This window comes from Enhydra lutris, unplaced genomic scaffold (genome assembly GCF_002288905.1).
Source record: "Enhydra lutris kenyoni isolate GAN:26980312 unplaced genomic scaffold, ASM228890v2 scaffoldscaffold29, whole genome shotgun sequence".
NCBI lineage: Eukaryota > Metazoa > Chordata > Mammalia > Carnivora > Mustelidae > Enhydra > Enhydra lutris.
In genome coordinates, this window is record NW_019154113.1 from 18,527,605 (window position 1) to 18,593,839 (window position 66,235).

At 51.1% G+C, this 66,235-nt stretch overlaps 1 protein-coding gene across 3 annotated transcripts; it reads left to right on the top strand.

The window, feature by feature from the left end:
* The first annotated feature begins 3,651 nt into the window (after positions 1 to 3,651).
* Positions 3,652 to 47,218, top strand: LOC111152586 (zinc finger protein 592). Of its 3 annotated transcripts, XM_022511087.1 has the most exons (11): positions 4,862 to 4,900; positions 12,001 to 12,109; positions 16,318 to 16,401; positions 26,415 to 28,677; positions 36,096 to 36,274; positions 42,445 to 42,621; positions 42,875 to 43,049; positions 43,163 to 43,450; positions 43,670 to 43,782; positions 44,402 to 44,537; positions 45,876 to 47,218. In XM_022511087.1, exons 4-11 carry the CDS (start codon positions 26,434 to 26,436, stop codon positions 46,362 to 46,364), a joined length of 3,801 nt encoding a protein of 1,266 aa, XP_022366795.1. In that variant the 5' UTR covers positions 4,862 to 4,900; positions 12,001 to 12,109; positions 16,318 to 16,401; positions 26,415 to 26,433; the 3' UTR covers positions 46,365 to 47,218. The 3 variants fall into 3 exon arrangements, with proteins under 3 accessions (XP_022366793.1, XP_022366794.1, XP_022366795.1); XM_022511085.1 differs by lacking the exon at positions 12,001 to 12,109 and having other exon boundaries at positions 3,652 to 4,900; XM_022511086.1 differs by lacking the exon at positions 12,001 to 12,109 and having other exon boundaries at positions 3,652 to 4,900; positions 42,890 to 43,049.
* Positions 47,219 to 66,235: the final 19,017 nt, after the last annotated feature.

Genomic DNA, 66,235 nt, shown 5'->3' on the forward strand with positions numbered 1-66,235 from the left:
TGCTGGACAGATGGCCTCCTGGCCTTGGATCAGCGTGTGTGAGGGGGAGGGGTCCATACGACCTTAGGTATGCCTGTTCCTGAGAACCCCAGGCTTATGTGAGCTGCTCAGGGATTTTTAACTTTCTGTTTCTTTGAGTAGGCCCGAGGGAGCATTAAAAGTCCTGGATTGGAATAAATCCACAGGCCCACCCAGGGAAGCATGTCTGGCACCCAGGACTGGCCTAGAATAGGACTGGCAGTAGGAGAATGGGACTTGGGGGTAAGATGGTATTTGGCTTAGGGTTGGCCCACCTGCCTTCAGCTCTCTGTTCATACAGGCCCTCTAGGGTGCATCTGTTGGTGTGTACAGTGTGGCTGAGCATACAGGATGTGGACACAGATGCCTGGCCTGGTGTGTGCTTGCTGGGATTTCATGGGTCTGTTTCCTCAAACTCACAGGTACATTGCACAGTGAAAGAGAGGAGGAAGCGTGGTGCTAGCACACATATTTTGACTGTTTTCCCAACGGTCATGGTTTTGAGTCACTCGGTAAATTTTTACTGAGCACTTACTATGTGCTGGGCACTGGATAAGGTGTTGGGAGGATGGTGGTAAACCAGAAGGACATGTTTTTGGCTTGAGCTGGTAGCCTAGTGGGAAAGCCCAATAATAAATAATCTGGAAATTTTGTTCCACACCGAATATTTGTCAACATATATGTGCCGGGCGTTGTTTTAGATGCTGTGAAGAAAGCAAACAGGAATACCTGCGCTCATTGAGCTTTCAGTCTGGTGTGTGTGTGGGAAGGAGCAGGAGGCTGGGAAAATAGATTGTGAAAAATGCAGCCTCTTCAAAGGGGCTAAATGCTAGGGAGAAACAGAAGACAGGGAAGGAGGATATGAGATACTGGGTGGGGGCTGAATTTACGTTCAAGTGGCCCAGGAAGGCTTTCTTGGAAGGTGTCTTTTGAATAAAACTTTGAAGGAGGCGGTAAACTGATCATTTCAAACTGGGCTGAGCTCGAGGAAGGAAAGAGGACCAGAATGCCGAGAGTGATGGGCCTTGGTTTGATCTGGGGGCTTTGGGAAGGCTTCCCCGAGGAAGTGACGTCTGGGCTGAGACCCGAAGGAGGGTTAAGAGTTAACCATGTGTGGAGCAGCACGAGCTTGGCGAGTTGGAGGAAGTGAAAGAGGCCTGTGTGGCTGGGGGGTGGGGGGGGAGAGGGAGAGGGGAGGTAAGTCTGTAGAGAGGTGAGTTAGATCACAGGGGCCTTGGGACAGAATGGCTCCTTCCCCACCCCTCTCTCAACTTCGGTCTGTATCCCCAGTGAAATTAGGAACCTTTGAAGGGTTTCAAGTGATTGACATGATGACATTTACGTTTTAAAAGGTCTCTGGCCTCTGTGTGGGGAATGGACTTGGAGATAAGCAGGTAAGGTGAGGCTTTCTCCTTGAGTGGTCTAACTACTTGATCCGCTTTGAAAAGCCTCAGAGAGTCTGGGGGAGATCCTTTTCCTCAGAGTCTATTTTGTGCAGCTTTTAGGAAGGCAAAGGAAGACGAATTAGCATTTATGGAGTGCCTGCTAGATGGAAGAATCAATCTGAGAGACTTCTGCAAACATCATATTTAAGTTCATCCTCTCTGCAACTTAAGAGAAAGGGCTTGTCCTGCCCTTTTTACAGATACAAGCCCAGAGGGGATAGGGAACAAGCCCTGAGGGGATAGATGACTTACCCAAAACCACATTTGTAACATAATCTGGATTCAAACCCAGGTCTCCTGGATCCCAGAGCCCACTGGCTCTGGAACCAAACTACTGGAGTTTGCGTCTTGCTTCTGCCACTTGCTAACAGAATGACTTTGAGTTTAATTTCTTATGTGCCTCAGTTTCCTGTTTGGAAAGGCCTCAAGCTTTTCCCAGCTTAAATGTAGATCAAAGTACCTATCTCATAGGATTGGTAAATGCAGATAAAAGTACCTACCTCATAGGGCTGTTGTGCATATCAGATTAAACAAGCCACGTAGACGCAGCTCTTACCTCACATGTTAGTTGCTATTACTACATTTTTAAAACTCTCATGCTGTCTCTTAGCTATGATGTGGTCACATTGGATGAAATTAAATATATAGATTTAATTTAAAATTTTAATTTTAAAGATTAAATTTAAAATTTAGTTCTTGGATTCTGGGAGACTCTTTTTCCCCTCCCCTTTTCTCTAAATAATGCCAGTGTTCCATGTGATCAATCATTCAACATTGATCTCCCATTTCATTCTTGACACTGTGGTAGGACTTTTGGATACAAAGTGAGTTCCTTCCCTTCAGAACCTCAGGGTGTCCAGGGGAGGTTAGATATGTAAACAAAGGAGCTACAATGTACTTAATAAGTTCTCTAATGCTCTCTAGTTAGAGAGCTGTTGGGAGCAGTAGGAACTAAATGCTTAGGGGGAGTAGGGAAGACTTTGGGGGCAGAAGTGGCTTTTGAATTGGGCTTTGGAGGAAGAATAGGAGTTTTACAGGCAAGTGAAACTGGGCAAAGGACAGTCTAGGTAGAGAGAGCTATGCGTGAAAGCATGGAGCCCTGAGAGGCTCGGCTGTTCTGGGCAGGAGGCTGGGAAGCTGAGTTGGAGCTGTGAAAGGCAAGTCAAGTTTGGATTTTATTCTACAGGCCACAGAGAGTATTAGAGGAGTATTAGATACATCAGATACACACCATAGTTGGTGCTGGAGTTAGGGAGTGGAGACAGATGTCATTCTGGAGGTGGCTTTATTTTCGCGGGATCACTGTGTTTCAGGGTCTGGTTCTCAGTTTCATAGTCCTGAAATTCAGTTTTGTAGGGCACTCAGAGCTTATTGGATCCAGGCAGACTGACTCACTAACCAAACTTGGAAGATACTGATGCATAAACTTAGGGTATTAACTGGCCATGAGAAATGAAACTGCAGAATGACAGATGTTCTGTCCTCTGGCCATCCCCCACCCCTTCTGGCCAGGGCTGGGACATATTAACAAACGCTTGCTCCTCAATTCCTGTTTGTTTTTCTCAGGCCCGTGAAGATTCATCCTTTTCGTTAACACAGTCTTGACTTAAGCTCCATACAGTGTGGGCAGCCACGATTATTAATTGATAGAATGCATGATTCTGTATGGTGTGGGTTGGATCATATGTTTGTGACTCTTGAGGAAGAGGAGGAATAACTTTTTAGAAACAAAATACTGGAAAAGGGTGTTCCTCAGAATTGGTATCCAGATTCTAAGTGGTGTGGGTAGTCTTGTAGCTAAAGGGTGGTTGTGGACAGATGTATTGGAAATTGTTCTGGGAACAGAGGTCTGTGAACCCAGGGAGGGGGGCGGGGAGCTTTTGGTTGCACTGGAAGGAGAGATTGGTTTAGAATTTTCGTTTTCCCTACACATCAGAGACAGAAAATAAAGTAGTAACTCCTCCCCTCTACTCAGCCTGGTCATGGTGAGCTTTCCTACTGGATTGGAATCCTCAAACTGGATTGGAGTTTGAGCCTCATCTTAACCTTCTTTCTGCTTCTGCAAAGCTGGGAAGGGTGGTGGATCTTCTAGAGTTTTGAATCTTTGTTTTTCTATAGTGAAAAATAAAATCCAAATAGACCAACCTAGATTGTGGACTAATTATTTTTCTTTTAAAACTCTAAAAAGAATTACACCAGAATATTCATGTAGAAAATGCAGGGAGCACAGATAGGTATACTAAGGAAATACAACTTATTGATAAGTCCTCTAACCCAGAGCTACCATTAACGTTTTAATATTTAGTGTTTGTATTAGATCTTTATCTCCAGCTCTATCTTTATATGTAACTTTGTTTTAACTTTTTCTTTTCCATAAAAAATAGGAATACCTGAGTAGGAGAGAATTCTGAGTGCAGAGCAGTTGCGTGTACTTACAAGCTGTGTTTGCTCCAGTGGTCTCCCTCTCCGTGTTGTAGGAGTGTAGCATTGTGATATCCATTAGCTAATTAATATTGAGAAATGTTTTGGGATCAGAGCGGTACTTCAGACAACCATTTACTTTTATTTGAAGTGGGAAGCGTGTATTTGTTGAAATGACCTATCTGATCCTTTTTATAACTCAAAAGTTCGTGAACACCTTTCCAGTTCAGTGTCACCCACAGAGTCATTCCTCAAACCTCTCAGCACTTCTGGGGTGTCCTCTGTTCACTGTGTGACTTTGGGTAAGTCCTTTACCTTCTCCATTTTAGATTCTGGAGGTGTTGGATCAAGAGGTAATGGTGCCCCGTTTCTGTCACTAACACCCTCCAGGAGATGAAAAGGCTGAGGATATCCATACTTGTGATTAATTGTGGAAAGACTGCCACAGTGTTGAGTGAAAAAACAGGAGTGTGTCCACTGAGCAGATTAACTCCTGGCCTCCAGTCAGAGTGTGTGTGTTTTTTGTGGGAGGGGAGCTGAGGGGGATCTGTATCACTTTGTTTTGTCTGTTGATGAGAGCAGCACAATTATTGGGGAGCCCCCTAGAAAATTACTTTGGACAGATCAGAGGTGGCATTAAGGATCTTGCGCAAAACTAAGTCTCCAGGATTATTCAGAGAATCGAGACCTACTACCCTCTAGGGTTAACTCAGAATGGACCCCATCCTGTCTGCAGAACAGTTTGCTGGGAGACCTCCTTCCCGCTGAGCGGTGGGATTGGGTGGTTTTGGCTTTTGTTTACATGTTTGCCTGTCACTTGAATTTTCTCAAGGTTTGTGTATCATCTTTACAAAAACAAATAACCAGTTAGTCTGTTTTCATTTTGGAGATAAACTTGAATGCCCTAAGGCAAAAACTCAAACTGCCCAGAAATCCGGCCCTACGGAAGAGTCCTGATGTCGGAGCCGGCCACCCGCCCTGGTCACTCAGGGGAAGATGCCTTTGTTAGATGTGAGGTGAGTTAGACTGGGACCTCTGACTGGGCCAGTCCCTGAATTCAGAGGTCCCGGGCTGCACCATCTGGGAGGGGTGATTAGGTGTGACTTGGCTTCTAGCTACATTTGGTGGGTGTTTTCTTTTAGAGTGCTTTTAAAGAAATCACTCCTTTGGGTGTGGTCCCCGGCCCTCACTCCCCCCGGGGACCACAGATTCAGTCTCCTGCTTGTCAACGTGGGGCATGCCAGAGGCCTTGGTGTTACGACCTGGGGGTCATGGGACTGTAAAGAGAGGGGTTCCTGTGCATAAGCCTCATATGCATTCCTAGGATTTCCCTCCTTCTGGGGGTTCGGCTCATTCTGGGTGTGAGATGGGAGGGGGGTGGCTACTTCCTTCTCATTTTCATCCAGTCTTGGGGCAAAGGAACATCTTCCCCACACTGCCCTGGGCAAGCTGGTGTTGAACTCGAGCCGGTGGAGTGGGCTCTGGTTTGCTGCCGGATACAGCATCCTACTCCTGTTTGCCGATTCAGCTCCTAACATTGAAGTTGTTCCTGAGCAAGCCGAAGGGCAGAGGGAGACCCAAGAGAGGGTTTGAAGACAGGTGTCCATTGTAACTGCAAGCCTCCCAGGGCTCTTCTAGGGCCTGAAAACACATCTGAGGCAGAGTTTTGGCATTTTCAGAGGAGAAGGGGGCCCCAGGGTGGGCAGTGAGCAGCTGTTCAGATTCTTCTGGGGCTTGGCCCAGCCCAGGCTCTGCTGTGTATGGGCAAGGGCTGTGCTCTGCCTTCCCTTGCTGGACGGACTCTCCAGACCTGAGCTGGACTGGCTGAGGTTGTAAAAACTTCTTCGCTGTCTGAGATGTCATTAGGCCTATAAATCTTCAGGCCCTTAAAAATATTAGATGTGTGGTTAATTCTACTGTTATTATTATTTTTTTTAAAGATTTTATTTATTTATTTGACAGACAGAGATCACAAGTAGGCAGAGAGGCAGGCAGAGAGAGAGGAGGAAGCAGGCTCCCCGCCGAGCAGAGAGCCCGATTCAGGGCTCGATCCCAGGACCCTGGGATCATGACCCCTGAGCCGAAGGCAGAGGCCTTAACCCACTGAACCACCCAGGCGCCCCTCTACCATTATTCTTAATTAGAATGTTTACTTGTATTTAAAATCCCATGGAGCCTTTTTGCAACGGGGCCATCATTGATCAGGAATCCACAGTTGCTTGTGAAAGGCCTAGCCTGGGCCCAAGCCAGAGCTGGGTGCTCTGTGGAGCACAAAAGAATCCTGTGAGGTGAACTCTGCCCTCAAGGAGCCCCCCCACTGAAAGCAATTAGAGAACAATTTGCTTGCAGACCAGGGATATCTTAAGGGGGCTTTTCTTGCTGAGGGTAGTGGTTACTTTCACACGGGTCGCCCCTCTGAGATGGCTGGGGTTTCCTCTGGGGAACATTCTCTGGTACCCAAAATGGATTGAATGGCCCTTTGGGAGGAAGGGAGGTGGCGGCAGTGATGTAATCTCATGGTTCATTTCTTCACTTGTCTCCCGGTGTCACTGTTTCTCCAAGCCCCTGAGCCCGTTAGGAGAAGGTAGCCAGTGACCCACAAAATATGAACCCAGTGCCTGTCATGCCACCATTCTAGCTCCGATTCTCTGAATCTAAGGCTTTTGCATTCCCACTTAGACTCCCCTTTTAAAATATTTATACCCCCTGGGAGAGGTCAGACTCTTAGCAGTTCATCACCAAATAGTAGCTTTAATTACTAGGAATTAATTAAGTCAACTGAGAGAACGACTGGGGCACAGACAGGCACTTGGGGGCAAGAGTATCCGAAGGGACACACTCCTGCAGGGCAGGAGAGAAGTGAGGGCAGCAGAAGAAACTTTGATGCCCATTAGTTGCCGCAGGCAGGTCCTGCGAACTCTGGGGTCACCCTGGTGGTCCTGCTGGCTGGGGCCTAGGGTGCAGCATGGGCACAGTCCTAGCACTGGCCCAGAGGTGGAATTTGGGCTGACTCTTACAGGGTTGGCAAGACGGTTCCCACCCCCTTCACTTAAAAAATAATATATGCTTACTTTGGAAAAGTTTGGAGCATTCAAGAAGAAAAATCCCTCCTAATTTTATTTTATTTTATTTTTTTAAAAAATTTTTTAAAGATTTTATTTATTTATTTGTCAGAGAGAGAGAGAGAGATCACAAGTAGGCCGAGAGGCAGGCAGAGGCAGAGGGAGAAGCAAGTTCCCTGCTGAGCAAGGAGCCCGATGCGGTACTCGATCCCAGGACGCTGGGATCATGACCTGAGCGGAAGGCAGCCGCCCAACCAACCGAGCCACCCAGGCGTTCCCCCTCCTAATTTTATAGCTCATGATAGATGGCTGAAGTGCACAAGCAGAGGGCAGTGACTCTTGGACAGTGTAAGTTCCGGTCCTCATGAAGCCTTCTGTCAAAGACTAAATGCCAGTGCTCACGGTAGCCCTCCTGCGTCCCGCCCCATCTCCTCTGACTCCCTCTGCTCTGGTTTGGGTTCCTTGAGTGCACCAAGCACTCCTGTTTGCTCTCCCCTCTGCCTAAAACCTTTGTTCCCCATGTTCACGCAGCTTGCTGTTGCACTTGCCTCAGAATTGAAAGAGTAGTCACTCCCATTCCTGGTCGCAGTTGGGGAGCTCCCGTCGAGGAAAGCTCTATGACTTGTCCTGAATCTGCTTGTTTGTGACTGTGTGTCTCCATCCAGTGGAACGTCAGCACCCCCGGGGGCGGGGACCTGGCACATAGTAGGTGCTCAGTCACGATCCCTGAGTGAATGAATGCACGTGCCTGTGTAAGTGCAGGGTGTGTGTGCTGTGGCATTGGAGCGGGACAGGGCAGTGTCTGGAAGCTGGAGCGGAAGGAATGGGTGTGGATGGTGTGGAGAGCTGGGACGATCTTGGCAGGAATGGAGACTGGATACATGGTCCAGTGTGTTCTGGTTGCTACAATCTTACCTCTTAGCGGCATGTTGAAGGGGAAGGCAATGATTGGTCTTGGAAGCAGGTGAAGACACTCCCGTGGAAATGTAAAAGCAGTGGACTTGGCCTAGGTCTAGAGTATGGAGGTTCTTAAAAGCTTGGCTCGAGGAGCTGGGGTAGGTGATAGAAAACCACTTCAGGGTTTTGAGATAAGTGAGTGAGACCTGATGAAAGCAGTGTTTGGGGAAGACTGGCCTCCAGGAGACACGCAGGGTGACCGTGGGAGAGAGACTGAGGCGGGGAGGGGAGAGGCAACAAGGATGTGGAACGGAGGACATCAGTGAGACGGGGTCGTGGCCGGATGCTCCCCATCATCTGTGCGTCGGCCTTGACAGAGGCTTCCGGCACTCCCAACTGGGTAGAGCTCAAGTATTGTCTGTGGCTTCCAGTGAGATTTGGAGGCAGGTGGGGTGTGAGTAGGAGGAAGGGGAAAGGAAGAGTCCTCCTTAGGTGTATCAGGTTCGTGGGTCTGGGGTAAGCGCACAGTCGTATCCTGCACGGGGCCTGTGCTCGCAGACTGTAACCCAGGATTGGAGCCTTTCTCTTCTTTCTGGTCTGCGAAAATTGTTCCCTGTCTGAAGGTAGCTGTCAGTGCTCTTAGGTTTTCTTTTGAACCTATACACTTACCAGGACTGTTATCTGAAATCCATTTTGATCGATCGCTTTCTTTCAACTTCATTTTTTGTCTCCCTAGTTTTATCTGTTTCTCAAAACAAATTGTCTTTGACTCACAAACCCATTTGGATTGGGTTAATTGACTGGAAATACTTATTTCTAAATGGTTTCTGTTTCATTAGGCTTCTAGCCTGTTTTTAAAGAGGCTTTTGCCAAGATGAGATCAGTGGAGCAGTGATTTGGCTATAATCAGCTTCTTCCCTGTGATCTTTTGGTGTAAGCTATGTGTTGAGATTGGTGTTTCTGTTGCATTCAGTCCTAGAATAAGTATTTGAGTGCTTGCTGTGTGCTAGGCACTGTTTTGGGCACTGGGATTATAACAGGAAATAAATAAAAATCTTACCTTCAGGGAACTCATTCTAGTGTGTGTAGGCTTATAGATAACAAGCAAAATATAAAGTATGATGGAGAAAAATAAAGCAGGGATGGAGGTTAGGGAGGTTTGGTGGGGAGGCAGATTTTCTCTTTTAAATATGGAAATCAGGGAAGTATCACTGATAAAAAGACATTTACACAGAGATCTGCAGGAGGGAGCCCTGCAGATACCTGAGGGAGGAGCCATTGGGGTGGAGATAAAAGCCAGGAGACAAAGTCCTTGAATCCGGAGAAAGCTTGAGGAGTTTTGGGAATAGCAAGGAGGTCAGTGTGGCTGGGGCTGGAGTGAGATGGAGGAAGTACCGGAGAGGAGGCCTGAGTGTTCCTACGGGCTTGTAAGTCCTGATGGGGAACCTGAATGAGAGGGGAAGCCCCCAGTAGCTCCGCCTCCTTCCTGGAAGTGTTGCCTTGGTTGCCCGCCACGCGGAGGTGCTTATGCAGTGGCCCTTGGGTGAGGGTGGGCATGGGAGTCTGAATCATCTGGGAGCCTCTCTTGGACCAGCTGCTTGGGTCATCCTGGCCTCCAGGGCCACCTGGAGCACTGGTGCCATTTCTGGGGCTCATTCTGTGCCAATGCCATTGTTCCATAGCCACCAGGTAACTGTCACAGCTTCGGATGCCCAGGTTCACCCCACTGCTTTGCAGTCAGCTTCCAGGGAGGTCCAGAAGTCTGCCTTGCAGACTTTTGGAGTTAGCAAGCTTTTGGGGTGATTTTTGAGGCCAGTGCTCCCTGGACTACACTTTGGTCTATAGACCGTGGTTCTCAGCCCCAGAATTATCCATCACCTGTGGTGGTTTTATTTATTTATTTATTTTTTTAAATTTTATTTTTCATAAACATATAATATCTTTTTATCCCCAGGGGTACAGGTCTGTGAATCGCCAGGTTTACACACTTCACAGCACTCACCATAGCACATACCCTCCCCAATGTCCATAATCCCACCCCCCCAACCCCCCTCCCACCTGTGGTGGTTTTAAAGAATGCCTGGCCCCATCCCTAAAGATGCTGATTTAATTGGTCTGAGTTGGGGTTAGGCATTAGTCTTGCTCCCGACCTCTTCCTAATGTACATCCAGGGCTAGAATCACTCGTCTGAGGATTAAATAAGCCTCGTACCTGGTACTTGATGGGGGTGTTTGAATGGGTAACTGTGAGTGAGGGACTTCGTTCCGCCCCTCTGGGAAGGCTAAGGCAGGGCCGGTCACCTTGCCAGGGATAACAGGCATCTTTAGCAGTGATGTTTACACGTGCTTTATCTCATTTGACCGCCTCACTTCTCTGGGGCTCCGCTTCCTTGCTCATAGAGTCAGTGCCTTAAAAATGGTTTCCTGGAGTCTCTTTGGCTCTGACCGTTCTTAATCTTTCTGGGGTTGGAAGAACCTCTAAATCAGAACAGCATTCTAGGACACTGTTTACTGATGTTGTGTCTTGGAACACTCTAAGGCGCATCATAATTATGGCAAGGGCTTGTAGCAAATGTCTCAATGGTAAATTGAAGGAAGATGTGTTCCATCACCCTGGGAAGAGGAGGGTGCTGGAAAACTGAAATGTGTGCCATCGGACCCCGGTTCAGAGCTCCTAACGGAACCCCTACCTTGGTCCGTGGAGGCAGGTGGGAGCCTGGGCGTTCTTCTTGGCTCGCCCACTCACTGGGGTGAGTTCCTTGTGAAGTGGAAATCGTGTTTTATGAACTGTGAAGCTTCTATAAATCCAGCAAGAAGCAGGCAGCCTGGGTCAGCAACGCCTGATACTCAGGCAGGCCGGCCCCTCTCTGCCCCCAAGCCGTATTACTGGGGACAGGAGGCAGTTCGAATAACCTGATGGAGTCCAGTGGCCGTGGGAGCTAAGGTTAACCGGGAATAAATAACCAGGCCCATTCTGGAGTGCCTCAGAACTAACTCACCTCGGAGACGTGAAACACCCCTCTGCCTGGCATCTGGGTCTCTGATTTTTGTCCTTGCTGGGACGGCACAGTGTCTGCTTCTTAGTTTGTGTTTTGAAATGTGATGGTCCAGTAAGAAGAAAAGGTTTAGGGGAAGAAAGTTTTTCTGTTTCTCTTCGGTAGAGTTGGTATAGTGAGTTTCCTTCCCTTCCCTTTAAAATTTTTCCACTCATACTGTCTCTGTCTGTATTTCGAATCCAAACTAAATGCTGGTCTCACAAAGTTGAGACAAAAATGAAGTCAAATGACGAAATGCCAAATTAGAGTGAGCGTGAGCGTGAGCAGAATTTGAAATGCAACTTTTCATTCCGTCATTTGTGGGCACACAGACCTGATGGGCCATTAACCAGTTTCTCCACATTGGCTAGTTCAACCCGAATCTCAGGGCGCTGTGACCAAGCGTGAGAAGTTTACCAAAGTTCTGGAGGCGATGCTGGTGCTCAACTACGGTGAAGATCACCTAGTTTTAAAAAACGGCTCTGCCAGCTTTTCTGTATCTTCTCTCATTCTTATCCCCTGGTTCAGTGTTTGTCCATTTCCTGTCCCCCCTCCTGTGACGTTCCCCAGCTTGCCTGGCCCTCTGCTTCCTCCGCTTCAGCCGGCCTCCTGAGAGCTGTGTGGAGAGGGGTAACCTTGCCTTCCCCCTGTGCACGCTTCTGACCAGCCTGACATTTAGGCATCCGGCAGTCTGCTGGGGCACTCTGGAAAACTAGGAGGTAAAGCCTGCTGGCCCCTGAGGTTGGTGGCATAATGCTGAACATGTGTGTGTGCTATGTGAAAGGCAGTGTTGTAAGAACTTCACAAACATTAACTCGTTGAATCCCTACAACAGCCCCATTTTACAGACGGGGAAAATGACACGGAGGTGAAGAAACTGCCACAAGGTTGAATGGCCTGCGAGTCCCGGAGCTGGACTCGAAGCCGCGGAGCCTGTGCCCTGAACCACCACACCGTGACGGGGAGGGGGAGACGCGGCCTTGAATCTGGGGCTTTGAATTTATGTTTGGAGATTTTCTCAGGGTCCGACATACACTTTTATTTCTGGGATTATTACCTTAACTTACATAGACATTTACCTTCAGGCCTATTTAAAAATGTTTTATTTTTCTTCTTTCCTTAGGTGGTGGTTGGAAACTAGACCATGTGCCTAGGTAGATGTTATTCCTTTCTCCATAGCTCTCCATCCCCAGCAACGCTCACCACGCCCTTGTTTTGAGAACCTCTCTGAGGTATGATGTCTAGGCTGACCTGAGCTGGCCTTGAAGAGACACAAGTGATGTCTTTATGTTCCTTGGTGCCTTTTTTTTTTTTTTAAATTGTGGCAAAACATACATAACAAAATTGACCATTAACCATTTTTAAGGTACTGTTGAGTGGTGTTAAGTACATGCACTGTTGTACAACCATTACCGCCATCCAGGATCTTTTCATCACCCCAGACTAAAACTCTATACCCATCAAACACTAGCTCCCTGTCCTTTCTCCCCCTTAGCCCCTGGTAACCACTGTTATGCTTTCTGTCTCTATGCACTTGACCGCCCCAGGAACCTGGATTCCTAGGTGGGATCATAAGTATTTGTCCTTTTCCACGTGGCAGATTTCACTCAGGGATGTCCTCGAGGCTCATCCATGCTGTAGTGTGTCTTGGACCTTTGTGTCTTTTTGAGGCCAAATAATATTCTGTTGTTTATTTATATCACATTTTGTTTACTCATTCATCTGTTGATGGACACTGTGTTGCTTTCATCTTTTGGGTGTTGTGTATAACGCTGCTATGAACACGTGTGTAGGAAGTACTCTTTGAGACCCTGCTTTCAGTTCTTTTGGGTATGTCCCCAGAAGTGGAGTTGCTAGATCAGACGGTGGCTCTGGGTTTATTTTTCACTAGGAATTGCTGTACTGTTTTCCTTAGTGGCTGCACCAGGTTATGTTCCTACCAGCAGCCCAGGATTCTGATTTCTCCATGTCTTCACCAGCACTTGTTATTTTCTGGAATTTGGGTGGTTGCGTTTTATAATAGCTATCCTAATGGGTGTGACCTTGGTGGTTATCTGGTTGGACTCACAGAGTCCACTATCCAAGGATCTGGTCCTAAGAGAGCGGAAATACACACATGTAGAGAAAATGATGGGCTAGACCTCCGTGTACGCCTCCCCCACATCCAATAGTTATTAACTTGTGGCTAATCTTGTTTCGTTTAGGAACACCCTCCTTGATCTCTTCCTTCTGCTCTGTGTCATTTTGAGGCAAATACCAGACATCACATCATTTTATTATTTATTTTTAAAGACTATTAATTTGAGAAAGGGAGAGTGAGTGCAAGTGGGAGAGGGACAGAGGGAGAGAATCTCAAGCAGACGCCAGGCTGACGTGGAGCCCAGCACCGGACTCGATCCCATCACCCTGGGATCATAACCTGAGCCAAAACCAGGAGTCGGGGCGTAAAACCAACTGGGCTACCCAGTCACCTCAATATCATTTTATCTGTAGATATTTCACTTTATGTCTGAAAAAGAGAAGGAATTTTAATATTCCATTTGTCTGATGGTAGAAGGGCACATAGGCGTGTTTCTTTAGGTCCCTTATTCCCTGTCCTTCCCTTGGGCACACATGCGAACACCTGGATGTTACATCTGTTGCCCTGCCCTGTGGTTGGTGAGACGCTTGCTTTCCTAAAGAAGGCTGGTTGCCCTTAGGTCTGAGGCGCTGTGGTGAAAGAGCCCACCCAGTCTCCGTTGAGAGGGGAGAGAGAAGAGGGAGGAAGAAGGGATGAGGAAGAACGTGTGTGTGTGAGAAAGAGAGTGATGGAGGGGAACCACAGCATACCCTAAGAATATTAGCATGTTCCTTCTCCCTGTCCTCTCCCCACAACCCCTCGCCTCCAGAAAACCGTTTGATTTTGGAATCTTTGGGACTGTAGTTTGCCCATGGTAGATGAGACCGGTGACACACACAGAGCCACTAAACACATGGGTACCGGAGATGAGGAAAAAGTAATCCTGTAGAATGGCTACTTTTTTTTCCTGGGGCCCTTTTGTTCAGGGAGTGGGCGCTTGGTTCCCAGCAGGTATGAGGCTACAGGTTTTTGCTTCTGTTTGGGTGTCCCTACTACCAGGAGATGATGCTTTTACAAAACTCTGCAGGAGGGACTCCCGGAGGGTGCTCTGTGGACAAAGAGGAGTCCTCTCCTTTCCTCTTAGTCTCTGGGTTCTGTCCCTTTCTGACAAAATGCAGTGCCCACTTGAGTGCTAAGATCTGTTTCTAAGCAAGGAAAGGGAAAGGGGGTGAGGGTTACAGAGTATCAGTTTTTGTCTCGGTTCTCAGCTCTGTTTAAACTTTGTTGCCTATAACTGGTTTCCGTGTGTATCATCTCAGTCAGCTGACCTGTGCTACTTAACCCCAACTCCCTCCTCTTTTATCCCCTCTTCTTTTTATCTTTAAAAATAACAGCGTTATTGAGATAAAATTCGTATGCCATGCAATTCACCCATTTAAGCACACAATTCGGTGGTTTGTAGCATATTCAGAGTCCTGTCCCCTTTTCTTAAGACTGAAGACTGCCCTGTGCCCTGCCCTTCCCTCTTGGTCTCGGGGGGAGCCTGTCCTCTCTGCTAGCGTCAGCACGGATCCCATCTGCAAGGCGGATGAGCTTATCATAGGGACGTTGGCCAGTGGTCCCTTTCCAGAGGTTCAGTATTGAACTTAGCCCTGCAGGAGCCCAGGACACACAGACAAGTGCTACTTTGGGGAGACCCCTTCCCACTGGCAAACCCCCATCACCACTCAGGGTCTCTGTGCTTATAAAAAGTGAAACACAAATTATGCTGCAAACTTGCCACCTGCTTGACTATGAATAAACCTGTGTGGGAACCTGTGACTACCCTTGAGCAGTCTTAGTTCCGGGCAGGTGAGCCTGTCAACTCATTCCTCCTTTCTAGTAGTGGAATACCTTTCTGTAAACACAGCGGAGCTTACACAGAGACAGTGGAGACGAGCAGTTATAGAACACGTCAGGGGGCAGGAAGGGCTTCAAAGAGAAGGCCGGGAAAGGACTGGGACCGATGGCAAGCGTGGGGAATGGCACGTACACCGGTCATGGAAGGCTCCCGATGGAGGGACAATTGAGTAAAGATCTGGTGGCCATGATGAGGGAGGCCCTGGAGATCTGAGGGGAAGGACGTTCTGAGCAGAGGGAACAGTAGCCCCAAAGGCTCTGAGCAGGGCCATGCTTGAGGAACAAGGTGGAGGCCTGTGCCTGCCCGGAGCCGCTTGGGTGACAGAGAGAGGCGTGGGAGATGGAGGCCGCGGAGGCCGCCCTGCACGAAGGCTGGAGTTCACCCTGCGGGAGACGGGCCAGCATTCTAGGAGAGGAGGAGTGTGATCTGGGTGTGTTAGGAGCCGCGCTCTGGCTGCCGTGTTGAGAGTGAGCCGTAAAGGCAAGGAGGGCAGGCTTTTGCGGGAGAGAGATGATGCTGGTTGGAGGCAGTAGGAAATGGTTGCATTCGGAGGAGTTTTGGAGGAGCACTTGACAGGATTTGCTCTTGGACTGGAATCAGGGTATGAAGGCAAGAGAGCGCCTGAGGAGGCTGGATCTGGCCTAAGTGACTGGAAGGACAGAGTGGTCACCTGCCGTAGGGGGAAATTGAGAGTTAGGCTCGGATGGACTACGTTTGAGCTGCCTGTCCGTGTAGAAACCCGAATGTAGAATTGAGGGGATACCAGCTCAGAAATAGGGGGTACCTATAGTAGGGCTTATGAAGTAGCAGAAGAGAGAATATTTTACTGAAGTTACTGTAGCAAAAGTCAAAATTATGCCATGAGAGGAGTAAGGGAATCAAAAGGGAGCACAAAGGAGTCCACCGAGGGGACCACAGCCAGAGAGAGTCCCTCTCCCTTCCTTTCCTGGAAGCCAGTGCCCTGATGAGCCTTTTGTGGCACCCCCAGTGTGTGGCTGCTGAGTGTTTGCAGTGGGTCGTGTGCGGGGCCCTCGGGAGCAGGGGCTGGGCCTTCCCTTCGTGTCCTCAGTGCCAGGCGTGTCTTGGCATATGGTGAAGCTGCCAAGATAGATGAGCTCAGCACCCACCTACCTATCCTCCTCCCTCCCTCTCTCCTTCTCTTTCTTCCTTCCCTCAATATTTTTTTCCTAAAATTTTATTTTTAAGTAATCCCTACACCGAACGTGGGCTCGAACTCACAATGCTGAGATCAAGAGTCACACGCTCCACCAACTGAGCCAGGTGCCCCGACCCTCTCCTTTCCAAGCCCAAGTTCTCCCGGTGTAAAATGAAGAGGGTGGACTAGGCCAGTGTACCGGAATCGCCGGGGAGGCTCTAAAAAAAAATGCAGGGATCCATCCCAGACTGGTCAAATCTCGATTCCCGAGTAGGAGCTTGGGGTTCCGTGTTTGAAAGTCACCCCCCGTGTTGTTCTTTTGCAGTCAGTCCAGGAGCAGTCTGCAGACGTGGATTTGGAAGCCACTGGACCAGATCCTTTCTGAGGTCCCCTTCAGCTCTAACATCCTGTGAGTCTTGTTAGAATGTTTGCAATATAATTTTCTTCCTGGGAAGTGGGATTTTTGCTTGGGGTGGAAGGGCCTGGAAGGGGAGAGGAGAAGCTGTCTCTGGGGGCAGAGTGTACCTTGGGCAGGACAAACGGGCAGGTGTGCCAGCTGGGGTTTGGGGAGGCATTGAAGAATGGTCCTGGGAGGGACCCCTGGAGAGGGGTCTGTGAGTAGTGGCAGCTTACTTGCCCCTGGGAACCACATGTGTTAGGTCTCAGAAATAGAGGTAAAGGACGGGACCCCAACTTTGGAGAGGCTTTATAGGCTGATGAGAAAACTCAGGATCCCATCTCGCTGTGGGAATTGCTGCTACAGCAGAAGGCAGGGGAGGAGGAGGAGGGCAGGGGACTGGTGTCTCGGCATTCAGAGAAGGCATGTGGAGAAGGGGGCCCTGGAGCGGAAGCTTAGGGCAGAGGAGGCGTTCTCAGGCAGGTCTGTGTTGGGGGCCGGTGGGGTGGGGTGTCGGGTGTTCTGGAGTCAGGAGGAACAGCCCAGGCCCTGACACAGAGGCAGTCTGTGAGAACTGCCCGTGAATGAAAGGCACCCTGGGAAGTCACTGGGGAGGTGGGCAGAGACCAGATGGGAACGGACTCTCCACGCTGGCTGGAGACGTGGAGCTGTGTCCCGGAGGGGACGGGCATCTTGAGGAGGACGTCTCTGTGATCAGACGCATGTGTTACCGTAACCACCGTGGCAGAGTGTGCGTTGGAGGGGGCTAAGACCAGATGGAGGAGAAGACAAGCGAAAAGCTTTGCTGTTTTGCCGGGTCCATCGTCGAACGGGGCACTTGCTTTCTTGTACTCCTGAGTGTCTCTTTGGGCTGCCCTTTGCTGATGATTAGAGTACCAGATGCCTCGTGAAATGAAGCACCGGCTGCTGACCGACTCAGAGCGCCCATACCTGGGGCCCCTGAGACGCACAGGCAGGCCTTCGGTGTGTACTCAGGGGGGCAGGGCCAGGTGTATGGAAGAGGGTCTGCTTGTCCACTTCAGGAGTTAAATTTTACGTAGAAATTCATAGTTTTAGGTTAATTTGCCCAGCCATTGTAGCCTGGCCTGTTCAAGGGCTCAGAGATCCTTCAAGTTAGTTTAATTTTCTTGATAAACCGAAGCCTGCCCACGAGCTTCTCATAGGTAATTGCTGACAGCGTCAGGGCAAAGCCGTTCTGGGGCTTCACCGTTTCTTACTCTTTTTGCTCTCCCGTTACTGGCCTGGGGCTTCGTTCTGGGTCTTTTCCCTGTCATTTGATTTCACGGAGCTCCCTTCTCTACCACCCATGAGCTCGATGCCTTTCTCTCACCATTGTTCAGCCAGAGTCCAGCTAAAGCTCCTTCGAGGACGGGCGACAGCAGCTCGCTCTCACGCTGGCTCCCTTGTTCTGTCTTTCCCCTTGCCTAGCTTCCACTCCTGGGACAGAAGTTTGCCCCAGCTGGCCACCAGCTCAGGCATTTGCTTCCACTCTCAGCTTCTGCTAAGTGAGCGTGAGATTTCACTCACTGGCTTTGTGCATCAGACAGCTTGACTTACTCTTTGCTGTGTTTTCCCTGGACTGCTCCTTCTGAAAGAGAAAGCGGAGGAGAACTTCCACTTAAGCCCTTTGTAAACCCTTAACTTTTATAACAATAATTGAACATGTATCGTTGAGTGAACAGATTATATCAACACGTGAGCCGTATTCAGTCACGTGAGGGAGCAGGGTAAAGAGTTTACTCACAGGTTATAAATATACACACACCCATCGTGCTAGTCCTTACCCAGCAAGCAATGGCAAATTCGAGGAGAGTCAGTTTTGTGGTTTCCAGTCCAATGTTCCTTGAATCTTGTTGCCTTTAACTTTCATTGTATAAATATGTCACATGTTGTTTGCTTCTTTGTCTTATTAAACAAATACTGAATAGAGATCAGATTTTTCTTAATGTTTTCAGAGTGCCTCTGCCCCCATGATGTCCTGTTTCTGAACTTTTATTAATCTACCATTACCAAACTTAATATTGTTAAGGGAAACAGATGACCAAGTTTAATGTTATTTGAAACTCAAAGGCTTCAATGCTGAGGGAAAGGAAGCTCATAGGTTTAGTGACAATTCTTGTTCTTAGTTGCTCAGGGCCTTTTTTTTTTTTTTTTTAATTTCTGGATTCAAATAAGTGTGCATGTTACTACATTTATATATTTTGCCTATAACAACTTCAGTGTATTTTCTTTTCTTTTCTTTTTTTTTTTTTAAGATTTTATTTGAGAGAGAAAGAGAAAGAGCACGAGCAGGGAAGGGGGTGGAGGGTGGGGGAGAAGCAGGCTCCTCTCTGAGCAGGGATCCAGGATGTCAGCTCAATCCCAGGACCCCCAGATCATGACCTGAGCCGAAGGCAGAGGCTTCACCGAATCACCTCCCACCACAGATGCCTGTTCAGTGTATTTTCCGATGAACGAGTAAAGTTATGTCTTATTTGTGTACATCTTTTATTTCCGACTTCAGAATGCTTCCCTTTCCTCTCTACTATTTTAGGTGTGAGGTGTGATGAACACATGTACGTGTCAGTTATCCTCTCCCTCTCCCCTAAACCTTCATCTCTCCAGAATAGAAGAGTTCTAATTTTTAAGCTCTTATTAGAAAGCTCTCCCGTCTACTTTATAACTTCAGGCTTATCTCTTAGGACCTCTTCCTTCACTGCTGTGTCTTTCTTAAGGTGCATAGAACCGGCACTGAGCAGCCCACCTGTCTGTGGACCCTGGTGGTTTTGAGTAAGGGCAGGATCACAGGTTGTGTTTCGTTTCCAGTATTCTTTCTGATCATGGGCTTTTTGGGATGAAACATGCAACATTGGCTGCAACGGTGGCCAAGCCTCTTTATTGAACAGCGTCGCTGAGAACCCGTAATTCTAAAAGTGTCATTAGGATTACTTTTCCCTAAACATCCCTTCACTTTGGCTTCACTGATGCCCCTTTACCATACTTTCACCCACTCGTGCAGCCTCCTGAGAACTCACTGTGTTTTAATTTCGCATTTTGACTTCTGCAACAGTTTCAAGACCGTTTGCAGTCTTGAAGGTTTCACTTTACTGCTTGATGGTATAGTTATAGATGGAGAACGCAGTGGTCATCCCTCAGGAAGCTCACAGCCTAGTACTCTGCCACATCATTGGTTCCCAAAGCCTTTTGGACACGAGACCTCCTTTTTAAATTAATTTTTTTCACAGGCCCTTTGTTCAGTAATGGTATGTATGTATGCATGTGTGTATGTAACACATACATGTGTATGTATTTATTATGTGTTACATACGTATATCTTAACCCACTGAGCCACCCAGGCACCCCAGTAGTGCTGGTTTTTGTTTCTGTTTTGCTTTGTTTTGTTTTTTTGAGAGGGTAGCGGAGGGTCAGAGGGAGAAGGAGAAAGAGAATCCCAAGCACGCTTCTTGCCCCGCTGGCAGCCCAATGCGGGGCTTGATCCCACAACCCTGAGATCAAGACCCTAGCCAAAATTAAGAACCGGATGCTCAACTGAGTGAGCCACCCAGGTGTCCCAATAGTGGTGTTTTTAACAGCTGGTCCCTGGGACCACATGTATGGATACAGCTGGGTCCCCTTATGGGTGGGGGAGCTAGGTAACTTCTAGGTAACTTAAGGAAGTTACTGGTCTGTGGGTTTAAAACTCCACTGTTCATGGTGCTCTATAGATGACAATCACAGTCTCTCTCTCTCTCTCTCTCTCTCTCACACACACACACACACACACACACACACACACAACATATATTCACCCAAGTTGTATGGAATTCAGTTTTTTTAAAATTGTTTTTTTGTGAAATTCTGACATTTAGATTCTGTGGAGAGTCTGCCTGCTTGTTCTGCCGTAGTCCTCTTGTTCCTGCCCCTCAGAGAACTCTAGTCAGGCCTGATGAGAGCCTCTCGGAATTAAGGTGTTTCCTCTCCCTCATCTGTTGACATGTTTACTTAAGTATTGGACAACGTTTCTTGGGCAAGTAGACGATCCTGTAATAAACAATAGGGATGGATCTATCGATCTGCCAATCTATTTTCAGTGTCCCCATCTCCCCGCAGGGAAGCTCCTCGGGAGGGCACAGCACTGCCTGTCAGCCCTGGTGCTGCTCTCCGCTTCCTTGGGGCGACATACGTGGTAGCAAGGGTCACCCGAGTAACAGGGACCAGGAGGCGGGGGCCTGCCTTGCCTGGCGACAAGGCACCCCCAGCTCACTTGCTGGGCTCACCGTGCCTGGACCTTGTCTGCTCTGGTGCTTCCAGGACCCGCTTTCTAGGCTGGTCTTCATGGACACGGGGCAGAGGCCAGACCCAGGCTCTGGTCCCGGACGCTGTCCCTGGCAAAATGGGCAGCACCGTGTGAGGTTTGCTCTTTCCAGCCCGCAGCAGGTCACAGACACATGCAGGACCTTTGTACCTGGACCGCACGCCGGATGTCAGTTACCGTATGTCAGTTACGTTAGCGCCCTGGTTTTCCAGCCCGCGGTCCCCTGCTGAGGCACACCGGGTGTGCTTTCAGAATCTTATGTTAGTGATGTTTGCAGCCCTCCATAAAAAGCTTCTCAAATGTTTTTGGCCTTCCTAATTCCTTCTTCTTTTTGTCTATTAAAAATATAATTTAATAAAATTACATAAGCAGTACAACTTGAAATAGTTTGATAGTTTGAAAATGCAGATAAAAGAAAGAAAATAATCTCACCTGTTGAGATACTTCTAAGATTTTAGAGTGTTCCTCTAGCCCTTTTCATAAACGCAGTATATAATGAAAATCTTTTGTTTTTTTTAATTTGTTTGCTTTTAATTTAATTTTTTTTCAGTGTTCCAAAATTCATTGTTTATGCACCACAACTAGTGCTCCATGCAATATGTGCCCTCCTTACTACCCACCATCAGGCTCACCCATCACCTTAGCACCCCCCTAAAAATCTTTTGTTTTATTTTTTATTTTTATTTATTTATTTTTAAAGATTTTATTTATTTACTTGACAGAGATCACAAGTAGGCAGAGAGAGAGAGGGGAAGCAGGCTCCCCGCTGAGCAGAGAGCCTGATGTGGGGCTTGATCCCAGGACCCTGAGATCATGACCTGAGCCAAAGGCAGAGGCTTAACCCACTGAGCCACCCAGGTGCCCCAAATCTTTTGTTTTAAATAGACTTGTACTGTATGTGCACTATAGTATCCTTCCCCCCAACTTTGTATCAGGAGCATAGCTATAAATCTCGTGCTATAATGATGTCTAGTATTTAATTGTGTTAACATACTATAGTTTATTGAACCAATTCTCTCTTGTTGGAACTTTGGTTGTGGCTCATTTTTTGTTATGAAATTATTTCGTTATAAATGATTCTGCAGTGATTCTTTGTCATGTGAGTCTTTATTTCCTTGGGATAAATTTCTGGAAGTGGCATTGTTGGGCCTTATGTATGCATTGCTAAATTGCTCTTAAGACAGGGTTTATCGGGGCACCTGGGTGGCTCAGTGGGTTAAGCCTCTGCCTTCAGCTCAGGTCATGATCTTAGGGTCCTGGGATCGAGCCCCATATCAGGTTCTCTGCTCAGCAGGGAGCCTGCTTCCCTTCCTCTCTCTCTGCCTGCCTCTCTGCCTACTTGTGATCTCTGTCTGTCAAATAAATAAAATCTTTAAAAAAAAAATCTTTAAGTCCTTAAAAATCTTAAAAAAAAAAAAAGACAGGGTTTATCAATTTATACCATCTTTAGAATGCTTACTTAGCAGGGGTGCCTGGCTGGCTCAGTCGGTTAAGCATCTGACTCTTGATCTCAGCTCAGGTCTTTTTTTTTTTTTTTTTTTTTTTAAAGATTTTATTTATTTATTTGACAGAGAGAAATCACAAGTAAGCAGAGAGGCAGGCAGAGAGAGAGGGGGAAGCAGGCTCCCTGCTGAGCAGAAAGCCCGATGCGGGGCTCGAACCCAGGACCTGGGATCATGACCTGAGCCGAAGGCAGCGGCTTAACCCACTGAGCCACCCAGGCGCCCCATCAGCTCAGGTCTTGATCTGAGAGTTGTGAGTTTGAGCCCTGCCTTGGACTCCATGCATGGAGCCTACTTAAAAAGAAAGAAAGAGAGAGAGAGAGAAAGAGAGAGAGAGAGAAAGAAGAAAGAAAGAAAGAAAGAAAGAAAGAAAGAAAGAAAGAAAATGCTTACTTGTGCCAATCCCAGGAATTATTATTAGTTTTAAAATATTTTATTTATTTATTTCAGAGAGAGCACGAGAGACCGAGAGAAGCAAGTGTGTGAGCTCAAGCAGGGGGAGCGGCAGACTCTCTGCTGAGCAGGGAGCCTGATGTGGGGCACGATCCCTGGACCAGGTGCCCCCAGGAATTATTTTTTGAAAACCTTGGTCATTTTAGTAAGCCCCAAATGGCTTCTCATTATTATTATTTTTTTATTTTTTTAAAGACTTTATTTATTTATTTGACAGAGAGAGACACATGAGAGAGGGAACACAAGCAGGGAGAGTGGGAGAGGGAGAAGCAGGCTTCTCGCTGAGCAGGGAGCCAGATGGGGGGCTTGATCCCAGGACTCCGTGATCATGACCTTAGCCAAAGGCAGATGCTTAACAACTGAGCCACCCAGGCATCCCAGGCTTCTCAGTATTTTAATTTGTATTTCTCTAATTCCTTGTGAGGTAGCAACTTTTTAATGTATTCACTGTCCACTTGTGTTTCTTTTTCTGATTGTGTGCTCACCATTTTTGTCCATTTTCCTAGTGGGCTGCTTATCTTTTACTTACTTCCTGGCCTTCTCTATAGTAAAGACATTAATGGGAGTCACTGTCTTGTCGCAGATAATTCCTGTCGGTGTGCTGCTCTTTGCCTTTTAACTTTGTGCTGGCAGGTTTCTGATGACTACAACTTTTTATTGGGGGCTCTTTTTCTGTGCAGTTTCTTCCTTTGCTTTTATAACAGTACATTTTGATTAATTTCTGTTTTCTACTTATAAACAATGTGATACTTACTTTGGAAAAAGGTTTAAAGAAATGCAAACAGGTACACCATGAGTCCCTTATTCAGTGCTGTTGATTGCGGCTGTTTTTGGTTTTCCCTATGATGAGTAAATAGAATAGGACTTGATCTTTGGCTTTTAAAAGTGTCAGTTTCGGTATTTAAGATCCAAAGGTTAGAAAGGGTTTTCCTGCTGCCAGTGTTGAACCGCCACAGCTTTTCCCTGCTCTGGGTCTCCTAGCAGAAGATACCTTCCCTTCCTTCTGGCCATTCTCCGCCAGTCCCTGAGATCGCCTTTTTGGAGAGCATCACTTTCTTCTGTTGCGGCCCCTGTGACTTCCCGGTAGGCAGCAGTAGGCTCCCAGCTAACCCTGGCTCTCACCACCCAGCTACTGCCTCTCCTCCCTCACCGGCTTTCTGCAGCTCCTTGAAAACACCAACCTATTCTGCCTTTCTCCCTCAATCTCCCCCCACCCCAGATTATAAAAAAAAAGGGGGGGAGGGGGAAGGGGGAAAGAAAGAAACGTACACAGCAAATGTCACAGGGGCACTTCCCTGTAGTTTGGATCAGCCTGCCCATTTGGGGATGCTAGTGCTCTCCCTGTTGCCAGTGCACTCCTCTTGCTGACGGGCTCCTGTTTCAGGAGACAGTCATTTGTGTCCAGGAGCTTTCCATCTCATTTCAGAGTGAGATGCTGCCCATTGTATTTAGTTCAGATAATTGGTATTTCAGTTTATTATTACCAACCATAATTAGATATATTCCCTGTGGTGGGTATTTTTCATTTTCTGTGGGAACTCTTAAGCAGGCAGATGTGTTTTGTTGGGGGTTGGGGGGGGGGGCAAGAAACCGAACCTGCGAACCTATTGATCCCAGGGGCTGGTAACAGATACACCTGTGCTATGCCACCTGCTCCCCTGTGGGTCTTTTTTTTTTTTTTTTTTTTTAAAGATTTATTTATTTGAGAGAGCAAGAACTGTGAGTGGGGGGAGAGGGGCTGAGGAGAGGGAGAGAGACTCTCAGGCAGACTCCCCGCTGAGCAGGGGCTGGGTCCCAGGCCCCTGAAATCATGACTGGAGCTGAAATCAAGAGTCAAATGCTCAACCAACCGAGCCCCCCAGATGCCTCTCCCCTGTGGTTCTAAGTGGGTTCCCCCCCTTTACTTACCCCTCTTAAAATTATAAAAGCAATCTGTCAGCACAAAGAGTCCTGAAAAATAACTCACCAGTAGTCCCACCACCCTGCATAATTCCTTTCCTTTTTCTTTTAATCTTGGCTCAAATGCATACTTAGTTTTACATTGTTCTAGTCTGACAACGTTTTTTGGTATTAGTTTTTTTTTTAAACTAAACACTGTAAGTGAAATTTTTTTTTAAAGATTTTTAATTTTGGGGGTGCTTGGTTGGCTCCGTCGGTTAAGTGTCTGCCTTTGGCTCAGGTCATGATCTCAGGGTCCTGGGATCGAGCCCCACATTGGGCTCTCTGCTCTGCTCTCCCCTTCTTCCTCTGCCTGCTGCTCCCCCTGCTCGTGCTCTCTCTCTCTCTCTGTCAAATAAGTATACAAAATCTTTTTAAAGAAAGGAAATTATAAAAAAAGATTTTTTATTTTTAGTAAACTCTGCCTCCAGCATGGGGCTGGAACCCAACAGCCTGAGATCAGAGTTGCATGCTGTCCCGACAGAGCCAGCCAGGCGCCTTAGCACTCTTAAGTGATTTTCCATGTTGCCGTGTAAATGTCATCATTAGGATTTTTAATGGCCACATAATAGTCTATCAATTATTTAATCGTCCGTATTCTTGGACATTTAGATTCTGTGTGTGTGTTTGTCTCTTTTGTGTTGTTTTAATAACGCCGTATACTTTAGTGTGTAGCTTTCAGGGATTTTTGTTCTTAGGATAAGAACATTGGCCTTGGGGTTCCTGGACCGGAGGGTTTCTCACATGGCTGGTTCTGTGTAGCCACTGAACTGCTTTCTGAGAGTCGTGTGGTTCTGCGTTCAGACGGGTTTTCAGTGTAATCACAGGGCAGGAAATAACGTGAGCCTGTGCGGCTCTGGGGTGCCGAGGCAGGTGCAGGATTTGGGGCTGAGCAAGGGAGGTGGTGGGGTTTCCCCTTCTCTCCAGCAGTGGTTTCCTGACGTGCCTCTTCCTAGGACCTTGGCTTTCCTCTCCCTCAGTAGTGCTGTGGTTCTCCTGCTCCAGAGCATGAAGGAAACAGCTGGCTTTGCTTTTCTTTGTCTATTAAGTTAGAATAAAATTTGGGGCTTCCCTGACACTGTTCACTGGACCATTTGATAACAATGTGGGGCTTTGAGAGTCGCTCTGCCCCTTACATCTAGGATCCATTCACTAGCCAGTAAGAGTTTTGGGTGAAAATGAAGGAACCAAGCAGACACCGCCTCAAAAAAATAAAGGCCTAGGAGATGATGTAATTTGCTGGAGTGAGTTTGTGGGACAGCGTCAATCCTGGTAATAGCAAGTCATCTTGGATTTGATTGAATTCATCCAGCAAAAAAGCCAAAATTACAAAGTTAATGATAAAATATTAGGAGTTAAATTAGCAGAAGCCATAGCCGCATCTCATCTATGAATCAGAAGTTTTCCAAAGAAAAGAGGTGCTGAGCTGCGCTTGTTTTTTTTAAGGTCTCAGGGCTTGGGCTTTGCTAGTGCGCGTGGTCAGGGAGTGCGGCTCGTCCCTGAGGCACTGAGGCAGGGCGATGGAGTGTGCTCACTCTCTGGCTGTGCGGCCAGCCGGGGGCTTCCAGGTGCTGATGTTTAGGCCTGGCCAGGCAGGCTTGTCCCTACTCTATAAACCTCTCTTTCCACCCCACCCCCAGGGTCCCCAGCATTCTGAAAACCTGTTGGAGTAAAAGTCAGGTGTGTGACCTTCCAGAGTCTGGGGTCATGCGTGTGCATCCTGGCTGTGTGCGTGTGTGTTGGTGTGATGGAGACGATGCTGGACAGAGTCCAGTGGGATCCTGGGGATCGCTGATTCTGTTCTGTTTCTGTTGTAGCCCTTGCCAGCATCCAGCCATGGGGGATATGAAAACTCCAGATTTTGATGACCTTCTGGCTGCCTTTGACATCCCAGACCCCACCAGCCTTGATGCCAAGGAGGCCATCCAGACCCCCAGTGAGGAGAATGAAAGTCCCCTCAAGCCTCCAGGCATGTGCATGGATGAGAGTGTGTCTTTGTCTCACTCGGGATCATCCTCCGATGTGCCGGCCGTGAGCGTCATTGTCAAGAACACCAGCCGTCAGGAATCGTTTGAAGCGGAGAAGGACCCCATTGCTCCCAGCCTCCTCCACAATGGATTCCGGGGCTCGGACCTGCCTCCAGACCCCCACAACCTGGGCCACAACTGTGGGAAGTTTGATTCCACTTTCATGAACGGAGATAGTGCCAGGAGTTTCCCCAGCAAGCTAGAACCTTCCAAGTCAGAGCCGTTACCAACCTTTAACCAGTTCAGTCCAATCTCCAGCCCAGAACCCGAGGATGCCATCAAAGATAATGGGTTTGGAATGAAGCCCAAGCACTCTGACGGTTATTTTCCACCCCCTCCTGGGTGTGGGCCTGTGGGGGGCCCAGTCCTGGAGGCCCTGGCTAAGTTTCCAGTCCCAGAGCTCCATATGTTTGATCACTTCTGTAAGAAGGAGCCTAAGCCGGAGCCTCTGCCCTTGGGGAGTCAACAGGAGCGTGAGCGAGGAGGGCAGAAGGCGGGGGAGCCTCCCAAGGAGCTGGACACCAGTCGGTTCTTTGGGGAAGCTTTGGAATTCAACAGCCACCCCAGCAACAGTATTGGAGAGCCCAAGGGGCTTGCCCTGGAACTTGGCACCTGCTCGTCAGTCCCCCCGAGGCAGCGTCTGAAGCCAGCTCACTCCAAGCTCTCCTCTTGTGTTGCAGCCTTGGTGGCCCTGCAGGCCAAAAGGGTGGCCAGTGTCACCAAGGAGGATCAGCCTGGTCACGCCAAGGATCCCTCAGGGCCCACTAAAGAGGGCTCCAAAGGTAGCCCCAAAATGCCCAAGTCACCAAAGAGCCCCCGGAGCCCTCTGGAGGCCACTAGAAAGAGTGTCAAGCCATCAGACAGTCCTCGGAGCATCTGTAGTGACAGCAGCAGCAAAGGCTCCCCTTCAGTGGCCGCCGGCTCCCCACCAGCCATTCCCAAAGTCCGAATCAAAACCATTAAGACGTCATCGGGGGAAATCAAACGGACCGTCACGAGGATCCTGCCGGACCCCGACGATCCCAGTAAGTCCCCCGTTGGGTCGCCTCTAGGGAGCGCCGTCGCCGAGGCCCCGAGCGAGGTGCCAGAGGACGAGGTTGCTGCCTTGCCGGCAGTGGCACACTCTCCTGAGGGGGGCACGCGTTCCGGGAGCCCCCAGGGTGACAAGAAAGGGGACGAGAGCACAGTGAAGGCCAGCGAGTCTGCGTCTCCCTGCGGCAGCTCGGGGTCCCGGGTCCCCAAGGGGGCTGTCCCCGGCTCGCAGCCCGGCAAGAAGCAGCAGCAGAGTGCGGTACTGCAGGCCTCTGCCCCGGCCCCTGCCAGCCTCCTGCCCAAGGCCGTGCACCTGGCCAACCTGAACCTCGTCCCCCACAGCGTGGCCGCGTCCGTGACGGCCAAGTCCTCGGCACAGCGGCGGAGTCAGCCGCAGCTCCCCCAGATGTCGGTGCCCCTGGTCCACCAGGTGAAGAAGGCCGCCCCGCTGGTGGTGGAGGTCTTCAACAAGGTCCTCCACAGCTCCAACCCCGTGCCCCTGTACGCGCCAAATCTCAGCCCCCCCGCAGACAGCAGGATCCACGTGCCGGCCAGTGGCTACTGCTGCTTGGAGTGCGGGGACGCGTTTGCCTTAGAGAAGAGCCTGAGCCAGCACTACGGCCGGCGGAGCGTCCACATCGAGGTGCTGTGCACACTGTGCTCGCAGACGCTCCTCTTCTTCAACAAGTGCAGCCTGCTGCGGCACGCCCGCGACCACAAGAGCAAGGGGCTGGTCATGCAGTGCTCGCAGCTGCTCGTCAAGCCCATCTCCGCGGACCAGATGTTTGCGGCCGCCCCCGCCAGCACCCCGGCCCCCGCCGCCCCGGCACCCCCGGCCTCCCCCAAACCTGGCCTCCCCCCGGGCGCTGCCGGCCCGACCCTCCCAGCTTTGCCGCTCTACCCGGACCCCGTGAGGCTCATCCGGCACGGAGTCAAGTGTCTCGAATGTCACAGGCAGATACGCGACTACATGGCTATGGCTGCCCATTTCCAGAGGACGACGGAGGAAAGCGAGGGGCTGGTAAGCAGACCCTCCCTGCGATGGCTGTCAGCCCCCTGGTTTTCGCGAGCTCCATGATTGGGCATGGAGAAAAGCTCCCTGAGGCGGGGGCACTGGTGGCATCTTAGGAGTCTTAGAAGAAGACGCCGGCTTGATGGTTAGTGACCCTCCGTAATGCAGAGTGCTTGGTGTTTACTGGGGAGAGGGTCCTGTCCCCAACTCCGGGGAGACTGAACAGTTCACCAGCTGGGTCTGTGGCCACGCCCCACGTCGGGCTCAGCTCCCAGGCTCCTGGGTGGGCGGGGCCCCTGTCCAGCTGGGGCTGGTCTCTGGGAGGTGTCAGCACGGGCTTTGCACACGCCCAGAGACCTTGGAGGACAGAGGTCGGGCATCAACGCCCTGCTCCTCAGTCTCTGCTCTCAGAACGGGGTGCGTACAGAGCTGTTCTGCTGGGGAGACTGCTGGAGCACCAAGGCAGGGCTGAGGATGGAGAGCAGACGGGCTGTGGCCCAGGCTTTGGGGCCCTCTTCCGTCCGCGTTCGCACCACTCTAGGAAGGCAGCTGCGCTCATCTGCTTGTTCCAATTCTTGGCTCAGCTGATGAGATTGGTTTTTGTTTTTCTGAAGACAGTCTGTGCCGAAAATACCCTTTGGCATCCTTGGTGTTGTGGCTGGCTGTACTGGCCAGGTCCCATGAAAGTAGGCCTCCAGACACGCCTGCAGAAGGCTCTCTGCTTCCTCCTCCAGGTGACTCTCTCCAGGACCCAGCCAAGGCCACCCCTACCTGCACCTCCCTAAACCAGGGCTGCAGAGGCCTGGGAGGAAAGCAAAGCCACTCTTTAGTCCAGCAGGGGCCTGTGTCCCTGTCTGCAGCAGAGGAGCCTTGCACAAGTGTTCCCAGTGTGCTCGGGCCGGAGGGAGGCTCCCTTGTCAGACCCAGGGGTGCCTCGGGGAGTCGCACTGCTCCTCCAGGGCCCACGTAGCTGGGCAGGGACGGGGCTCACTGCTCACCTGCTGCAGGGTGAGGCCGATGACGTCTGGGGCTAAAAGGCTTGTAGACGTGGTTGCCCAGAGGGCCTTAGAGGGACTACCTCACTGTGACTCGGGGCAGAGGGCAGGTGTCTTGTGGCTGGGACATTTGAGTTGGACGTGCAGGAAAAGTTGGGAGAGGGTAGGGTGTCCAGGTACAAGGCATGGAGGTGTGGGAAAGCGCAGTGTGCGCCTCAGGAGCAGAGCTGTGGAACCTGGGGAGTGTGGGGGTGGAGACATGAGGTGGAATTGGTAGCCTATGGTCCTTCTGCGGGGTGGCTGGGCTCCCTGTCCCCCCACCTTTGCCCTCTCCTCAGTTTGCCCTGTGCTTCTGATGAGTCATGGAGTTGGTGACCCCGGCCCTTCGTTCTTTGGCTTCAGTCTTCTTGCTGTCCCCGCATAGCTGTCCCTGCATAGCAGACTGCTTCTTCTAGGTCATGTGATCAGAACCGTTGCCAGCAGAGGTCTGATGCTTGGTGCTTTTCCACCGTTTCTCACTTGCCTTCTAAAATCCGAGCCCTCGGAGGTTGGGGTGTAGGCCCTGGCTCACACCCCTCCCGTCGTGCATCTTCTCCTCTAGCGGGAGCTGGACCCCCAGACAAGAAAGGGAGAGGGGACCCAGGAAGGCCGGCAGGTTTCCCTCAGCCCAGCACCATCCCCCACAAAGTCCCCTGCCAGTAAATGTGGTCTCAGGGAAAGGGCACGTTTGAGGTCTGGGGTCAAAACCTGACCTTGCTGGCTGGTGGATTTGAGTTTCCCCAGACAGTTCCCGGGCTTCCGGCCATGTGCAGAGAAGGGGGTAGACGGCCCGCTCCACTCTAGTAGGTGCAGGGACTGCGGGGGAGCACACGCAGGCCTTCTGGCTTCTCCCCTGCACTGAATACCCTCCCCTGCAGGGGCTGGAGGGCAGCCCTTCCGGCATTCCCAGTCACTTTCCTTGGATGTTGTCAGCACAGACAGACTGTTTCTTCTTGGCCTTAAGCTTTTATTTAACTACGATGTCGTTGTCACATCCGACAAGACGAACAGCTCCTTAATGTTATCTAATACAGGTCCGTATCCGGGTCTTCCTTTCGTGTCGAAAATGATCTTTTTATAGTCGGGCTTCTTTTGAATTAGGATTCAAACATGGACCACATGTTAGCATTTGTGTTTGTCTTTTGAATTTCTCAGTCTAGAACAGTACCACTTCCCACTCCATCCCACCAGACCCCGGTTCTGTTTTACATAGCGCTGATTTGTCAAAGAAACTGGTTCATGCATCCTGAGAATTTTCCAGGATGATTATGGGTTTGACTGACGCTTCCTTATGCAAATAATTTGTTCTTCAGTACCCGGTATTTTATCTGTTGACCAGAAATTGGCAATAAAGACTAGAAATAGGCAGTTTTGTGAAGGGAATATCACTTTCTTCATATTTTATGACTTCAGGGAGGCACAGAGTCCTTGATTGTCTTGGTTTTTGTTTTGTTTTGTTTTTGAAGATTTATTTAACAGAGAGAAAGCAAAAAAGAGCACACAGGCAGGGGGAGCGGCAGGCAGTGGGAGAAGCAGGCTCCCTGCCCCGCTTCCCCCGCTCCCGCAGCTTGGGGCTCAATCCCAGGACCCTGGGATTATAACCCAAGCTAAAGGCGACTGCTTAACTGACTGAGCCCCCCCCCCCCCAGGTACCCCAGATTGTCTTAGTTTTAATGATACTAAACAAGATCAGTGAGTTTAGGTGGGGATGTTCTGATCCCTTCATTGTAGAGTTCCTTATCTTTTACCTGATTATTTTAGTATTCATTAATAATTGCTCCTTGAGTCAGTAATTTTATGAGTTGAAGAAAGGAGTTTTATAATTTTAGTATTTCTCAGTGATTAGCTGGAGTTCTGTGTAAAGTATCTTTCCATCTTTGATGAGGACTATTTGGTTACTTTGAAATATAGTTTATGTTGGAAAATGGGATATATACTTAATTTGTTTTCTAGTTACCAGTTTTTACAGTAGTGAGTTGATGTCCTGACAGTCTCCAGTAGTATTAAGAATCTGTCCTTTATTGTTTTAAAAAAATTGTGGTAAGATGCACATAGCATAAAGTTTACCATTTTCATCATTTTTTAAAGTGTACAGTTCAGTAGCATTAAGTACATTCACACTGTTGTGCAATTTCCAGAGCTCTTTTCATCTTGCAAAACTGAAACTCTATATCCATTAAAGAGCTCCCCACTCGCCCTCCCTCCTGACCCTGGCAACCACCCTCCTGCTTTCTGTTTCTATGAATTTGATTCCACGTGCCTCACACAGTGGAATCACACAGTACTTGTTTTTCTGTGGCTGGCTAATTGCACTCAGCATAATGTCCTCAAGGCTTACCTCTACTGTGGCATGGGACAGGAGTTCCTTCCTTTTCAAGGCTGAATAATAGTCCATTGTGTGTTTATACCCCATTTTGTATATCCACTCACCCGTGGATAGATGCTAGGCTTGCTTCCGCATCTTGGGGATTGCTTGAGTAATGCTGCTTTGAACACAGTGTCCAAGTGTCCCGCTTTCGATTGTTCCAGGTACGTACTCAGAAGTGCAATGGCTAGATCATATCGTAACTATTTTTAATTTTTGAGGAACCACCCCCCTCCCTGCACAGTGGCTGCACCATTTAACATTCCTGCCAACAGAGTGCGAGGATCCCAATTTCTCCACATCCTCGCCGACACCTGCGGTTTTCTGTTTTGTCTGTCTGTTGGTTTGCTTGCCTTTGGCGATAGGCACCCCAGTGGGCATGAGGTAGCCTCCTCTGTTGTTCTTATAATGAGCTCACTGGGTTTCACGTGTGTGGTATGTTGGGGTCAGGTGCTTTTCCATGGTCAGGCTGTTTCCTCTTCGGTCGTGGAGTCCCATCATGCTGGCTCCTACGTCCTGGGATCATGTGAACCCATGAAGCCTGAGAAGCTTCCTTACTTTTCAGTCCCAACAAGGTGTCCTGGGTGCATTTCTTGTGCTAAACGTGGCATCAGCCATCCTTCCAAAGAGCCAGGTGTCTTGTGGTGAGAAATGGTATTTGATGTCACATTCTGGGTACCAGGGATGCTTGGGCATGTCTGCTGCTAGGCCTTTGTGGTGGCCAGAGCTGAGAAGTGTATGTTTTTATTGTATTTATTTATTTATTGGAAAAGTTTTATTTATTTACGTAATCTCTGCAGTCAATGTGGGGCTCAAACTCATTAAAAACTCATGACCCTGAGATCAAGAGTTGCAAGCTCCAACTGAGTCAGCCTGGCACCTCAGGAAGTATATGTATTTTTTTTTTTTTTTTTTTTAGGAAGTATATGTATTTTTTAAAAAATATTTTACTTGAGAGAGAGAATGAGTGAGCAGGAGAGAGTACAAGCCGGGCGGGGGGTGGGTAGGGGGAGAGAAGTGGGCTCCCTTGCTGAGCAGGGAGACAACACGGGGCTCGATCCCAGGACCCTGAGATCCTGAGCTGAGCCAAAGGCAGACGCTTCCCTGACTGAGCCACCCAGGAGCCCCGGAAATATACGTTCTTAAAAAGAAGAAAGAGGGGGTGGAGCACGTGACTCTTGGTCTTGGGGTTGTGAGTTTGAGTCCCACATGAGGCATGGAGCCTACTTTAAAAAAAACAGGGAAGAAAAATCATGAGTTTATACTGGTATTCAAATGTAAAATTGTGGAGTTTTTATGTGACTGATTTTATACTGAAAATCTTGGTTCCTAAGATTTTCCTACCACACACACATATATATGCCCAAATTTTGAAGTATTAATACCAATTTTTTTTAACATCTAAGGCAACTACATAAAGTTGAGGGTGTATTTGCAGTTCTTTCTGGTCTTAGAATAGATCACATTAAGGATGCATCAGTCAAAATACTGCATTTTAAAGGTCACTGGGAACAAGTGTTTTTTCTATATGGTTATGTCACCAACTCGATATGCTGTTGGGTTATTTAGTTTCTGCTTTTCTTTTCTTTCTTTTTTTTTTTTTTAAGATTTTATTTATTTATTTGACAGAGATCACAAGTAGGCAGAGAGGCAGGCAGAGAGGAGGAAGCAGGCTCCCCGCTGAGCAGAGAGCCCGATGTGGGGCTCCATCCCAGGACTCTGGGATCATGACCTGAGCCGAAGGCAGAGGCTTTAACCCACTGAGCCACCCAGGCGCCCCTAGTTTCTGCTTTTCAATTTTTAGGGGATGTTTTTGTTTTTCCTCCTTTAATTACACACACACACACACACACACACACACATATATTTATATATGTATAAATCTTATATATGTATATATATTTATATATATAAATATATGTATTTATTTATTTATATTTATTTTAAGATTTATTTGAGGGAGAAAGAGAGTGAGAGCGTGTATGCATGTGCATGCCTGTCTGTGTGCTGGGGGGAGGGGCAGAGGGCAAGGGAAAGAGAGAATCTTAAACAGACTCCATGCTGAGCTCTGAGCCCTTTGTGGGGCTTGATCTCACAACCCTGCAATCAGGGTTGGGCTGAAACCAAGAGATGGGCACTTAACTGACTGTGCCACCCAGGCATCCCAATTTTATATAATTTTAAAAAACTATGGGGCCCAGGGTGTGCCTGGGTGACTCAGTCTGTTAAACCTCTGACTCTTGGTTTCAGCTCCGGTCGTGATCTCAGGGTCATGGGATTGAACCCACAGAAGCAGTGTGGAGTCTGCTTCCTCTCTCCCTCTCCCTCTGCCTCTCCCCCCCCTTATTTCTCCCCCTACCTCCTTCTCAAATAAACAAATCTTAAGAACAAAACCTTGGACCCGATGACAGGTGTTGGAATTAAAAACAAAAACAACAAAAAGACAAAAAGGCTTTTTATTATGGAATGTCCCAAACATACATAAAAGTGGCCAGAAAGGTAGAACAAACCGTCTTTTAATAATCGCCAGCCCCTGGCCTGTCTCGTTTTTTTTTTTTTTTTTTTTTTTTAAGATTTTATTTATTTATTTGACAGACAAAGATCACAAGTAGGCAAAGAGGCAGGCAGAGAGAGAGGAAGGGAAGCAGGCTCCCTGCTGAGCAGAGAGCCTGATGTGGGGCTCGATCCCAGGACGCTGGGATCATGACCTGGGCTGAAGGCAGAGGCTTTAACCCACTGAGCCACCCAGGTGCCCCGGCCTGTCTCGTTTTATGTATTTTCTCACCTATCCCTTCCCGCTCATGGATTATTTCTAAACAAATCCCAGCATCACTGGGTATGTAATAGTTCTGTCTGTATCTTTAAAGTATGAGGTTTTCCTCACAAAGAACGTGGATATAATATCATGATATCTCGAAGCTAATAATAATGATAATCTCTTATTATTATCAGACCTTAATACCGAGTGTCAGATGTCCCGATGTCATTGTCAGGTTAGTGCTCGGATGTCTCTGAGAGTCTCATCTCTCTCTACAGTTGGCTTGCTTGAATCAGGGTCCAAATAAGAGCTGTACACTGCAATGTGAACCTTTCTCTTAAACTTCTTTTAATCTGTAAGTTTCCTTTTTCTATTTTTCCCTTGAAATCTATTTGTTGAAAAAACTGGGCTGTGTGTCCTATAGAGGCCCCCATGTTCTGGATTTTGCTCTTCCCGTCCTCCTTAATGACTTGTCCCTCTAAGTACCTCCCCTGGGCCCAGGTCAGTGGCTCCCACAGTGAAGAGCGAGCACAGTGGTCCCCTTTTGACCCAGAAGGGCCTCCGCTGACGCAGGCGCCCTCGAGGTCTGCTGCTTCCCCCGGGCTTTGTGTGCTGTGCCCACCAGAGCAGTGCGGGCTGCCGGACTTCCCCCCCACCCCCGCTTTTCTCCTGAGTCTGGGAGCGAAGGAGCTGTTGCCCACTCCACCCTTTCCTGCGGGCATGTGTGGTCGGCCGGCTCAGGGCAGTGGCTCAGGACACCCCCAACAGGGCTGAGGGCACGGACACTGGCAAGACCACTCAGCCCACCTGCCCTGGGGGCTTCTGAGGGCCAATCAGGTCTGCTCTGGACGTCCCCGAGCCACGGGACTAGAGGTGTCCAGCACTGCCTCTGCTGAGCGAGGGCAGAGGGCCTAGTGGGTCTGGCAGTGTAGTGGGCTCTGACACTTGAAGACATGCCTTTGGCCTCTGGAAAGGAAAAGCTGGTCTGCTAAGCCTGAGGGAAGAACATTCCCTGTCCTAGAAGCAGGACTGATATCTGGAAACATAACATCAGTTCTGTCTCTGATGAATAAGGTGAGAGGCAAAGCTTGCTTGGGTGTATCAACACTTGGAACGAGGCCTGGGGGTGCCAGATTTCCTGGGAGGGTTGGAAGAAAACATGGTGGTGGGACCCCATGGGAGGAAAGCCAGACTGCTGTGGTTGGCGAGCTGTGAGTCCGCAGTCCCCGTTGGCTCCTGAGTGACCTGCTTTCTTGGTGTTTCTTCCTAGACTTGCCAGGTGTGCCAGATGCTGCTGCCTAACCAGTGCAGCTTCTGTGCCCACCAGCGGATCCACGCCCACAAGTCCCCCTACTGCTGCCCGGAGTGTGGGGCCCTCTGCCGCTCTGCCTACTTCCAGACCCACGTGAAGGAGAATTGTTTGCACTATGCCCGCAAGGTGGGCTACAGGTGGGTGCTGCCTGGTGTGCTGTCCTGGGCTGGCCCAGTGGCTGGTCCTTTCCTGGGTCTGAGCTCATTTCAGGATGAACTTTGGTCTTAAGAGTCCTGGGCCCCCAGCCTAGTAAGATAGGAATGTAAGTTGGTATTTAGGTGTTTTTATTTTTAGAGAACAAGGGGGTTGGGTAGTAAGAATAAGGAGTTAAAAAGAATTAAACATGAAAAAGTACCTTTGAAGGGATGGTTTTGGGGATTAGTTTGGTTTTTAAAGGTGTGTAAAGTTAATTTATTTACACAGTTACTGTGTTTGGCATATTAAATTTGAAATACCATTACAATCATACACTCACTAATTGCAGTACTTTCGGATGTTCTCAGTTTCCATTAGCAACTGGAACTGCAAGGTACAGAAGGCTTCAGTATCTTTATGTTGAAGAATTTTTGTCCGTTTGTGAAAAAAAAAAAAAAAGCACAACCTGAAAATGGAAAAATGATCAGCCTCATAGTAAAACCAAGAAAACTATTTTAAACTGAATCTACTCCACCTGTCAAGTAAATGTAGGCAAGAAGTCATTTCAGGAAAAAGATCAAAACGGGGAGGGAAATGCCCTCCCAAACCCATTGATCTCTAACTTTTACAACCACTTGGTGAGGCTCCCTTTACTGACTTACTACATTCTGGAGTTTCTACATCTTCTGATGTTTTTACGTTACCACTTTCAGTTACCTGAAAATTAATTTTGTCCAAATTTAGTAAGGTTTTCTTCTCTTTGGTATTTAAAAAAAAATATTTAGTTCATTGAATAACTTTCTTCTTGAGTACCTATTCTGGTCTGTAGTGCTGTGTCGGACCCTCGGGGTACAGAGGGGGTTGTGACAGAGCTGCCGCTGGCAGGGGCTTCAGTGGGGTGGGTCACACACCCATCCAGGCGACGGTAACTAGAGCGGGGAGCCCCCCAGTATGGGAGGTCAGGGATGCTCATGGAGGAGTTAGTAGGTTTTCCGGCAAGCGAGGGAGAGGAGCATGTCTGGCAAGGGTACAGGCAGGGATCTGGAGCACATGAAAGGTTACAGGAATGATGAACATTTTGGGGTGGGGGGTGAGATGAACTGGGGGTAGGGTGGGAAATGAGGCCAGGGCATCAGTAGGGCCAGGCCCAGGCAAGACCTTGGAGTGCTTGGCAGACACTCAGACTTTCTCCAGTGGACAGTGAGGGACTCCCAGGGGAGCAGGGGAGTGGTGTGGCAGACCCGTGCTTCAGGGAGATCTCGAGGGGAAGCTGATGTGCATTAGAGAGGGGAGAGCCCAGAGGTTGGGAGGCAAGTGGGATGGTCCAGATGAGAGGCTGGTGGCTCTGGCTGAGGCACTGGCAGCTGTGGGGATGGAGAGAAGGTAGATCTGGGAGAGCTTTGGGGAGTAAAAGCATCAGAGCTTGATGGTGGCTCGCAAACGGGGTGGAGGCATGGGGAGGGACTGTGGGGACTCCCTGGCTTCTGTCCAAATGTAGACTAGCTTCTTTTGCATGTTATGGGAAATGGAGACCCTTAAGTGCAGGAGAAACAGAACACACCGGAAATGGGTTATTCAGAGCCCTTGCCGCTGTGCTGCAGAGGGGCGTGGCTTGGTAGCATCCCAGCCCAGTGTTTTTTTTTTTTTTTTTTTTTTTTTTTATTTAAGGAATTTCTGGCCCCAACGTGGAGCTCAAACCTACAACCCTGAGATCAGGAGTCACAGGCTCCACCGACCGAGCCAGCTGGGTGCCCCCCACGAGGCCACATTTTTAAACCAAACACCTGAATGTGTGTTTTTACAGTATTGCATAACATTTGAAAGTACCTTTCCAGCTGTGACTTAAGTGTGTGCTGCTGGTTTCAAGATCAAGTCCAATCCACTAAAAATGCAAGCGGTACTTAAATTTTTATCTTTGGATTTTGAATCCAAGAGGTTTCCAATGATACAGATAGATTCATAGCATTTTTAAAAAAGATTTTATTTATTTATTAGAGAGAGAGATAGATCATGAACAGGGGAGACAGGAGAGGGAGAAGCAATCTGAGCAAGGAGCCTGACGCGGGGCTCAATCCCAGGACCCTGGGATCATGACCTGAGCTGAAGGCAGAGGCTTAACAGACTGAGCCACCCAGGTGCCCTAGTCTTTGGTCTTTTTTTTTTTTTTTTTAAAGATTTTTTTTTTTTTTAAAGATTTTATTTATTTATTTACAGAGAGAGATCACAAGCAGGCAGAGAGGCAGGCAGAGAGAGAGGAAGGGAAGCAGGCTCCCTGCTGAGCAGAGAGCCCAATGTGGGACTCGATCCCAGGACCCTGAGATCATGACCTGAGCCGAAGGCAGCGGCTTAACCCACTGAGCCACCCAGGCGCCCCTTTTTTTTTAAAGATTTTATTTATTTGACAGAGAGAAATCACAAGTAGGCAGAGAGGCAGGCAGAGAGAGGAGGAAGCAGGCTTCCCGCTGAGCAGAGAGCCCGATGCGGGGCTCGATCCCAGGACCCTGAGATCATGACCTGAGCTGAAGGCAGAGGCTTTAACCCACTGAGCCACCCAGGCGCCCCAAGGTCTTTTTTTTTTTTTTTTTTTTATTTTGTCAGAGAGAGAGCGCGAGCGAGCGCAGGCAGGCAGAGAGGCAGGCAGAGGCAGAGAGAGAAGCAGACTCTCTGCCGAGCAAGGAGCCCGATGCGGGACTCGATCCCAGGACACTGGGATCATGACCTGAGCCGAAGGCAGCTGCTTAACCAACTGAGCCACCCAGGCGTCCCTGGTCTTTGGTCTTTTAATTCAATATTTTATTTTACTTTCATCTGCAAGAGTAAAAAGAAACATAGTGTCTCAAAAGCGATTCAGTTTTTCAAGGCTTTTTTTCTCTTTTAATGTTTATTTATTTGAGAGAGAGAGGGAGCAGGGGGAGGGGCAGAGGGAGAGGGAGAAGCAGATTACCCCTAAGTGGGGAGCTGGATTCGGGGCTCGATCCCAGGACCCTGTTGGACACTTAACCGATTGAGCCACCCAGATGCCCCTGTCAGGCCTTTTTGTACGGAATGTCCGACAGCAGAGTAACGTGATTCAGCTGGGGGGGGGGGGAGCTTACTAGGGCTGTTGGCATTCCAGCCTCCAGAGGCCCGTGGTTGAACTCAGGACACGTATACACAAGTGTGTCGTCTCGGTCGTGCTTAAGAGCTTTGCTATTCGCGTGTATTTTTTGTATCACTTTTATTTAGACACACAGCACACATTCACCCACGTAATGTGTACAGTTCAGTGGTTTTCAGTGGATTTACAGAGTTGTTCAGTTATCACAACCAATTTTAGAACATTCTCTTCATTCCAGAAGAAACTCTGTATTATAACCCTTCCATTCCCCCCTCCCTTAGCTATCACTAATTTATTTTCTGCCTCATATATTTGTTTCTTTTGGACATTTCACAGAAAAGGAATCATAGGATCTGTAGTTTTAGCCAAGATTCAGCCCTATTGTAGTATGTCAAGAGGTCGCTCCTTTGTTACGGCGGAATGATGCTCCCCTGTCTGTAGATACCACAGTTCACGCATCCCTTTACCAGCTGATAAAAACTTGGGGTTCCACCTCTCGGCCGTTATGAGTAATGCCCTGACGAACACGGATGTGTCAGTTGTGGTGTGGACGCAAATTTTCCGTTCTTTTGGGTCGACACTTGGGAGTCGAAGAGCGGGACCACCTGGTAACTCTGTTTAACTTTTTGAGGAACTGCCAGACTGTTTTCAGGAGTGGTTGTACCGTTTCTTCATCCCTACCAGCGGGCAGATGAGATTTATGATTTCTCTACATCCTTGCTGGCATCGTCGTCGTCTGCCTGCTGCTGACGGCCATCCCTGTGGGTGTGAAGTGGTGTCTGGTTATGGTTTTGATTTACATTTTCCCAGTGGCTCCCTGCGTTGAGTATCTTTTCTGTTTGGTATTTTCTTTGGAGAAATGTCTATTTGCCTGGTTTTTAATTGGGTTATTTATTATCTTACTATTGAGTTGTAAGAGTTCTTTGTCTATTCTGGATGTAAGTCCCTTGTCAGATACATGACATGCAAATATCTCCTCCTGTTCTGTGGGTGTTACATTTCAGTGAATTCTCAGTGTCCCTGTGCTCCATTTCATTGAGTTCTACTACAGAGTCTTACAATCTTGCTTTGTTTTGTGTTGTTTTTGCTTTTCTCGAAGACATTGTCAAAGTACATTTTATGTGTTTTATGTGTAGGTACTTCATGTAAAATGTGTGTATATGTTATATATACAGTTTAGAATTGTGTAAATTTTTCTGCTCTTTGTTGAAAATTTGGGGAGTGGCCAGTGATGTCGTAAAGGAGCAAGTTTGAACTATTCTTAATGATCTGTCATTTTTAAAATTATTTGTGATTATTAGGACAATCAAGTATTTTACTACTCTTTGTCTTTTCTAAAACTTTACATATTTCATGGCATATGATTCTGTAATTGTGTATCTTCTCTTTAAAAAATTGGTGTAAAGAGTTCTGTCTTGGGTTCAGATTTCTCTTCCCACTTTTTCATCAGTTTGTAAACCGTACTTGACTTGGTCTCTTACTGACGCGGTGTGGGTTCTTTCACTCCCGGAGTTCTTACTCTCCATGAGGCTTCTTTGCAGAGTGTCTCTTCAGTACATAGAGGGGGTTTTTAGCCGCATTTTTAAGCACGTGTTTATACTGCCCCTGCTGAAATCTGGTCAACTTGTATGAGGAAGGCCACTTAAGATTCCTTACACGGATCAGGTCTACTTGGCCACTTCGGATGAATTTGGAAATATGTGGATTTTCTTTTCTCCCCACGATACTTGTGGTGTGGAAGTACTTCTGTGTGCTAGAAGTTGGTCGCTATTTTGTTTAGGGGAGAGAAAAGAAAATATAATTAAGTAGCTCGTGTGGAAACTCTAATTTAAAGCACGTACAAGTTTAGTGATGAGCGCACATCAGAGGTCGTCGCACACAGCTTCCCGGTTCTGCGGGCTGCTCCTCATAGCTAATTAAATTTGCAAAGGGGGTTCCCTGTGTCCCCCCAACCCCACCCCACAGATACACAGAAAAGGAAGAAAAACGAAAAGGACCAGGCGGGATTCTGTGATGATGTCAGTGCACTGTGAAAACAGGCTCAGGGAGTGAATGGAAGGGCTGTATTTGGGAGTCAGAGGGTCTGTAAGTGAAGGCATGTCCTTTTCTCCAGTAATGCAACAGCCTCTCTTCTTGGTCTTACTGGGATGTTGGGGTTATGGGGTCAGGCAATACTGCAACAAGGGGGGGCTCACAGTTACCTTGAGGGGAGTGGCTGGGCTCAGGGAAGCGGTTTCCTCATGTGGGGGAGATGGGGCTCTCTGTGTGTGGGCAGGAGGAAAGAAGGAGCACGCGAGAGGGTCTAGGGCCTGGAGTGGATGGAGAATGTCATGTCGGTCACAGGCTCGTGGGACTGCGGAAGGGGAAGGCCATTTAGAGAGGGAGGTTGTGAAGTTGGCAGAAGAGTCCGTCCTCGGTTTCAGAAACAAGTGCTTTGATATAATTCATGCATGATCCAAACGATATATTTGCTAAACGGTGTTTGGAAAACACAGCCTGGGCCTTCAGAGCCCCGTGGTCCGGAGCTGTACCGGCCGTGCCTGAGCTTGACATGTGGCCAGCGTGACCGGCCGCTGTGTTTTATTTTATTAATTTAAATCTCAGTAGCCACATGGCCAGTACAGTGTGGAACATTCCCGCGGTCAGCACGGGTTCCCCTGGACTGTTCCACCCCAGAGGATTCCATCCTGGGCTTTGAGGCTGCGTGTTTTCCGGTGCTTGTGGCTCGGGCCAGCCTGGCGTCTCCCAGTCGCACTTTGCGTGAAGTGGCCGTCCCTGCTCACTCGGTAGCAGCCTGTGGGAAGGCCCAGGCTCCTGTGGCCTCTTGCACCCCTGCGGTGGTGTCGCACTTCAAAGGATTTTGTTTATATCGTCTTGGGACCATTCCCCTCCCTCTCCATTCCTGCCAGCATAGCCTTGGGCGTGGAGGCAGCAGACAGGCTCTCAGGGTGCACGTGTGGAGGTTGGAGGGGGAGAGGGGGCCCCCGAGATGGCTCTGCTCCTGCCCTCTGTCCTCCTCCCCCAGCATGACTTCTGGGTCTCATGCGCCTGTCACACCCCACCACCCCTGTCCAGGTGCGTGCACTGTGGGGTCGTTCACCTGACCTTGGCCTTGCTGAAAAGCCACATCCAGGAGCGACACTGCCAGGTTTTCCACAAATGTGCGTTCTGCCCCATGGCCTTCAAGACTGCCAGCAGCACCGCGGACCACAGCGCCGCCCAGCACCCCACCCAGCCTCACAGACCCTCCCAGTGAGTGTGGCATGGGGCCGGCAGGCCTGTGGGGTGGAGCCGAGTGGCCTGGGCTCTCTAGGGGAAGGTGTTAGGATGGACCAGAGAGCTGGGGCTGGCGCTGGGGCTGCCCGGGGTTCACTGAAGGCGTCCCAAGGCAGGGGAGTAGCCACATCGGCTCAGAGCAGTGCTTTCCCAAACCCGACCCTGGTACAGAGAGAGCGGAGATGGGGCGGAGGTTCCGTGCCCAGAGCCCGGCCCCCTCACTCCCTAGGCCTCATCTCTCCAGGCTCATTTATAAGTGTTCCTGTGAAATGGTCTTCAACAAGAAGAGGCACATTCAGCAGCATTTTTACCAGAACGCCAGCAAGACGCAGGTGGGCGTCTTTAAGTGCCCCGAGTGCCCACTCCTGTTCCTGCAGAAGCCAGAGTTGATGCAGCACGTCAAGGTGGGGTGCCCCGGGGAAGGAGGCTGGGGAGGAGGGCACGCGCCTCAGGCCGGGGGTCTGACTCTGTGCCTCTTTCCCCTTACCCAGTCAGTAATCGCTCTCCCCATCCCCAGAGCACCCACGGTGTTCCCCGAAACGTGGACGAGCTGTCAAGCCTCCAGTCTTCATCGGACACGTCCTCAAGCCGCCCCGGCTCTCGAGTTCCCACCGAGCCCCCAGCCACGAGCGTGGCTGCTCGGGGCAGCTCCCTGCCTTCGAGCCGCTGGGGCAGGCCTGAGGCCCATCGCAGGGCCGAGGCCAGGCCCCGGCTGAGGAACACTGGCTGGACGTGCCAGGAGTGCCAGGAGTGGGTTCCTGATCGGGAGAATTACGTGTCCCACATGAAGAAGAGCCATGGTCGGGTAAGTGTCGGCACGTGGTCCCCGGGCAGTGCCAGAGTCCTGGACTTCTGTCCTGTGTGGTCAGAGCCCCCTTATGTGGTGGACCCCTCGGGGTGTCCGGGGCTTTGGGCAGGGTGGGTCCCACGGAGCCCGAGGGCTTTCTGCCTGTTCCGCCTGCGTACAGAGACCCCCGGAGCGGTCCTAGAGTTCTGATGCTTTGCGTCCTATCGTCTCCCGCAGGCGTTGAAGCGGTACCCGTGTCGGCAGTGCGAGCAGTCCTTCCACACCCCGAACAGCCTGCGCAAACACATCCGCAACAACCACGACACAGTGAAGAAAGTCTATACTTGCGGGTGAGTGCTGGACATGCCAGCCAGGAGGCCTGAGGTTCAAAAGGACTGTGGCCGGCACTGCTGGGGCTCTACTCTGCTGTGAGATCAGGGGAGCGGGGGGCAGAAGCAGGAGAGAAGCAAGTTTCTCCTGGAAAGATACGGCGGCTCAGTCGGGAGGCCGGGCCGGTTGGGGATGAGCTTCTAGCCGCTGTGGTGGCCCCGGAGCCTCCCCGTTCCTGCCTCCCTCACCCCAGACTACACTGCCAGTCAGCATGACCGGCCCTGAGCTTTAGGAGGAGTGACGGTGATGGGACCATGTGCCCCGTCTGGCCTCCTCCTTGCTGACCACTGGCCCAGCCTTGGGACCTCTGGGCAGTGATGGCAGGGAGTGGAGAGAGATCATAGCTCAGGGCCGGGACGAGCACTCTGACTTGCTGTGGTCTGCCACCTTGGCCGGCTTGCCGGCTCTGTGTCTCTGGGGAGTGCCCGGCACTACCCGGCCACCTGATGACCCCCAGCCAGCTCTCTCCCCAGGAGCCAGAAGCAGCGTGCGCCTCACCTCCCTGCCAGTGTGCGTGGCCCCGCCAGTCTCCCTGGGGCCTGTCACCTTAGACCCTGTCTTCGGGCTATGCTCCCGCAGGTACTGCGCAGAGGACAGCCCGAGCTTTCCTCGGCCCTCCCTCCTGGAGAGCCACATCAGCCTTATGCATGGTATCAGAAACCCTGATTTGAGCCAGACGTCCAAAGTCAGACCTCCGGGTGGACATTCCCCTCAGGTGAGCGTGGGGCCCCTGCCCCTGGGAGTGACTTGCTCCATGAGCCTGTTGAGCCGGCTGCAGGGGGCCCATGTGTGACAGCGGCCATGGAGCCTGCAGCGGCAGCAGCTTCCCTCCCCGTGGCTCATTCTCTCGTCCTGTGCGGGACCGCACGCAGATGAAGGACAGGGACAAAGACCTGGGAGGCAGCCATTGGCCTTTTGTGCCTGTGGCTTTCCTGTGCCTGGTGGACACTGGAGCGGATCCACAGGTGCCGTGTCAAGCTGCTGCCGCCCCTCTAGTGCCGGGAGGGGTGGAGGGGGTAAGGGGTGCAGGGCTGAGGGTGGCAGCGCTCCCCTGAGTGTGTGCGCGTGTGTACATGTGTGTCACACACACACTCGTTACGGGAGGAGCCAAACCTAGACTCCCGGGATCCTGGACCCTTGCTGTATGACACAAGCGCTGTTCTGTGCCCTTGTCCCATTTCCGGTGAACCTGAGGAGCGACATGCTTTCCCCTCCTCACGGCTCGCTCTCCCACACCGGGGCAGGGAGGGCTGCTCCTCAGAGCGTCAGGCATGTCTGGGAAACTCGGAGAGCTGCCCGGGGTTGCAGGGCGTTTCTTCCTGGCTGCTTGGAGAAGGGTGTTGGTTAGCCGAAGGCCTTTCACATGCGGCAGGTGGGGTGTCCGCTGACATTTTGGGGACGTCTATCTGCGATCGACATGCACACCCCCACCCTCCAAACGCACATGCCCTTTGATCCAGTGGTTCTGTCCCTGGGATTGTTCCGTCTGACGCCTTTGGCCTCGGGCCTGAAGGGGTCCGCTCCCCGCACCGCAGGGCCATGAGCCGTACGACAACGCAGGAGCGCAGCTTCATGTTGCGGGAGGGGACCGTTCGCCCCGCCGATGCTATGTAGGGGCCCTCCTGGAGACAGCGGCCAGCCCGTGTCCTGAAGTAGGAAAGTACGCTGGAGCAAAGTGTGCGTGTGGTGGTCTCATTTTGTAAAAGGCAACAGCTGTCCCTTTGTGGGTGCACAGACGGTCTCTCGGGGAGCCGCAGAACCCAGGCCATGTGGCCTTCTCTGGTGGGCGGGTCCGGGGAGAGCTGGCCAAGAAGGACTTCTCCTGCCCGTCCCATATCCTTGGAATGTGGTGCCACATGCATATGTTACATGAGACAAAGCAAAAGCAAAACCAAAAACCTGAAACAAACCAAATCTAAACCCACGGTTTGGGGCTGGGGCAAGCCCGGCTGGGGCGGGGCTCCTGGGAGTCCGTGGGTGGCAGCGTTGGGGTGTGGGGCTGCGGCTGGGCATGGGCTCCGCCTGACACCGCTCACGCCGTGTCCCCTTGTAGGTGAGCCATCTGAAAAGACCAGGCAGCGGAGCCGGGGACGCTCCGGGCACCAGCAATGGCGCGGCCGTCTCTTCCACCAAAAGGCACAAGTCCCTGTTCCAGTGTGCGAAATGTAGCTTTGCCACGGACTCGGGGCTCGAGTTCCAGAGCCACATACCTCAGCACCAGGCGGACAGCTCCACGGCTCAGTGTCTCCTCTGTGGACTGTGCTACACCTCGGCCAGCTCCCTCAGCCGCCACCTCTTCATCGTCCACAAGGTGAGAGACCAGGAGGAGGAGGCGGCGGAGCCCGAGGAGGGCTCCGGGGAGGAGGTGTCCATGGAGACCAGGGAGAACGGACTGGAAGAATGTGCCGGAGAGCCTTTGCTGGGCGACCCAGAGGAGAGATCGCGAGGCCCGGCTTCCGAGGAGGACGGTGCCCCAGATGCTCAGAGTCCAGCACAGGCCTCTCAGGACCAGGACAGCCCCGCTCCGTCCCCTCAGGTGTGACCGGAGGCTCTGCGGTGCATGCGGTCGGGGTGCTGCCCCGGCGTGCCCCGTCTGCCGTGTGGACAGTGGGGGAGAGAAGGCTCTGCCCCAGTGTGAGTGTGGCCAGCTGTGCCCTGGAGCCGTGTCTGCCCCGAGCTGTGGGGGGCTGGGCGTCTCCAGCCCCGGGAAATGTGCGGTCACCCAGGACCCTCCCAGCTCCGAATCTGCTTCTGTTATTTATGGCTTTGTGCTGCTTCTTGGTACCCCAACCCTTGTCTGTGTCCTTCCAACCCCAGGCCGCTTACGTGGCCCGGCCCCAACGCTGTCAACTCGGCTTGAAACCCCTCAGCACTGTGCTCTTCTGGGAGGTTCCCACGTGCTGCCTTCAGCCGGGGCTCTGGTGGGAGCCCTCCTCCCTGCCCGCAGAGCCTGAGAAGGGGGATGCGGGTGCTGGCCGCCCCCTTGGAGAGCTCGCCCAGGCTGGCTCGGTGAGGGCCCTCGATCGTTGCCCTTCCTTCCTGCCTTCTCTGATTCTTTCCCCTGCAAAGTAGTCCTGGAGAATGAATTGTCACTGGCTCCTTCCGTCTGTGTGGGTGGGAGGAAGTTCCGCAGCATGCCTGCTTGGAACTGGGGAGAGCAGGCGGCGCGGCCAAGGTGGGCAGACCCCGTCGGAGGGAGCTGTGCGTCCTGGCTCTGCCGCGGTTCTGCCCTTCCTGACCCACAGGGTTGGGGGCACACAGACGTTGGAATATTTGTACTCTTGCTCCTGTGCCATTAGAGAGGCTGCCGCCCCAGGCAGGCCAGCCCCTCCTCCTCTCGGCTACACTCATGTTGCTCAGACTATATTTCAAATAAAAAATCTTCTTACCACGCGGGTAGGCTCTTGTATTCCTCTTCAAGTGAGCCTGGCCCTGCCCTGCTCCACTTCAGTCTCTCTCAGACTCCCTCCCGGTCCCATCTCAGGGAGAGCAGCGTGCCTGCTGTCCGAGGACGGTCCTGTCTGGATTCTGGAGTTGAGGTTAGGAAACCGGGAGCTTGGTACGTGGTCCCTGAGAGACTTTCTAAGGACACAAGGGGAGGGTCTTAATACTGGCCAAGGGGCCCCCGCGAGGCCTCCCCGGGGCTAGCAGCATTGGCCTCAGGGCCTATTGGAATGTTCTGGGCACCCCCATCTTTCCTACAAATGGATTTTCCTCCTGAGAGACCCCTTTACTAAGGTGGGGGTGGGGGGAGGGATAGAGGGGAGGAATTCTAGGGTTACCTCGCAGTGTTCAAAAGGTCCTGGTGTTGCTGCTGCCACGGGGAGCTCTCGGGCGGCAGCATTGGGACTAGACAGGGCAGGCTGGTCAGAATTTGGGCCCAACCAAGCCCCAGGGGCAGGCCACGTGGTGTCCTCTGACCCCCGACCCAAGCTGCTGCTGTGCGGCTGGGGGTGCGACTGGGCCCGGCAGGTCTAGGACAGCAAGGGGAAGTGGGGACTAGCCGAGTTCTTAGAGGTGCTCTTTCAAGGAAGGCATTAAGTGTCAGTCGTAAATTGTTAAGTCAGATAAATACGTCTGACCTTTTCACAACAGAAAAAAAAGTGCATTTTCTTTTTCTGTCCCATGCCAGATTTTTAGTGGAAATGCTCATGACCCTGGGACGGTTAGTGCTCGCCTCCGTGTTGGAGAGGCTGTGCTGTTTAAGGATTGCTACGCTTGGCAAGGCCACCATGTCCCTCTTTCCCAAGCAGGTAGTGAGGCTGCCTGGAAGGCCTGAGCTCACCCCATCTTGGCTGTCTGCCGTCCCTTTCCTAATTCCACTGTAGGTGCCCACCCCACACCCCATGGTCCATTTGTGGGAACACTACCGAGGAGGCTCTGAGAAGGGCTTGAGATGGATTGTGGATCTCTTCCTGCCCCTAGGCAGTGGTAGCTGGAGTGGGGGCAGGGTAGCGAGCTGCAGGCGCCTCTGCCTGGCCGGACCCCATCCGCCCTCCTTCCTGGGGATGGTGCGGGGTGGACAGGATGCCCGGCTGCTCACCAGGAGACCTGGGGCACAGCCTGGATTCTGCCCTAAACTGGCTCTTAGGAAACCCTCTCCCTTCACCACCCCCGCCCCGCCCCACTGCTGAATAGTCCTGGTAATTCCCGTCCAGCTCACTTCCCGGGCTTCATGAGATGCTGAGCGCGCAGGCACTATACATGTGCGATGGATTCTTGCCATTAGGGTGCAGGGGTGGGGGGTGAGGGGCCCCTCCCCCTGCCGCTGGCATGCAGGTGGGCCCGTGCACGCTGCTGCAGCAATAGTGATGTGGCCCGCATCCCCCTGATTTTTGTAATCACAGGGACCTCCCAGTTAACCCACCTCTACGGCACGGAGAAGAACAGAGGCTCAGAGAGGTCAGAGAACCTGCTGGGCTGCCTGTACGTGCTGGTGCCATGTCAGGTCCGTCTGGTTCCTAAGTCCACAGCACCCCCCACCCCACACTGCCTTCCTGGGCTGGCTGCTTTGGCTGCCTCCCAGCCTGTCAGCACTTCGCAGCCATCAGGACACCTGTTTTCCTACCTCCTCTGTGGCTGGGTGCACCCCTCCCCCCTCCCCCCGGAGTGCCAGGTTCTCCTTGGAGCCGGTCTGTGCCTCGTCACCCCAGGGAGAATCCTGTGCAAGACATCTGTATGGGATGTTCTGAAGCAGAGGGGGGATGCCCATGATTTTTCATTTACCTTGGGGGTTGATCTTGCTGTTGAAGACCGTCAGTTTTGGGGGGGCCATGCCAGAAAACATGGTTCCCTCAGGGCCCAATATCTTCTGCTCTCTTCTTTTCTGAAGATGTTTTTAGTGGGTGTGCTATCTTATCACTTGTCGTCATCAGCGAATGCTTTTGCTGTAACAAGTGCTTATGTACACGTTCTCGGGAGTGACCTTTCTGCTGATGGAGTTAAACAGATAAGCTCCCCACCCCTGTAGAAACTACAGCCTAATTTTCACGGGCTTGACGAATGACTAGTATTTATTTTCCAACCACTTTATCTCTGTACAAGATGTGCCGAATTACTATAATTGGTGTAGAAAGAACTGTTCCCTTAACTTATGTAAACAGTCTGGTTTTAAAAACTGTAGCAGGTGTGGCTTAGCAAGTTCGAGACATTTTGCGCAGGAGCCCCCTGCCTGCCCCGTTCACCAACTGTACACTCAGCTCTGGCCGCACTTTTCCTTACTATAAAAATTTTTTTGTTGCTTTTTTTTTTTAATTAATACACATATCTGGTAAGACATCCAAACAATACAAAAGAATATACACTACAAAGTAACCTTCCGATCGGAGGTCAGCCTTCAGTTCCCCAGCCCCCCTCTAGAATTTATCACTGTTATCTAACCAGATCTTGTGTACACTTTCTGAGCAATTCTATGCATTTACAAGTTTATAAATATGTATATTTATATATCTATTTTTAATACAAATGGTAGCATTCTATGCCCAGTGTTCTGCAGCTTGCTTTTTTCACTTGTGTAATCGAGATTGTTCCAAATTCATCCAGCGGATCAGTCTCATTCTTTAGAAGCTCCTAGCACAGTTCCTTACATACAGTAGTGGTCCAAAGAGTGTTGGGATGAGTGAGTGAATGGAGGCACGTATGCACCCGCGCGTGAAAGCATCTGATTCAACTGGTAGCCACAAAGTCCTCTCAGGTCTGCTCTGAGCAAAGCAGGATGTTCTGGATTCTAGAATGTGTTGTGTCATCACCCCTCCACCCCCACCCCCATCTTTTCCAAGGGATCCAGGCTGTTCTTGACTTTGTCCACCAACAGATGCCACAGCAGTCTTAGGAAAGTAGGTGCAGGGAGCCTTGAGCCCCTTTGGAGGAAAGAGCAAACTGAAGGAGCCAGATCCCAAGAATAGGATTTTTTTTTTTTTTTTTTGAGGTCCCTATTTAAAATGCCTCTCTCTGATCAGAAAATGACATCGCGTTATTAGAATAAAAAAGTGCGTATTTGTAACCCCATCCTACTTTTGCGGTTCTTTTCATGTCTGTGTATCAGTATCCAGTTCTTTCCAACTGCTTTTCCAACTGGACTCCTGTTTAGTTCACAGCCAAATATGATACGATTGTGATAGTAACAGAAATCGAACATTTCTACATGACACACGGGATTCTCACATTCATTCTCTTACGTAGGCGCAGAGCAATCCTTGGAGGTGGATACTGCTGTTCTTTTGGAGGTTCAGAGTGGTTGAGGAATTTCCCTAAGGCCACGGAGCTCATAATGGGCAGAGCTGGGTTTCATTCAGGTGTGACTAGCACTGCCCTGTCTCTGATTTTGAACACTACCTTTTCTTTTAAGATTTTATTTATTCATGAGGGACAGAGGTAGAGGCTGAAGGAGAAGCTGGGGGGCTAATGCGGGGCTCGATTCCAGGACCCCATGACCTGAGCCGAAGGCAGACGCTTAACCGACTGAGCCACCCAGGCACCCCAGTACCCTACTTTTTTCTACTTGGCATTGTATCTGGACAATTTCCATGTCTCTGCAAAGCCCCTAAATCCTCATTTTCAATCACTGTAATCATTTTCAAATCAATTTACTTACCCATTTCCTGTTTAACATTTAAATTTCCCGACTGGTGGGGCGCCTGGGTGACTCAGTGGGTTAAAGCCTCTGCCTTCGGCTCAGGTCATGATCTCAGGGTCCTGGGATCGAGCCCGCATCGGGCTCTCTGCTCAGCGGGGAGCCTGCTTCCCCCTCTCTCTCTGCCTGCCTCTCTGCCTGCCTCTCTGTGTACTTGTGATCTCTCTCTGTCAAATAAATAAATAAATCTTTAAATAAATAAATAAATAAATAAATTTCCCGACTGGTGAGTGCGGTGCAGAGTCCTGCGCAGACAGCTTTTTGCTTCTGCAGAATTATTTCCTCAGGGGGTTATCCCTATTTTCCTTGACTAAACTTCCTGGCAATGTGATAGAATGAAGAAAGCCGGCGACTGGAAATCAGAAGCGCTGGGTTCCAGTGGGAGCTCAGTGACTAAGTTCTTTGATCTTTCTTGGCCTCCGTACCCCCATCTGTCAAATGGGGTGGGTGTTGGGTTAAGTCTGTGGGGATCCTGAGATCTGGCTAGATTTTATCTTCTCGTTCCTTATGTTTATGCCAAAAGAGAGGAGACTTGCCTAAAGGCAAGAATTCTTAATCAGATTTCTTCTCCTGTTTAATTGTTTTATTTATTGACTCTTGGTCTAGCCATATACAGAAGTAGAAAGGATCCCTCTGTGCCCCCTTCCCCCTAGGCAGTTATCACTTTCATTTGCATTTATTTATGTTGTAATGGGCATCAGATCATTGCTTTTTCAGATGGCGTCTGGCTCTTGGATAAGTACCTCTTGTCAGTCCTTTCCAAGTCTGAACTGTTGACTTTTAAGGATTTAAAAGTGTCTTCAGATCCAGCTTTCATTAGGGGCCTGGGTCCAGAGGAATTCTTGAGCTACTTCACTGCGTCATGCATTGGCCTTTTAAGATGCTTCTATTTTTTATCATACTTACTATCGCAAATTGAAGTTGAGTTTTTAGTGAATAAATGCTAGAAAAGGAAGCCAATGTATATGTAACTGATTGTAATGGAAGATGGGGCAAAAGGACATGATAAAGCCATTTAAGGCAGTTCTGAGTGGGAAAAGCCCCCATAGCTAGTGAGAGCTCCAGTGACCAGCAGCGCATCTGTCTTCTCGGTCAGGCGTGGCATCTATATATCACGGTGATAGTCTACGATCCGGTCGACCTTGCTTCTACAGCTTAGCCCCACAGCTCTGGCCTCCACTTCCTGTGAAGATGGGGATGTTGACCATGCCTTTGATGTCTGAAGAGTGGGTAACCTGCTCTCTGGTGAGGGGTTCGTTCATTAAACTGGGAAGACCCGCTGTTTCTCACCTCCCTTTTTCAGGAATAGCCCAGGGCACTCTGTACACAATTCCTATTTTCCTCTGGGGTTTTCTGGTCCTTAGAGCAGTTTGCTTGGAGTTTCTCCCTAGGACCCACTGTGCAGAGATAGGGCTGAATATTTTTTGTATCTGAGAAGGAGGGTAGGTTTTGCTTCCAAAGAAGCGCTTTGCCTGAGATGGAGGCTTACACACTAGGACCAGCCCGTTAGGAGAAGCATGGTGGGTCCCAGCCAGCTTGGAAATGGTCTGTCAGGGGTGCACCTTGGGTGAGCAGTCCTTGCAGCCACTTGAAGTTGCAAAAAATGAGAAGATGTAGCTGTTGAGGTCTGGCTGAGATACAGAAGGTCCTTAGAGAAAGTCTTGAAGGGGAGGAGAAGGACTGGTTTGCCCTGCAAGGAGACCAGGAGAAGCCTGGGCTGGGAGGGGCCTTTCCCAGGTCTCTCTGAGGGTGTGGAGCTTGTGTCCTGGGCCCAAGTGACAGCTGCTGCCCCCTGACCACAGAGTCTCCCTCTCATCTCATGATTGCTTTATCCTGGACAGGGCCTACATCTGTGGCAGAAATTCCTGATTCCTCCAATCCCATGTGGAATCAGAGTAAGTGCACTGGGGAGGGCACCGGGCTGGAGCAGTTATGTGCTTGAGTCCCCTGTTCCCCTTCCAATCAAAGCAGAATCAGGAGTGGCTCCTTGCAGCCAGTAATCCTTTAATTGGCGTCCACTTACTCCAGCGCAGATGCGGCCACATCGCCCGTCCCTGGAGCGCCAGAGTGGCCCGCCCATCCCAGAGTGGTAGAACCTGGAGTCTCCACCCTCCAGGGTCCGGGGCTCAGACCCCCAAGCTGGGAGCTGTGGGGGCAGGTCAGGAGAGCACTCCAGAGCACTGCAGATTCCCTAGCAGGAAGGGTAGCTTGTAGCAGAAGGTAGTAGGTCCTCGTGGGGGAGGGGGCAGTGGTGGGGGCAGGACCAGTGGAAATCTAGGGCTTTGTTGAGCTCGGGGCTGAGACTTTTAAATGAGTGCAATCAAAAGAAGGAAAAACAGAAGAAAATGGAGGAGTGGATGTGTGTTTGATTCACTTACCCTGCTACTAATGACTTGCCCTGAGATTGGCCACAGGCCTGGGGGGCTTGGATGACCGGAGTCGAAGCTGATGTTGCTTCGTAAGGAGGGTCTCACTGACCTCTGACCTCAGTTCCTACGCCTTCACTTGTGGAAGAGGCTACCTTGGTGTACGTCTACACAGGTACGAGAAGCAAAATAACATCTCGAGTCTGTCAACCAGAAGGCTATCCATGCGATAGCCGTACTGTGCCCGGAAGAGCTCACAAGTGCCACGTGACGTTCACAGTCCAGCAGCTTAAGGCGGGCACTGGCAATGGGGACGTGTTCCCGGGGGTGGGGGCCGGCCTGGTGTAGGGCTCTCCAGGCCATTCCACCCAAGGACCTACCGCAGGAACCTGATAATTCATCAGGAAAAGAGGTGTGTTCCCTGATCAGTATTTTCACAGCTTTCCAGGGCTTTTCTATCAAAAAGACCTCCACTCCAGACTTCCTCTATGTGGCCTCGGAGGGCACAACAGAATAAGACTCAATAAAAGGAAAAGCCTCCTGAAAATGAAATGGACTGCCTGAAGGACGAGTATTCCCAACGAGAGGTGGAGGGCATACCACGCGATGACCAAGTCCCCTTCCTGCCAACCCCGAGTGGTCCCTCTGACCCCCACCCCCGTTTCCTCCCTTCCACATGTTCTTGCACTCAGACCTCTCCCTGCTCCAGGCCAGGGAGCCAGCCCTGACCCCCAGGATCTCCACTGTAACACTCAGGGCCTGGTTTCTGGCCACTCTTGTTGGGCGGGCCTGGCTCTGACCTCCGCTTCAGCTCATTGGGCTGCTTCTGTCTTGTTCAGGAGGCCAAAGTTTGCCCTTTATAACCTAATTCTGGTAACTCATTACTGCTTGATAATGTGACTGGTTCCCTCTGAGCTCTTCTGAGAGCAGAGGTAGTGAGGGAAGGAAAAGAAGGGGTGAATATGTCAGGGAAAACAAACAATCATCCTCCTAGGTCATGAGGAAGGAGGCTGGGCAGGGAGGGCAGGGAGAGCGGACAGCAGGTGTTCGAGAACCTTCTAAAGAACAATGTGCGTGTGGAAGCAGAGGTTAGTAGGACTCAGAGATGCCAGCTAGCCTGCCCTCCTTCAAAGTGGAAGTTCTTATCCGATGGTCTCACCTTCCCCTATATTTTGAAGGAACTGTTGGCCACTGCAAGTCAGGAGGGCAAAGGGGACGTTGGAATCTTGTTTGGAGCCATTGCTCTAGGGAAAGAAAAAGGTCAGCCTGGGGAACTGGGAAAGGATTGCCAAGCTGCCCGAGACTGGACTGAGGTTAGAAACCAGAGTTAGCCAGCCTTGTCGCTAGAAGCCACAGCCAGATTCCAGGTTAGGGACTGGCAAGGCAAATTTAGTAGAAGGTCAGGGGCCCAGGAAGATGAGACCTCTGAGGAGAGTACAGTTGTTGACAGAGTCATTGTCCTCCCTACACTGTGCCTGTGTCCAGACAGGGATGGGGGAGCAGTGGGTAGAGGAGCCAAGGAGAAACTCATGAGAGGGCAAGTTAGGGGTCTGGAGTTGCCTTAAAGCAGACAGCAGGCTGAGTAGGGGGAAGGATAACAAAATGGCATTTTAGAGGCGGAGAAATTCCTCTGCTGAGGTTCAAGTGATGGGCATTTGATTGGGTTGCTAAAGGGAAGTGGGGGTGAAGGTCTTTGAGAGGCTGAGGTCAGCGGACCTACTGCCAGTGCGTTGGCTGAGTTATTAGAAAGGCAGGGATGACGGCAGGGCCCAGAGCCTGGTACACAGTGGCGCTCACTGTGCAGTGGCCTGAACTCAGTAAGTTCACGGGGAGGACGGTGAGGCACGTGGAATGGTGTCCTGGCAGCTCGTAAATGTTGGGTGACGTTTGCTTCAAAGGAGAGCAGAAGGGGAAGAGATGGAATGAAGCTGGAACACGAGGCGTGTTGGCCCTCACGTAGACCGCGATGAGAGGGGCTCAGTGGGGGGGGCCAAGTGTCCCAGGAGCCACAGCCGTGCCTAGACAGGGACCAGCTTCCCCAGCTGAGCGACACATGTTAATGAACAGTAGCCCAAGACTTTCCTACCACAAGCGCCCAATTACTGCAGGGCCCTGGGAAGTTCAAAACAACCAGGAGAGGGGGTCCTGGCACCAGTAAGAAATTCCTACAGTGCTTCATCAGTTCGCGTATCTGATAGCAAACCGTGGACGATGGTTATTGCCAAATGCAGAATAGCATGAGCTTCTCCATACTCTCCCAGCAGCTTGCATGAACTTCTCTCCGAGGCTGTCTTTCTTTCAGGCTGGAGAGGTACAGACTATCACCTTCATTTCTCTACCCTCAGCACCTGGCATAATGCCCGGCATGGAGTCGTTAGCAATTACTTAACAAATATGTGCTGAAGGAACAGCCGGGACCTACAGGGTCATAAAGGGAATGCCTCATTTCTCTTTCCAAAGGAGAAAGCTAAAACTTGGGGATGGGGAGCCATCTGCCCAAGGTCACACTCAGTGGGGAGGAGAATGAGAACCCAAGTGTCTAGACTCCCAGCCCAGGACTTGACACCACAACATGTCCTCTGTCTCCTGCTAGACTGAAAGCTTAGAGAGGAAAGAGATTGTGCCTTTCTGACCTCTCCATCCCTGAGTGCCTTGGCACTCCTTACTCAGCTCTGCCCCTATCCTCCTGAAAGTCTGCTCATTAAGTCAGCACACGACGAGAAGCTGGAAGCATAGATCATACACTAGATGACAGGAGCAGAAATTACAAAGGTTTAGACAAGAAGGAAAGGGAGTGGGAGATTAAGAAGATGAGCTTTAACTAAAAAAAGGTACAAGTTTGCACTTGGGATTAAAAAAAGACTTTACAACCAGGAGTAGGGAAGACTTAGGTGAACTGTAGTTCGTGCTGAGCAGGCACAGGTTCGGAATCAATGAAATGATTTGGCTGCGAAAACACTGTTGCTAGCGAGTGGGGCCCAAACCCAGGGAGGTGTTAATTCATTTGTAGGCTGCTGTGGGGTGACCTCTGTGTGGGTCACTTTTTGAAAAGGAAATTCATAAATTAGAGGGTCATTTGCGTGACTAGTGATATCAAATCTGTGGTCCTAGGGAGAGGTGGCCTCAAAGGGAGGTCTAGCTTCCTAGTGGAGCAGAAAAAAATCTTCTGGATCTGGCCTAAATTGTCCATTTCCCCACCTCCTTCACATTTGAACAACATGCCCACCAGGCTATTCTGTATCTCCATGCCTTTGCCCACTCTGTTTCCCTCCGTCTGGAATATTCTGTCTGTCCTCTCCCCCTCTGCCCCAACAGTCTGCTTGGTGAGCTCCTATGTAATTTTCAAAATCCTTCTCAAGTTTATTGCCTTGTGAACTGTCCAAACCCAAACCCCGAGCAACCCACTCTTCTCTCTATACATTCATGCTCCCTTACATACAGTTCTAAAATTACACATTTCATCTTCGCTGTATTTTATTTATATGCCTGTTTTTCCTGTTGGATGAAAGTTTCTTGAAAGCACAGATCCCGTGACTCCTACCTGTAGCACACTGCCCTAGCACGATTCAGGGGTGTTCATAAAACTTAAATGCACCGGGGCTGCCTGGGTGGCTCAGTGGGTTAAGCCTCTGCCTTCAGCTCAGGTCCTGATCTCAGGGTTCTGGGATCGAGTTCCGCATCGGGCTGTCTGCTGGGCGGGGAGCCTGCCTCCTCCTCTCTCTCTCTCTACTTGTGATCTCTCTCTCTGTCAAATAAATAAAATCTTTAAACAAACAAACAAACAAAAAAAACCCAAAAAACTTAAATGCACCAAAACTTCAAGCTTGCTTTCAAGGATTTGGATGTGGATGACTGAGGCGCTTTAACACATGCACCTCCAGAAAGCCCACAACAGGGGAAATGGAGGCACGTGGTCAGGAGACAGATTTGGGCTTCCTGGGAGAAACTGTCTTCTTGTTGGTCAAGACTCCCATTCTCCCAACAGAAGCCTTCTTTGAAGCAGCTTGAGCAAAGAGAACTTTTTTGGTACACAGATTTGACGAACTGGTCAGACACCGACCTACAAGAAGGTCAGGGATAAAGCCAGATTTCAGAAACGCCTGCGGAGATGGACCTGAAGCCATCAGGACTCTGAGCCCCCTCCTTTCGCTCCTCTTGTGATCAGCTTCCTTCTTCCTCCCTGCAGACTGGTCTCTTCCACCAGGCAGGAAGCATGGCTGCTGATCGCTGAGACCTCACAGCTCACCGCTTTCCAGCACAGAGAGGCCGTTTTTCTCCCCCAGTTCCAGTTAAAAAACTTCTTGGTGAAGGACTCCACTAGCACAGCTTGGGGGTGATGCTTACCTCTGTGGTCAGGGAGCCGGGTACCACGGTGAGCCTGGCGTGAGTCAGCTGCCAGCCAACAGAGGCCAGGGATGGGGTCGTGTAGGAGTGAGGCGGTTGCGGGTGGGACCACACCGGGAGAGGGAGGGAAGAGCCATTTCCAAAACAAGGGGGAATGTACATGCGTGCAACTTCTGGGACAGAAGGGTGGTACTCCTTTGCTCTAACTTCCTAATGACCATAGCCACCCAGCTCCACGCATTTTCTGGATGCTTCCAAGGATAAAGGAGAAAAAAAGAATGGATAAATATTGATCACTCCCAATATTCAGAACTAGGATCAGTCAGTGCTTACATTCTTACTCTTGGAAATCGGTGCATGGTTAAATAGTTTTCTGGGCATTAGGACTCTGCCATTTCCCGCCAAGGTGCCCAGAAACGGAGGCTGTGTGGAGTAGGAGGTCCGATTATTCTAGAAGTGTTTTCTGAGCCCTTCATCTATGCTAGATAATGGAAAGGGAACCCAAGACGCATCCAGAGGGGCTCCATGGAGATGTGTGGGCTCGTCTAAGTCGTGGACCAACAGTCACTGGCAAGGCGAGGGTCAGCGGAGGCTGCCACCAGGAAGCAGGGGCCCGGTCGCCGGCTCCCTAGGCGCCAACCGCGTGGAGTCCAGGCTCCAGGCGTCTCCATGTCCCTGAGCCTTCGCCTGGCCGGCTCCACCAGCTCTCGGGGCCTTCTGCACCTTCTGCTGCTCGAAGGCCGCGGGGCCCGCGCTTCCCCAGCGGCGAAGGGGCCCCGGGAGCCGGAGAAGGAAGCTTGGCAGGAAGCCCGGGTCCTGGGGCCTGGAATTTGGGGCACAGCGGGAGGCCTCCCGAGGCTCTAGCCCCGACGCCCGGGAGGCAAGGCCCGGAGCCCCCCGCCCCCCCCGCCCCCCGCGCCTCTGGAGGCCGCGCTCGTCGGCCGGGCTGGGGGAGGGACAGCAGCAGGTGACTACGGCCGGGCCGCGGGGCTATAAATAGGGGCGCGCGTCAGCCGCGGGCGGGAGCGGCGGCGGGCAGGGCAGGGGCCTGGGGAGCGCGGCCGGCGGCGGGATGGGGTCGCGCAGGGTCCCCGGGCGCGGCTGGGGCTCGGGCGGGCGGTCCGGGGCGGGGGGCGACGGCGAGGACGACGGGCGGGTGTGGATCCCCAGCCCGGCCAGCCGCAGCTACCTGCTCAGCGTGAGGCCCGAGACCAGGTGCGTGGCGCGCTCCCCAGGGCCGGGCTGGGGGCGGCGGGCGGAGGCCGAGGCGACGCCCTCCTCCGGGGGAGGGTGGGGGGGGGAGCCTGCGACCTGAGGCGGTGGCCGGGGCGCGGTGGCCTTCCGGGCCCGTCAAGGCTCTTCCTGACCCCTCGGGGCCTTCGGGGCCTCGGGCCTCTCGCAACGGGAGCCTCGAGAGCGGGAGAGCGGAGATGGGCAGTACTCTGGGGGCGATATCACAAGGGCCCCCGAAGGCCTGCCTTACCCCCTACCTGGCTTCCGTACCCCCTCGTCCCCTCGGCACCCTCACCCCATACTCAGCCACTCCCTGGTCTCGGATTCCACAGTGAGTGATAAGGAAAGGCAGTGGTGAAATTCCTCCCTGACTGGAAGGGAGGCGGGGAGCATTCACATGATAGGGGCCTAGTGGGAGGGGGGAGTTGGGGAGTAGCATGGGGTGGGGGGGTGGGAGGGGAGGACCACCCTGCGTGAGGGCTGCTTAGCTCAGGGGTGTGTGGGGGTGGGGTTCGCCAGGAAGAAATAAGTTCTTATTTCTGGGCAAATAAGATGTTCCTCCGAGCCCAGGGCTGGGTCTTCCCCCAGGATCTTCCCGGTGGCTGGGCAGGTACAGGGGTGGGAGGAGGTGCTGGTTGGCCCTGTCTGGAGAATCAGAGCTTGTGGTTCCAACGGAGCCAAGCACCCTGCCGGTTTGCAGGAATGGGATGCCAAGGGAGGGCTCCAGCTCATGAGCCCTGTCTGTACACTCCACCAAGAATTAGGGGTGGGGTTTCTTTGTTTTAGGAGCTAGACTACCCACAGATAGACACACAGTCAACAGAGAGGCCTACAGGCACTCAGAGGCACCCAGACACCCGGGGACATGTGCCCTGCCACGGAGATGGACATTTCCTGCCCGCCTCTGGGCAGCTCAGTTTCCCTCCAACACTGGAGCCCGTTTTCCAAAGGGAACTGTGATGGTTGGCTGTTGGGACAGTGGTTGTGTCCCAGCCCCAGAGCTTGGCTATTGGGACAGTGGTTGTGTCCCAGCCCCAGATGGTTGGCTGTTGGGATAGTGGTTGTGTCCCAGCCCCAGAGCTTGGCTTGTTGTAGCTTATGCAGAAAACAGCCACTCATCTGAGAAGCTGTCTGGGGACCTCTTGTCCTCCGTTCCTAAAACAGCACAAAAACAGACATCAAGGACATTCAGGAAAAGTCCCAGGCACTTCCTCGTGAATTGGCTGAGTTCTGTTGACCTTGGAGTTGGAAAAGTTCAAATGTAACCGGAACCGGTTTCTGCATAAAACTCGTCAAATGGTGTCACATGTCTGGGGCAGGGCTGAGGGCTGGTGTTAGTGACTGAGTCAGACGGGACGAGGCCCCTGGCTGCCAGGAGAGAGTGCCCCTTCCTCCGAACCCTTGGCTCTATGGAAAAACTGGAGTGAACCTCGGGCATTTGTTCCCATCTGTGGCGAAGCTGAGTGCCTCACACTTGTCTCACACTTGTCATGGCGACTCGACTCGGCCACTCGCCTGGGCTTTGCCTCCAGCGTCTGGCCTTTGTCAACACCAGGAGAACAAACAGAAGAGACGCAGTGATGGAGGGAGGGGTGCCTTGAAAACCAGGCAGAATAGGGAAGGCAGTGGATCTGGACCGGCAGAGGAAAAGCAGGCGAGAGGACAGCTCCTCACTGAGCAGACATATGGTAGATGATTTTTAATTGCCTACCTGATGAGCACAAGGCAGTGTCCCAGCCTGAGCACTGCAGGCAGGATGGAAGTGGCTGGTCCAAGTCCCCTTGCACCTAAATATGAAAGCTCTTAAAAGGACAGTCTTTTCATCAGGCCTTTGGAGGAGGCTGGGCTGGGGCAGTGGGAGAGAGGGCTCTGTTTTGCCCCTGCTGGCTGGCTCTGGACCCCCACAGGTCCTCAGGGACAAGGAAGGCCAGATTTGTCTCATCTCCGGAAAAGCCTCTGGCCAAAGAGGGGAGAATGGGACTGTGAATGGCTGTGTTGGGGTGGGGGGAGCGATTCCCAGTTCCCAGCAAGGCCTGACTCTCACGTTAGAGCGGGCAACCCTGCAGTCTTCTGTCGGCCTGACTGCCTTTGGGGACAGGAAGAGGGTCCAAGAGATGAAGGAGAAAGAGGGTCCCTTGAGGACTAGGCCAGCTGTCCTTGGCTCTAGCCCCCAGATGAACCCTGACTATCCCAGAGTCCTGATGGAGAGGCAAGTTCGTCTCCACACACTCTTGGCTCCAACATTTTCTGGGTCTATGTCCAGATCTACTGCCTTCCCTATTCTGCCTGGAGCTCACGAGGCATCATTCTCAGGGGCCTAGTGAGGATGGGCTGCCTCTGGGAGCTGATGGACAGCTGGGCTGGGGGCTGGGCCACCAGAAGCCTTGGCCCAGGTCTAGAAAGAACCTGGCTCTCTGTGACTGTCTCCCCTCGGTTAACCCCACGGCCCTGAGCTGGTTTCCAGACTGTAGTTAGCTCTGACTGGGGTTCCTGTATCCCTGTAGGTCCAGCTTTGTAGGACATCTGCCCTCTAGGACCTCATCCCTCTAGGAAGGTGGGGCGTGGGGGACTAGAGCAAGGTAAGGAGCTATATTCAGGTGGAGAGACACTCAGAAGTTTCAGAAACCCCTGCCCCCTCATTTCTTGGAGAGCCTGGCCCACCTGGGCTCAGAAGAGCCCTAGAACTTATATATGTCCACTACAGACAGCTTTGGAAGACCTCTTCTGTTCTACTTGGGTCAGGCAAGAGGGCTTGGGCTTTTGGGGAAACTGAGTCATCAGGCTAGGACTTTCCAAGAGCCTTTTATGTCCCAGAATATGTAAAAGCCAGGATGAATGGGAGACCCTGGTTTCCATAGCCAGTCCTGGCTCCCTCCAGGCTCACGTTCTTGCTTTACCAAGAGAGCCTTCCTTCCTGGGTCCTGCATCGCCATTCTATACAATGAAGGTGGCATTAAGAACTCATTAGGACTTTTTGCACCAACGTTTGATGCCCTCAGATTCTGACCCCCTCGCGATCAGTAAAAGGAGACGTTCCTGCTTGGGTGAAGCCCTGAGCCTAGCTTGGGCCCCGTCGACAGGGCATATGCAGAGCTCCCACCCGCTGAAGATAAGGTGCCCCCGTGGCGCAGGACCCCTCCTGACCCGGCTAATAGCGGAAGGGCGAGGCCTAGAGAAAGCAGGATGGGACAGAGCGGCAGGAGCAGCTCTAGAGAGAGCCAGCGTGGGGTCTCGGTCCAGCGCAGGGTCTTATCTGCTTGCAGGTGGCACCTTTCATTTTCCTCTCGGAATTAGAGAGCTGATTCTCTCCCTCTCCTTCCCAGGGAAGAAATCCAGACCCAACAGAGGAGAAATCTCTCAATTACGAGGAGAAAGGCAAAGGAAGTTCATGGTCAGGAAAGGATGGAGTTGGCCAGTGTCTTGGAACCATGGGAGGTTCTGCCCACGCAGCCTCCAGAGGATTTTTAAAGCTCTGAGCAAAGGCAGCTGCGTCCTTGCTCTTCCCATCTTCTCTGGAGCAGCGGCTCCCTCTGGGGGGCAGCACCCTTCCTGTTTGAAAGATGCTCGTGCATACCCTCTCTCTTCCTTCTTTCTTTCTCTCTCTCTCTCCCTTCCACAAAAACAGCTGTTGAATGCCTGCTGTCTGCTGAGAACTGTGCTGGGAGCAGGAAACCTACAAAAAGAGCTCGGTCTGAAAGCAGGGCAGACAGGGTTTAGCTGAGCAGACAGAAGGAGGGAGGGCTTTCCAAGCAGGGAGAATGGAAGCATGGGCTCAGAGGCCAGCAGTGGACATGTCCATGGCAGTTAGGGACAGGTCTGGTTCCAGTGGAACATGGGTGTTAGGAAGTAGAGAACCATAGTGGTCATGGGGATGTGAGCCGATCGGGGAGGACCTTAATTGCCCAATTAAGGAGTTGAGACTCAATAGGGGGGATTGTCGCATCTTTTTCAGGGAAGTGGTGTGATATGGGGGGTGGAGGAGAAGGGGGCCGAGGTGGTCCTCAGAAATGGAGCTATGGGGGGGTCTAGACCAGGACACAGCAGGAGTAGCGAGAAAGGGAGAAGGAAGGGCAAGGATTGTTGACCAGCTGCACTTGGGAGCTGGAGGAGAGGGAGGAGTCCAAACAGCAGATTTATAGTTGGGAGTTTGGGAGGATTCTGGAGGTGGCCACAAACCCAGGGGCCCTGGAGAGGAAGCCGTGTTTGGGGGCAGAGGAGGAGTTCTGGGTTTTGGTTATAAAGGGACAGGCTTTATAGTTGGAGATGCAGACGTAGGGACAGCTGAAGGGAACCAGTGTGGAGGGAATGGCCCCAAGGTCTCCCAAAGGGCCGTGGGACAGCGGCCCTAGACTCTCCCAGAGGCAATCGTATTAGGAAAGGTGGAGGGAGAGGCAAGTGGGGTGGTGTCCCTGTGTGGGTCCTCTATCCCCAGTGGCCGATGTACCCCCCGGCCAGTGTCCACTTTGAGCTGCCCCGGGGTAGGAGGGCTGATCAGGGCCTGTGGGCATCATCATGGGCTGTGTGCTGGTTGGTCTGACGGAGCTGGGTGCCTCCTGGTTCCCGCTGAATTAACTGCTTTGTCTTTCTCCTCTTCTTTTCTCTTCCAGCTGGTTTGCCTTGTGTGGCCCCTTTAACCATACTTTAACCTATTGATGGGTGTTCTTCCAAGCCACCTGTCTCCTTCTAGGAATGGGGGCTCTTCTCCCCCAAAGGCCGAGGGTTGAAGCAGGAGCTGTCCCCAAGGCTGGTGGGCTGAGGGGTGCAGAAGCATGCCAGGCAGCCCTGAGCCCCTCTCTGGGGGCCAGTGACCCAAGTGCCTGGCACGCATTTTTCTCAAAGCGCAGCCCCAAGGGGCCTCCTTCCTGCCTAACCATCCCCCTGGACTCGGCTGCATTTAATGAGCTCTTGGTTTCAGATACACTGGTGTCTGGGGATGAGGCCACTTGCTAACCAGAGCAGGCCAACTAAGACAGCTGGTCCCTTTTAATAGAAAGGCCTCTGGGCCCCAGATGGTGGCCAATTAATACTCCGCAGAATGTTGTTGGTGTCGCCTCCTTTCCTTGCTTTTTTGGCCTAATGATTCCATTTGCTGTTTCCGCTTAGCTTATCAAGCAACCGGTTGTCTCACCCCAGCTCTGGAAGGTAAACGCACATTGCATTACATTTCTCTGACTGCTTCTTTTTCTTGGGTCTGGGCGTTGAAGGGCCTCTGGGAGACAGCCTGTGCACTATCGGGGGAGGCTGCATGGGGTGAGGGGGAGGGCTGGAGGGCGGCGGGTGGGGAGTGTGAGAGGGCACTCTTGTGAGCACGGAAGGGTCCCACGGGGGCCAGAGCTGATGCCTGCATGGGCCCCTGAAAGGCATCTGGGGACCCAGAAATAGGCAAGGCTTCCGGAGGTGCCTGCTGCTATGTCTCTGTGCCCCCGGGAGAGGCACCACGGGGCCCGGACAGCAAGCCACCAGGCATGGGGCCCACTTCCCAATCCGAGGTCCCCACCGTGGTTGTCATGCCACATCTAGGTTGCACACCTTATTGCCGATCTTCTGACCATGGTTCCTGCCTTAAATTGTTTCCTCCTGAGTCCCTTAAGTTCTTCTACCACCTCTTTCTCTAATTCCCCTCTCCTTTGGCTCTGTCCACCCCTGCAGGACCATGCACTCTTTGAGGGCAGGGAATACCATGTTAGTGTATTACCATTTTTGCTTGTTCCCAGAACCCACTGCAGAAGCAGGGCAGGACCCAAGTGGGCCCACAGTCGGGGTTCACCCACAGAATGCCTGTCCTCTCCTCCCGAGCTGGGGACAGCTTTTTACCACTGGCTGAGCTGACTTTCATAAAGTGAGAACATTTCCTGGCTCTCTCCCAGCAGTTGGGCCTCATCCCAGACTGTGGTAGATTTGGGGAGAGGTGCCTACACTTTCTGTACACAGAGAAAGATTCCTGCAGAGCCAAATGGTCCCCAACTAGCTAATAATGTCTACAGACATGCTTAGGACCTACCATGCACGTATCCTCTGCTGTAGGAGAGCCTTATGGAACCTTTGTTCTGGGTTGGTTCAGGGTCTGGGTGGGTGGAAGAGAGGGCATCACGGCCAAATTCTAAGGGGAGTGCTAAGTGCTAAAAGAGAAAGGACCTTAGAAGTTAAAGCAAGGTAAAGAAGCAAACGTAAAGGCAGCATTAGGTTCCTCTGAACACCACGAAAGCCAGTGATGCTGGTGTTCCTTAGAAACACACGATTAGGCTGTGATCTCCTTATGAAGTCACAGAGTTGGAAAGACTTGGAGGTGTCAGGGTGGGACCAGACCATTGCCAGATGTGTGGACTTCTGGTTCTCCAGGACCCTGGAAGGAGCGCATCCGGAGTCCGGCAGAGTGGTCCAGAGGAAGGGGACAGAAAGCAGATGACATTCAGAGGACAGCTTATGCAGGGACTCCCTCGTCTCCCCGAATGCATCCCACACTTACCTCCCAGAGGGCTTTCGGCTAGCCATGCCTTTGAACAGTTAACGTGTGATTTTTCCACACAAACATTTTCTATAATGTAGCTTAGAACCTAGTGTGGGAAGTTTGAGAAGATGAGTGTTCTTTCCTGTTCAAAATCAATATGGACACAAAATAACTACTTGCTGCTGAATATTTAGCACAAGCGCTGCCTCCGCAAATTTCCTCGAAGCAGACTTTCCCTGTTTTCTCACGGTAGCCCATTTCTGATAGCTTATTTCCTTAGACTTGTCCAAGCAGCTCCATCCCTTGAGGCTAAGCTGGTATTAGATCCAGGCTCATGTTCACGAGAAAGATAGGATTCAGGTTCTGGAGGGGGGACGGAATGAGGGATGTTTTGAATTAGCTGCGACATCATGGAAGTCCAATTCCTCTGGGCACAGCAGTTTCCTCGGGCAGCTGTTGGTTGGGATTTGGTATGCCCCCAAGTCAGAAATTTGTCTTAGTGTGAGAGCAGCAAGAAACGTTTTCAGATGTTCTGTTCCTGAGTGTCCGGGAGCTGAATTCCTGAATGGGTTAGAGGAGAAGGAAAAGTTGCGTTATGAGAGAGGAGTTCTAGATAAGGGCGTCCCAGGGAGTGTCCTAGAAGCCGGACTTTGGGCCCAGGTCAAGCGTTCAGGGGTGTGAAGAGTTAGGGTCCCCTTTCTGGGTAGTCTTTGTCGGGGAGGGCTCCTGTCAACTCCCTGGAGGCCCAGGCATCTGCATTCCCGTGGAGACGCCATGACTGGAGCGCTTGTTGGTCCAGAAGTCTCACTGCTTCAAGATGTATTTCCTGGGCTAGAACTTTTCTCCTCAAACTCAAGTCCAGAATGACAGCCACAGAAACGAGGAGTTGA

Excerpts from the sequence above, each read along its gene's own strand:
- LOC111152586 (XM_022511085.1), top strand. The coding sequence starts at position 4,881 with ATGCCTTTGTTAGATGTGAG. Across the intron at positions 4,901-16,317 it reads ATGCCTTTGTTAGATGTGAG|TCAGTCCAGGAGCAGTCTGC; the intron begins GTGAGTTAGACT and ends GTTCTTTTGCAG. Across the intron at positions 43,783-44,401 it reads AAGAAAGTCTATACTTGCGG|GTACTGCGCAGAGGACAGCC; the intron begins GTGAGTGCTGGA and ends ATGCTCCCGCAG.